This window comes from Apium graveolens, chromosome 11 (genome assembly GCF_009905375.1).
Source record: "Apium graveolens cultivar Ventura chromosome 11, ASM990537v1, whole genome shotgun sequence".
Lineage (NCBI taxonomy): Eukaryota > Viridiplantae > Streptophyta > Magnoliopsida > Apiales > Apiaceae > Apium > Apium graveolens.
Genome location: NC_133657.1, coordinates 171,496,853 through 171,568,941, shown reverse-complemented (window position 1 = coordinate 171,568,941; position 72,089 = coordinate 171,496,853). Strand labels below are relative to the sequence as shown.

The window sequence follows — 72,089 nt, the reverse complement described above, 5'->3', positions numbered from 1 at the left end:
TCAGTAATGCATTAGCAATTCGCCCAATCTGATTCTCCAAGGTCTTGATGGAAACAGCTTGGCTCTTGCACATGAGCCTCAACTCCTCCCGTTCAGATTTTTCATTAGCTTGAGGTAACTGCTGAAGTTGAATTTGTTGCCTCGGGGCATATTGCGGTTGTTGAAAACCAGGAAGGTTAGACTGCTCTGCTGTGTATGGCTTATAAGATTGTTGCACCGTATTCTGATTGTTGCTCCAGCTGAAGTTAGGATGATTGTGGTTATTTGGATGATAAGTGGTAGGAGCTTGTTGCTGTGATCTCTGAAAGTTGCTCACAAATTGAGATAATTCGCTAGAAATAGCACACTGCTCAGTTTCATGTGCCCCGCATAAAGCTCACAAACACTAGTGATTTGATTAACTACATAATTAGCCAAAGAGTCCACTTTAATCGTCAAAGCGTGAAGTTGAGCAGCTATAGCAGTAGCTGTATCCACTTCCAGAATTCCTGCTACTTTGCCTTGTAACATTCTTTGCGTAGGATTCTGGTATTCATTAGCTGCCATTAGCTCAATTAACTCATAAGCTTCATTATAGCTTTTAGCCCATAAGGCTCCACCAGATGCTACATCGAGCATAGGTCTAGATTGTGCGCCTAAACCATTGTAGAAACAGTTTATAATTATCCAATCAGGCATGCCATGGTGTGGGCACTTCCTTAACATCTCCTTGTATTGATCCCAAGCCTCACACGGAGATTCACCAGTTAGTTGTGCAAACTGAGTAAGAGCATTTCTGATTGCAGCCGTCTTCGCCATAGGAAAGAATTTAGTGAGAAACTTTTGAGCAAGATCCTCCCATCTGGTGATAGACCCTGGTGGTAGAGAATGTAACAAGCATTTCACTTTATCCCTCAAAGAGAATGCGAATAGTCGCTGCTTGATAGCATCTTCAATCACATCCTTGAACTTGAAAGTGTCACAGATCTTGATGAAATTCCTGATGTGCATATTGGGGTCTTTAGTAGGAGAACCCCCAAACTGAACTGAGTTATGTATCAACTGAATCATGCTCGACTTGATCTCAAAAGTGTTAGCCGCGAGGGCTGGTCTGATGATGCTTGACTGAATATCATTGACCTTAGGCTGAGAATAGTCCATCAAAGCCTTAGGATTATCCGCTTGATCTCCCATCTCTAATAAAGCTGGTTCTTTAATTTTCTCTTCTTCTTCTTCTTCTTCTTCTTCTTCTTCTTCTTCTTTTTCTTCTTCTTCTACTTTCTCTTCATCCTCAAAATCCTTCCTTCGCTCCACTACAACTTCTTCCTCGTCTTTATCCAAAATTCTCCTACAAGCTCGCGAACGCGTATGCATACATGATTGCTAGGGTACCTGAAACACGACAAGAAAAATAGTAGGTAAGTAACAATGTCTGAGTCAATGAACTTTAATGATCACTGATGACAAACACATAAATTAAAAGTTAACACTGCAGTCCCTGACAGCGGCGCCAAAAACTTGTTAGGGCTAAACACACGCTAATATTCACGGAAGTATAAGCGATCGCAAGTAATATAGTATTATTTCTAGTTCGTTCCCACATGGACTGATTTAAATTATATTTGTGATTTATGCACTTATGCACCAATGATATGGTTATTATTCAATGTTAAGACGATAACAATTTGAGGTTTTGATTATAACTATGATTAAACTAACAATTATAGCTAAGAGAGTAAAGAGAGTTGGATATTATATGACACAAATATGGAATTCTAACTTCATTAAATACTTCATTCAATAGCCTTATTGATCTTAACCTTAGCATACAATGGTGATGATTCTAATCAGATAACACGACACTCCTAAACGCCAACTTTTGTTACACGAATAACATACTACCAGACATCCATAAAAGAGATAGAAGCTGAATAGACACCAATTATATTGAGACCCTATATGTCTATAGAATTTGATAACATAATGGCTTAATGTACAAGTTATCTATCATGATAACATAGGGAAAGTAAGATGGTAAAATTACCTACGAATCATGCATAACAATAACACATGAACCTATTCTAGCATGGCAAGTTCTAAATCCTAAAATTTATTGTCGCTTCATTAAAGATTAACACGCTATCTTATAAGTTCGCGACGCTCATAAGACGAATAAGCACGACCAATACTAGGTTATCATACAATCACCACACAGTAAGGCATCAAAAAAATTTAACTAAAGAAATCCATAAGTAAATCCGCTAGAACCCCACGATAATGACTAGCCGATAATCAGACTCATCATCAACGTGGGTTCCGATGAAAGCATGGTATAATAAATATAGTCTTTATATTGAATAAATAATAAACCAAGTACGAAACAAGAGTATATGTTCAAGAATAAGAAAACTAGCATCCAAAGTTACAACTTAGAACAAAGAATCACGAGTAAAAACAAGATCTTCTTTGCCTTCATTGAATCGTGCTAAAACGGTCTTCTTACGCCTTCTCCTTGTGCTCTGGTACGTCTCCTCATGAAAAACATCCTTTATTTATGTTTATATAGCAGCCCACGCAAAGTAGAAGTCCTCCAATAAGAAGCCAAGTAGAATCAGGATTCAAATATCCCGACCCGACAAGGCTGCGCGCCGGATCAGCGCGGGCGCGCCGGATCAGCGCGGGCGCGCCGCGTCTCTGAAGTTTGGGCGCGGGCGCGCACTTGATCAGCGCGGGCACGCTGTGCTCTTGGAGAAAATTCTAATTTCTTTCTTTTCTTGCTGCAACGTGTTGGTTTCCCGAGCTTTATTTCTTGGACATCATTCTAACACCATATTAGCACAAAAATGATGCTAATTCACCTCAATTCGGGATTAATGCCTGAAATGCAAAAACACTAGAAAACACATTATAACACCAACAACTTGAGTACAAAAGCATCAATTTAAAGCTTAATGGAGCGTAATAAAGGGTCATAAATGCCACTCAACATACCCCCAAACTTGAATGGATGTTTGTCCTCAAGCATAAACAGACTCAAAGAACAAGAAATAAAAATGCATGAATGCAACGATCCCAATAGAATAACTAAACCAACCAACAAGCAATATCTCAACCAATGCAGTTATTCACATAAAGATCAATCAAACCATACAAATCAACTTACAAACCAGAGACGTGCATGTGTTCAAATGCTTACAAATTTACTATCGCAACTAGATCAATAATCATGACTCATTACTCAACAAAGAGATTGAGAAAAAAAGCGAATATGACGAGTACTTGTACTTATTGGAATAATAAGATTAAAGTGAGTTGCTTGAACGAATAATAAGTATCGCATATGTACAAGTAGCAAGAAATACGAACGGGATCTAACGAAATGAAATTGTTTATAATAATAGATTTTTGAGCGGACGCTAGAGTACCCTCCACTTCAAAGTACCCAGGCAAGTTTACGAACCTGACTCCATATACTGTTGTGTTGTGAAAAGTTGTTTTACTGTCTTTCGTACAAATATTTTGAGTATTTACGCATCAATAACGATTGTGTTACGATGTAAATATGGTAGAATACTTTGGCGCTACCATAAGCGGGATGTATAAATCATAAGACCGAGAGTTGGTCGGAGATATAAAACCAAAACCCGAGAAATATCTGGTGATGTTTTGGACGATCAAAATTCCGTACTTATTTTATTCCAAGGGACTCGATGTTCACTTGTGAAGTATTAAATACCTCGAATTTATTTAAAACGATTCCAAAGATCGTATTCGCTCAACTATATTTAATTAGCCGAACAATAAATATTATTTCAGTTATTCATTTAATATAGGAGAAATATTCTCCCACGATTATTTATTTCAAACTTGATTAATTATATTATTAAAGATTACTAAAATTTTTAAACATAAATTAGTTGAGGAATATTATTTCAAAAATTCTTTTAAATTATAATTATTCGAGGTTTAGTTATTTAAATTATTATTTAATTATAAAATATTTATTAAATGATTTAATATGATTTAAAATTCATAATATATATTTTAAAATATTTTCTGAAGATTCAGAAAATCATTCTAACTATTTCGGATCATCGAAAATATTATCTTGACGTATTGTTTTTATATTTTGACTATAGTTTCAAAAAGAAACTCCCCCTTAAATATTTATCAGTTGACAACAGTCAACTCACATTATCTTAGTGCTTCCTCCGAAATTTCCGGAAGTACATATATAGATAAAAACGAGATGAGTTGTGCCTATCAACAAGCAAAACGCTTAGAGGACTTTGACGTGGTTCGAGTTCTTGAAATATGATAGGATGTTTTAAAGGAAAAGGGAAGGGTAGAGATCCAGTACTTCGTATGCAGGGAAGACTGCCAGTACCATGAGAGACGGTACCATGTGTACCTAAGGACCTGCGAAGTGTGTGTATACCCAAAATGGGACAAATAGCCCGTATGTGGCCAGGGTGATAGCAAGGTGTTTGGAAGTCATCCTCCTACTTGTAGAAAAGGTTACTAATTTCTGTCTTACGACTGATCATCGTAAGCGGTGGCTCCAGTGAATGTCCTATATTCTTCCAATTGGAATTGTGATGCAATACCGTAACCCGAGCCTAGGTGTTGGGTTTATCATTAAGGTATTTGCAGGCTAATAAGTCAACTAAAGAATTATTCTGATAGAAGGTGTGTATCACCGAGAAGAACTATTTCTAAATAAACATATTTATTGTATATGGAATCAGTCATAAATTTCTCATATAGTCTTTTCATAATGTACATTATTATGCTGGGCATAATAACTCACACTTTTTTTCTTAAATTGACACAACACAATAGTGAATCGATGCCTATCATGAAACCCATGACCAGGAAATGGGTAGGAAACGTCTAGCTATTCCGTAGGATTTTTAGTGCGGTACCCCAGGTGGATTGAATAAGCTGGATTGGTTTTCAGTTGTTTTTAGTCTGGCTTATTTATAAGTATGACTTATGTAAGATAATAACTAAGAAACATATATTTGGCCATCGGTCTAACCTTACAGAAGGGTTACACCTGTGATAAGACTTAATCACTTTTGGGATTGTAATAGTTATCACTTTGTGGATTGATACACTCTAGTAACGCATTGTTCGTTTCCAAGACAATAACCTGTAAGTGTGCGTGTGTGGATAAGTGTGTGGTCATAAAGGTGTGACTATTTATATATATTGTTGTACGAGATAAGTGTTATACAAGATTCAAGATGACGTTACATCCTAGATACCTGACCCCGTATATTGGGGCGCCACAGAAATGGTATCAGAACCTTAGATTATCAAATCTTGGAAATGATAGGAAATAAAATACGTAGACATAAGAATAATAATAATCAATTATAATTCATATCGAGTTCATTGTCAGACTACATAGGTAGTTTTGACAGTTTTACCCTCAAGGAAATTATAACTCTAAGATAGTAACACCTTGGCTATTATATTAGGTACCAGTGGAGCCTATGGGGGAGGTTGAACCTGTTGAGGACGTTATGGCCCCTGAGCACGTACCTACTCTCGAGCTGGAGGACCCACCTGTTGATGACTCAGATGATGACCCTACCGAGGATCCCCTAGAGGAGGAGACTGACTTCCCTACCCCTATAGCTGATGATGTTGAGATGCCCCAGGACGGTGGCATAGACTGCATCGACATGGAGATGTACCCTCTTCCGACCATTCACCCTCCCACACCTCACCCCGGGATAATGAGCCCATTGCCCAATACTAATTAAGGACGAAGATGACGAGATGGAGGCGCAGATCTCCGAGATTCATGACATATCCTCCAGTGACCCAGACTCACCTCTACCACCCCCAGCAACCATACATGTAGCCGTGTACGACTGGATAGTGGCTCAGCTTAATACTGAGATTACTGCGGCATCTACCCGTATTGGGGAGTTACGACAGGCGCTAACCGCCGAGAGAGCCATCAGGCTAGGCTACCCAAGGGACTTCAGAGCTGCTTCCCTGGCTATAGCTCGTTGGGAGATTGATGGGATTGAGCTCCGTACTCGAGTGCAGAGGAGGATGATGACAAAGGGAGGATGCATCCCGATGGTTGATGCTGAGCTGATGCTAGCAGGTGCGATGAGGAGGGTTTGAGACTTCACGCACAATGACATTGACTAAGAGGCCAGTGACTACATATGGATCTTGTAAAGGGCTGGGTGACTTGTCACCAATTTTGTTAGGATAGATAGTAGTAGATAGAATTCCTAGCCCTTCAAGGTACCCGGTGTATGTATTTATATTTCAGTATTCAGGATGATATAGTGATGTATTGTATTCAGGACCATGTATGGATGGTTATTATTTTCCCTAAGACATAGTTTGGGTGACCCTATGATATATTATATATCAGTTATTAAGAAATTGTCTTATCAAATTATTGCACCTTGATAGAAGCATGCTAATTATTTAAATAACATGCATACCTATAAATGAATTAATCCAAATATAAAATATGCAACTGTATTAACATCATTTTCAGTAATCAGAACGATGCCACCCCGTAGAAGAGGAACCAAGGCACAACCCGTGGAATCTGTCAATCAACGACAAAATGAACCTGACCATATAGTGAATGAGGAAAGTGAAGAGGACCTAGGCTTTAATGAGATTGATGAAGAAGGATATGTAGAGGAAGAAGTTGAGGATACCCATCAGGAGGAACCCCCATAAATGAATTTATGGAACTTTTAGGATCCAATCTGAAGCAACAACCCCTTCCACCACAACCACATGTCGTCCAATTAACTGCTGCTACTGCCTTCGGGACATTCAAGTCTCTCAAAACCCCGGAGTTTTTAAGTACTGCCGACCCCGTTGAGGCACGAGCCTGGCTTAAGGAAATAGAATAGTCCTTGAAGATACTAGGTGTTGAAGAGCGACACAAGACCATCTTCGCCTCTTATATGCTGAAGTGGGAAGCTAACTTCAGGTGGGAGTCTAAACGTAACCTCGAGACTGATGTTGTGATCCCATGGGATAGATTTACACGATTGTTCTTAGACAAGTACTTCCGTAGGTTTATGGAGACTCGTATGGATATTAAGTTTCTAGAGATGAAACAAGATAGAATAACTGTGGCGGAGTACAAGGCCAAGTTTACTGAGTTGTCACGATTCGTACCAGAGTTTGTGAATGCAAACGAGAAGAAGGCACGAAGGTTTCTTGGTCTGAAACACTGGATTCGGAACCAAGGAGCAATGTTATAGCTCAAAAATTATGCCACCTTAGTGCAGAAGGTCTCGATTATTGAAGCAGGTAGTGAACATAGTTTGAAAGAAAATGAAAGTAAGAAAAGGAAGATAGGAAGCCAAGGAGGAGGAGGAACTGGAAACAAGAGCCTTCCGATCAGGTTTGTCAGGGGAATGGTGTCCCAACCTGGGAGAGGCCCTAGATTTAGAAAGTTCCCAAGTGAGAGTGTTGGCCAGGGTGGCGTACCATCTAGGACGACATTTCACAGCCAATTTCCACGCCCCTATACCAGAATGTCGAACATGCGGAAAGAGACACCATGGAGCGTGTGTCCAGGAAAGAGCCCCTTTGAAGTACTTTAGATGCAACCAACCAGGAAACCTTGCCACAAATTTTCCACGACCAGGATTGACATGTTTCCAGTGTGGAAATATAGGGCACATGAAGAAATATTTCCCCAAAGTAAGGCCTCATACTTCAGGAATGAGCAGGGCCACTTCCAACCGGCCCCCGACTGCTAGGACTTTCAAGATGACTGTTCAGGAGGCTGTCCGAAACACTATCATGATAGCAAGTACCCTTTTGTTAAATTTTGAATGTACAAATGTCTTATTTGATTCCGGAGCGACCAATTCTTTTTATATCTCGAAATTTTGCTAAGAAGTTATATCTTAATATTGTACCCTTATGTAAGGTATTACAAGTAGAAATAGAAAACCAAGAAATCATCCCTATAAATCAAGTACACCCTAGATGCAAGTTGAAACTAGAAGGGAAAGTTTTTGAGATTGACTTAATACTATTTGCGTTAGGAGAATTCGATGTGATTCTAGGAATGGACTGGTTATCCAGTAATGGAGCGTAGATAGATTGTGAGCGAAATAAGGTAAGTATAAGAGTGCAAAATGGAAAAGAGATAGTGTTTAAAGGGCAATGACAGACCCAGAAATTTCTGACCATGATTCAGGCTAAGAGATTGTTAAAGAAAGGTAACGAGGCCTACTTTGCTTATATGATGGATACTAAGAAGGAAGTTCCCAACATACAGGACATACCAGTAGTAAACAAATTTGAGGATGTATTTCCAGAGAACTTACCAGGATTGTCACCCGACAGAGAAATATAATTCGCTATAGAATTAGCACCAGGGACGACACCTATATCTAAGGCCCCTATAGACTGGCCGCAGTTGAGATGAAGGAACTAGCTTCTCAACTGCAAGAGATGTTAGACAACAGATTGATAAGACCCAGTGTGTCACTGTGGGGTGCACCAGTACTGTTTGTAAAGAAAAAGGATATTAGCATGAGACTATGCATAGACTACCAAGAGTTGAACAAGCTGACCATTAAGAATAGGTACCCTCTCCCTAGGATTGATGAACTATTCGACCAGCTCAAAGGTGCTGTGCACTTTTCCAAAATAGATTTGAGGACATGATATCACCAGTTGAAAATCAAACCTGTAGATATACCAAAGACCGCCTTTCGCACTAGGTATGGAAATTATGAGTTCTTAGTCATATCGTTCGGGTTAACCAATGCACCCGCAGCCTTTACGGATTTGATAAACAGAGTGTTCAAGAAGTACCTAGACATATGTGTGATAGTTTTCATAGATGATATTCTAATCTGCTTAAAGACAGAGCAAGAATATGTAGAATATTTGAGGATTGTTTTAGAAATCTTGAGGAATGAGAAGTTGGATACCAAGTACTCAAAATGTGAGTTTTGGATAAAGGAAGTTCAGTTATTAGGGCATGTGGTGAGTGGCAAAGGAGTTTTAGTCGACCCCGCCAAGATTGAGGTGATATCCAATTGAAAAAGACCGACTACCCCAACCGAGGTTGGGAGTTTTGTGGGTTTAGCAGGATATTACCGGAGATTCGTGCAAGACTTTGCCAAGATAGCCGGCCCATTGACTAGATTTACCCGAAAAACAAAAAGTTTGTGTGGACAGAGAAATGTGAGGAAAGCTTTGAAGAGCTGAAAATGAGACATGAGTCAGCACCGGTACTCACCCTTCTCGATGGAAAGGGAAAATTTATGATATACAGCGATGCCTCACACAAGGGGATGGGATGTGTGCTTATGCAGCATGGAAATGTTATTGCGTATGTCTCTCAACAGTTGAAAAAATATGAGATAAGATACCCTACCCACGATCTAGAATTAGTAGCCATAGTGTTTGCCCTGAAAATTTGGAGGCACTACTTGTACGGGGAAAAATGCAAGATTTACACAGACCATAAGAGCCTCAAGTATATTTTTACTCAGAAAGAATTAAACATGAGGTAAAGGTGATGGTTAGAGCTGATTAAGGACTATGATTGTGAAATCTTATATCACCCGGGTAAAGCCAATGTGGTGGCTGACTTCCTCAGTAGGAAAAAGAGACTTAAGATGATAATGACATATGAGGAGTTAGTTAAGGAGTTTGAGAAAATAGAAATCGACATGAGAATAACCTGTAAAGAATCAGAAGGACTATGCAAAATCAGGTTAGTACCAGAACTAGCTGAGAAGATACGAGTGTGTCAGGAAAAGAAGATGAGCGAAGAAAGAGAAATATTGACTAGTGAGGAGGTCAGATGCGAGAAAGATGAGAGAGGGATCATAAGGTATACATCCCGGATTTGGATTCTGAATATGCAAGAACTGAGAGATGAGCTGCTACACGAATGACACAACTCCATGTATTCAATCCACCCAGGAAGTACGAAAATGTACCATGACCTTAAGGAATATTATTGGTGGCCTAACATGAAGAGAGAAGTAGCAGAGTGGGTCAGAAAATGCTTGAGATTCCAGAGAGTGAAGGCTGAACATCAGTGACCGAGTGGACTATTACGGCCCTCGGAAATTCCAGAATAGAAATGGGAGCATATAGCCATGGATTTTGTGACAGGCCTACCAAAGACTATAACCAATCACGATGCCATATGGGTTATCATAGATAGACTGACCAAGTCCGCGCATGTCCTGCCAATTAACGAAAGGTACACCATAGACATGTTAGTGGATATTTACCTAAGAGAGATCGTAGTGAGGCACGGAGTTCCCGTTGCCATAGTATCGGATAGGGACCCAAGGTTTAACTCCTGATTTTGGAGAAGCTTTGAAGAGTGTGTAGGCACCAGACTGAATATGAGTACCGCTTAGCAACCCCAAATAGATGGGCAAAGGGAAAGGACTATCCAAACCCTAGAAGATACGTTGTGAGTATGTGCCCTTGACTTTAAAGGAAACTGGAATGACCACTTACCCCTGATCGAGTTCACCTACAATAATAGCTATCATGATAGCATAGTAATTCCCCTGTATGAAGCTCTTTAGGGAAGAAGATGCCGCTCTCCCTTATGTTGGGATGAAGTTGGAGAACATAAGATAATAGGACCTGAGTTGGTCCGGTAGAGCCGAGAAATGGTGGGACTCATCAGAAAGAGGTTGGTAGCGGCTCAAGACAGACAGAAGAAGTACACCCACCGGACCAGGAATGATAGAGAGTATGAAGTGGGAGATTCAGTGTTATTGAAAGTATCTCCATGAAAAGGAGTGATGAGGTTTGGAAATAATGGGAAACCGAGTCCCCGATTCATAGGACCCTTTGAGATCTTGAGGAGGATAGGACCTCTAGCTTATGAGCTTGCCTTGCCTCCTAACTTACAACAAGTGCACAACATGTTCCATATGTCAATCCTAAGGAAGTACCATGTCGATGCGTGACATATGATAGAGTAGGAACATGTAGATTTACAACCAGACCTGATGTATATGGAGCAACCAATAAGAGTTATGGACTAGAAAGAAAGAGTACTGAGGAACAAGACCTTAAAGCTGGTCAGAATCTTATGGAGAAACCGGAACGTCGAAGAGTCAACCTGGGAACTAAAGGACACGATGAAGGAAAGATATCCTAGGAGATATAAACAAGATTAAATAGCATTACTTTTACAAGAAGCATCCAAGCAACAAAGAAAATTTCTCTCTTCTCTCTCTCTCTTAGTTCCATTCGGCAAAATAAGAAAAAAAGGAGGAATTCAAATTCAAAAACCCAACTTCAAGCCATGGAAAAAATCTACAATTAATTCCTAAGCTTCCTACATCCTAAACTAAGGTAAGATAAAACTTTGAGAGCATTCCTAAGGTTTTATTTAGAACAAAGAAAGTTTTAGATCTTAGTTATAAACCTAGTTTTGGTAGTTGTTTTGTGACTTTCTTGATGTTTAGTTAGTTAACTATTAAGGTTGTTGTTGTTGCCTCAAGAACATGATGTTATTGAGAGGAGTTAGTGTTGAGATTATGATATGATGATTATTGATGGTTGGTTAGTGATTTAGAGCATAAACAAAACTCGGATCATAATCGTAACACCGTTAAAATAAAACGTAACTATAAGTTTTCTGCTGAGTTACAGAATGAATAAACTGTAGTTTCTTGGAGAACAAGACTTGATTATGATAGACAATGTTATGAGAATCGTTTAGGCGCTTGAATCGCTTAGGTTTGATTTACGGATCAAAAGTTATGACCGTTTTAGCAAAAACGATTTACGCGATAAAATCTGCTACGATTTATGAACTTTGAAAATAGAAATGATCGACTTAAGAATATTTAAAAATCATGAATTTTCTACAGAGAATAAAAAATATAGTTTACTAACATTCATTAAAAATTCAAGTAAAAATAAGGAATTTTTAATTCTATAAAAATGTCGGAGCCGAGACCGCGCAAGTAGAAATCCTTAAGAATCGCGAGCGGAGCCGAAGGTCGAAACGTAAAAGGGATTAAAGGACATAAGAGATTGAGAAAGTAAAGCGAATATGATGAGTCTTGTACTTATTGGAATAATAATATTAAAGTGAGTTATGTGATTGAATAATAAGTATCGCGTATGTACAAGTAGCAATAAATACGAACGGGATCTAACGAAACAAAATTGTTTATAATAATAGATTTCCGGGCGGACCCTAAAGCACCCTCCACTTCAAAGTACCCAGGAAAGTTTATGAACCTGACTCCATATACTGTTGTGTTGTGAAAAGTTATTTTACTGTCTTTCGTACAAATCTTTTGAGTTTTTACGATACGAAGTATATATCGTGGAATATTTTGACGCTACCATAAGCGTGATGTATAAATCATAAGACCGAGAGTCGGTCGGAGATATAAAACCAAACCCTGAGAACTATCCCGGTGATGTTTTGGATGATCAAAAGTCCGTATTTATTTTATTCCAAGGGACTCGATGACCACTTGTGAAGTATTAAATACCTCGAATTTATTTAAAATGATTCCAAAGATCGTATTCCGTCAACAATATTTAATTACTCGAACAATGAATATTATTTCAATTATTCATTTAATATAGAAGAAAGATTCTCCCACGATTATTTATTTCAAACTCGATTAATTGTATTATAAAAGATTACTAAAATTTTTAAACATAAATTAGTTGAGGAATATTATTTCAAAAAGTCTTTTAAAATATAATTATTCGAGGTTTAATTATTTAATAATTATTATTTAATTATGAAATATTTGTTAAATGATTTAATATGATTTAAAATTCATAAAACATATTATAAAATATTTTCTGAAGATTTAGAAAATCATTCTAACTATTTCGGATCGTCGGAAATATTATCTCGACGTATTTTTTTATATTTCGACTATAGTTTCAAAAAGAAACTCCCACTTAAATACTTATCAGTGACAACGATCAACTCACATTATCTTAGTGCTTCCTCCGAAATTTTTGGAAGTACATATATAGATAAAAAAAGAGATGAGATGTGCCTATCAACAAGCAAAATGCTTGGAGAACTTCGATATGGTTCGAGTTCTTGAGATATGATAGGATGTTTTAAAGGAAAAGAGAGGGGTAGAGATCCAGTACTTCATGTAATGGGGAGACTTCCAGTACCGTGGGAGACGGTATCATTTGTACCTAAGGACCTGCGAAGTGTGTGTATACCCAAAATGGGACACATAACACGTATGCGGCCAGGGTGATAACAAGGAGTTTGGAAGTCATCCTCCTACTAGTAGAAAAGGTTACTAATTTTCGTCTTACGAGTGATCATCGTAAGCGGTGACTCCAATGAATGTCCTATATTCTTCCAATTGGAAATGTGATGCAACGTAACCCCAGCCTAGGTGCTAGGTTTACCATTAAGGTATTTGCAGGCTAATAAGTCAACAAAAGAATTATTCTGATAGAAGGTATGTATCACCGAGAAGAACTATTTCTAAATAAACATATTTATTGTATATGGAATCAGTCATAAATTTCTCATACAGTCTTTTCATACTGTACATTATTATGTTGAGCATTATAGCTCACACTTATTTTCTTAAATTGACACAACATAACAGTGAATCAAGATACCTATCATGAAACTCACGGTCAGGAAATGGGTAGGAAACGACCATCTATTCCGTAGGATGTTTTGTGTAGTACCCCAGGTAGATCGAATAAGCTGGATTGGTTTTCAGTTCTTTTTAGTCCGACTTATTTATAAGTATGACTTATATAAAATAATAACTAAAAAACTTATATTTGGCTGCCGGTCTAACCTTACATAAAGGTTACACCTGTGGTAGGACTTAATCACTTTTGGGTTTGTAATAATTATCACTTTGTGGACTGATACATTCTAGTAATGCATTGTTCATTTCCAAGATAATAACCCTATAAATGTGTGTGTGGATAAGTGTGGGGTCATAAAGGTGTGATTCTTTATATATTGTTGTACGAGATAAGTGTTATACATGATTCAAGATGGCGTGGCCTCCTAGATCCCTGATCCCGGATTTTGGGGTGCCACAATATCATTTGTCCCCCAACTTCCGGGTAAAACTTCTTGAGTTTTCGTGGAAGTTACAATAGTTCGATCGTGACTCGTGAGTAGTTTCATCACTTATCGGGTTCAGTCATATTATAAAGTGTTGAGTGACCTACACATTCATAGTGACTTATTCATTTTTAAGTGATATTTCACTTTTTAGGCCTCTGCGCGGCTAATTGAATAGCATTTAATTCTAAACCACTCTAATCGGGGATATACGTCGGGCGTCGTCAAGGTTAATTATAAGGTGAAAGCCACTAACAGACCCTAATCGGGGTTAATCGACCTCAAACACGGCTAATCGGCCATAAATGAGGCTAACTTCAAGATAAAAGCTGCTAATTAGGATTATTGTAGCCTAACATTGAGCCAAAGTATGCTAGTTGGCCTTAAATACGGCTAATTGGATGTAATTAGACCTAATTATTGGGCATAAGTTGTTAATTAACCTAAATATAGGCTAAATATGAACTATAATGCGCTAATTGGTCCTAATCGGGGTTAATTATTGAGCGTAAGTTGTTAATTAACCTTAATATAGGCTAAATATGAACTATATTACGCTAATTGGCCTTAAACGCGGCTAATCAGCCTTAATCGGGGCTATATATTATCTAATTTTCACTGGTTAGCCCTAATTAGGGTTAATTAGTAAGTCTGGAAATTCTGATTTTTCGGAAAAAAATCATCAAGAGCGTTGAGGGTGACTTCCACGGCTGAAAAGCCTTCAAATATAATCTTACTCTTCCAAGTCCACTCTTCCAAGAGTGCTCGAGTGATTGCCACGGTTGAAAAGCCTTCAAATGTAATCTTACTCTTCTGAATCCACTCTTCCAAGAGTGTTCGAAGTAGGCATCCTAGTGAGATGAAGAGCTTTCCAATGAGCCTACACGGCCGAGTCCACTTTTCCGGGAGTAAGCGGAGTAGGCGTCCTAGTCGGCTGAAGAGCCTTCCAATGAGCCTACATAGATGAGTCCACTCTTTCAGGAGAATTTATTCATGATCCCCATTGACGCACTTTAATCATGGTGGTGTTCATGGACACTTGGTTGTGACCGTAGACATCCTAGTAGGTTGAGAACTTTTGACCGTGATTGTGGACACTTGGTCGGCTGAAGGCCTTCCCGTGAGGCTACTCGGCCTCTTCGTCAATAACCTTTGGTCGACCGAGAAGCTTTCAACGTGGCTGTGGTTGGCCAATAACTCGAGTCTTGAGTTTTTGAACTTCATCTTTTTACTAATCTTGACGATTAACACAGTTAATCTTTGATCAAGGTTAAACATTGAGTTTTTGGACAACATGTCTCGGTCATATTCGTGATGGGCCTTGATCATGAATTACCATGTTCGTGTTCGTAACAGGCCTTGAACTTCATATAGAATTCCTTTATGTCATGCTCTTTATGATTTTTCAATCTAGAAGCCATTTCCAGTTCTAGTTTGCTAAGATGTCTGAAAAAGTTAAATTACCTTTTACCTTTGTGGCTGAGATGATGGCCAAATGAGGCAAGGCTAGGTCAACTAAAGGTAGAGTTCCTATGTCGCCTTAGGTTCGTAATCCTTTCTTTGATATTCTGAAGAATTTGTTAAACGGGGGCAAATACCTTCCTGAACAACACTGATCCTGACTCCTTCTATCATTCATATAAAATGAGTGAGTCGGATGAGGGAACTTAATGAAATGTATATCTTTCGAAGTTGTATATAAAGTTTGAGAGCTGAGCTATATTGACAGAACTTGTAAATGGGATCGAGTGAAGCTATATATTTTTAAACGAGCCTTCGTGGCTAGTTTGAGGTTCCCAATCCATCCTTTATTTGTTAGCTGAGCTTAAGGTTCACCCTTGTCAACTGTATACAGATGCTTGACTTCGTGTTCGAGCTTTAAATATGTACATGATAGTTCGAACTTTATACATGTCCTACTCAAGAGTGATGGAGCGATTTCACTATCGGGTCTTTATGACTTAAAGAAATCTTGTTGAAACTGGCCTTATATGCCTTTCTTCTTTAGTTTTAGTTTGATACTTCAAATTTGTAATTCAAGAGAAGCCTAGTCATTTTAAGGACTCTCTTAGAGGTTGGTCGGCGTCCTTAGGTCAGTTGGAGTCCCTTCAGAGGGATGTCTGGTCGGCCTACGGCCTTCCTTGAAGGTCCATCAGCCTTCTTTGGTCGGTTGGAGTATATTACATAGACTTCAGCCGATCGAATGTCATCTTATGATGCTAGATATAATAAACCTTCTTCTTTGAAGTGTGCCAATTTCAAGGCACATCGTCACCGCTCAAGGTTTCTAGCTTGTAAGGTCCTTCCCAATTTGGGGCCAGCTTCCCTTTATCGCCAACTCCTGATGCTTCAATATTTCTCAAGACCAAGTCTCCTTACTGGAAGAACCTTTCTTCAACCCTCTTATTGTACTAGAGGGAGGCTCTACGCTGATGCTCTACATTACGGGCGTTGGCTTCATCTCGAACCTCATCAATGAGGTCAAGGGTGAGCATCATGCCTTCTTCATTAGTTTCAGGTTTATATGCTTCAACCCTCGGTGATCCATGGGTGATCTCAAATGGCACTATTGCCTCGCTCCGTAGGCCAGCATGATCGAGCTAGCTTCAGCTATAACTTTGCAGGTAGTACGATATGCCCAGAGTATAGGTAACAATTCGTGCACCCAAGTGAGCGTTCAACCCTCTTCTTGAGTCTATCAAGGATGATTCGATTAGCAAATTCTGCTTGCCCATTTTCTTGGGGATGAGCAACTGAGGTGAATCAGAGTTCTATGTTGTTGTCATTACAATACTACTTGAACTCTTCATTGTCAAACTGCCGCCCATTATTTGTAACAAGGATACGTGGGATTCCAAACCCGCATATCATATTCTCTCAGAAAAATTGATAAATTTGCTTGGTGGTTATCTTGGCCAATTCCTTGACCTCAATCCACTTACTCAAGTAGTCAATGCCAACCACGATGAACTTTCTTTGTCCTTATGCTACAGGAAAGGGACCTAGTATGTCCATTCCCCATATTGCAAAGGGGAGCTAATGGACGTAAGCCTCTCTAGGGGCTATCGAACTATTGGAGCGTGCTTCTGGAATCTATCACACTTCTTCATATAAGCCTTTGCATCAGCTAACATTGTTGGCAAGAGAATCCCAACCGGGTTATTTTATTACCGAAGGCCCTACCTCCCAAGTATTGTCCATAAATCCTTTCATGGGTTTCTTTCAGTTCCTCCTCTACCTCGTGAGGTCTTAAGCACTTCAAGTATGGGATCGTGATATACCTTTTTTTATAAAAGTCCTTCGATTAAAGAGTACCTCAATGCTCTCAATTATAACTTGTGTGCCTCTTGGGCATCATCCGGGAGCCAACATATCTTAAGATGGCTCTTGATGGGTTCAATCCAGCAGCTAGTTAAGCCAATTGGTGCTATAAAGTTTTATGACATGAATTGTCGGGATCCTCGGGACTTGGAAGTAGATACTTCGTGGATAGTTCTTGATTTCAGATGAGGCAAACTTGGATAGGGCATCGTCCGTAGTATTCTCCTCTCTCGGAACATGTTCTACGTACCATTCATCAAATTGAATGAGTATTCCTTTCATGAGTGAGTATTCCTTTCACGAGTGAGTATTCCTTTCACGATCCTTAGGTACTTGGCCATGGCATCATCTTTGGCCTCAAACTTCCCATTGACTTGGGCAACAACGAGACTTAAGTCTCCATAAATTTTAAGACTCATGGCTCTCACAACTCTATATAAGCCTAACCCGACTATCAAAGCCCCATACTCTGCTTCGTTGTTCGTAGTTGAGAAGTCCAACTTCAAAAAATATTTGATCACGAACCCTTCAGGGCTTTGCAAGACTAAACCTGTACCACAAGATTTTATTTTGGACGCTCCATCAAAATGGAGAACCCAATACTCCTTTAAAGTCAAATCTTCTTCTTTACCTTTCTCTCATTCTTCTGGGCTCACTATCTCTTTCCCCCCGACTTCTTGGTCGATAATGCTACATTCAACTATGAAGTCTGCTAATGTCTGAGCCTTGATGGCTGTCCGAGGCTTATACTTGATATCGAATTCTCCCAACTCAATTTCCCATTTGATTAGCCTTTCACTGGCTTTCGAGCTATGAATGATGTTCCTCAAAGGTTGGTCCGTCAGGACTTTGATTTTATGGGACTGGAAGTATGATCGCAACTTCCTTGAGGGTATTATTAGGACAAGTCCAAACTTCTCAGTAGTAGAGTAGTTCAACTACGCTCTGTAGAGCACCTTGCTCATATAGTAAATAGGTTTTTGAACCTTCTATTCTTCCTTTACCAAAATGGCACTCACGACTTGCTCAGAGACCGTTAGATATAGGTAAAGAATGTCATCTGGGCTCAGTTTGGCCAATAATGGGGCTTAAGTCATGTACTTATTCAGCTGTTCAAAGGCCTCTTGCTTTCAGATGTCCACTCAAAATTCTTCATCTTCTTCAAGGTCTAAAATAAGGGTAAGCATTTATCTCCTGACTCAGAGATGAACCTTCCTAAATCTGTAATTCTTTTAGTCAGCTTTTGAATGCCCTTTATGGAATGTGGTGGTTCTATATCTAGGATGGCTTTGATTTTGTCGGGGTTTGCCTCACTTCCTCTCTTCGAGACAATGTGACCCAAAATTTTCCAGACCCAACACCGAAGGCGCACTTAGCCGGGTTTAACATCATTTTATCGAGTCTCAACTCTTCGATGCCTCTTTGAGGTATTTAATATGGTCGGCCTTGGTTAGGCTTTTGACTAACATGTCGTCTACATAGACCTCCATGATTTTTTCGATAAGATGAGCGAATATCTTATTCACCAATCTTTAATAAGTAGCTCCTGCTTTCTTTAGTCCAAAACCCATAAGATAGCAGAAGATACCAAAATTAGTAATAAAAGATACCTTGCTGGTGTCATCCTTATGCATTTTAATCCGATCATAACCGCTGAAGCAATCTATGAAGCTTAGCATCTCATACCCAGTTGTGGCATCAATCAGGGTGTTAATACTTGGTAGAGGCTAGCAATCCTTAGGGCATGCATCGTTGAGGTTAGTGCAGTTGATGCACATCCTCCACTTCCCATTGGCTTTTTTGACCATCACAGGGTTACCCAACCATTCAGGGATTTGTACTTCCTTGATAAATCCAGCTTCAAGGAGCTTCTCAACCTCCTGCTTAATGGCTTCCAGCCTATCTGGTGCATACATTCTCTTATTCTGCTACACGTCCTTCCGAGTTGGACTGAAATTTAGCTTTTGAGTTATAAGGTTACGGTTAATCCCAAGCATGTCGACCGCTATCCAAGCAAATTGTTATGGATAAAAAAACTCGGTTATAATTATTGTTAGGGTTCGCGAGCTCAAGGTCTTTAATGGCTACACTTGTATTTCGTAGCTTAAATCTGCCTTCACAAGATGCCTACGTATCTCTGTGAATTTAGAGAATCAAGCCAAAACGTAGTTCTGAATGGAGGGGTGAGACCCTTTATATAGATATTAGATTTCCTTGAATTGGACTAGGGTTAGGATACTTGATGAATAACTCTCCGTTTTAGAGTAGAATTTAGAGTCCTAATAAGTAGGAAGCAAATTCCTTATTGGTTTGGGTGCCTTGAAGGCTACTCAATAAAGAATTCTATCCTTCATGGAATATACTTAATGAGATGTTATCTTACCTTATTTATTAATTATGATATTAATAAATAATCAATGCTTTGGGCCTCATTATCTGGGCTTCGTTACCGGACCATATCGGATTTAATTAAGTCAACATTAATTATGCTTCTAGGCTAGTTTCAGGCCCATATCATTTCCCACCCAACTTTTGCGAAACCTGGGAAATATTTTGTTGTGAATATGTTGTGTACTTGATGATCACTTAAACAAAATGTCCAAGTAGATTTTACTTAGTGAAATTATGTAGCTCTCGACGGATAAGAATTATAGTCCCGACGGATAACTCATTATAGTCCCTACGGATGATTAACTTATTATCCATCAAGTGAGTAGCTTACGTAATAATAAGTTTGTAGCACAGTGATGTATACACCTTTGTATAGAATCTATAGTAGCATATAAGTCATGTTGACTTTAACTAGATATGCAGAATAGGTTGATTAATTGTACATAAGCAATGTCTTGTAATTCTGTATAAGTGAAATGAAGTCAAGTGCCAAAATAGCTACCGAAGGATGATTAACAAAGCCTTCGACGGATGATCAAATGACTATCAACGGATGTTTAACATAGCAGTCGACGGATGATCAATCATGTCATCGACGGATGATTTGAAAGTCGACGGATGATCATATCAAGAATTCAAACATCAGTTGAACAGTGAAAGCTGACACACAGCCGTCGAGTTGGATACAAACACACTGTGGAAGCCCATTAACTAGGTAATAGAGGATGAAAAGCAGCAAATATCAAGACTGTTAGATTTTATATTTGTTCAGTCTTTTTGACTTTGTAATCTTGGTAATATATAAACCAAGAGAGTAGCAAATAGAAAAATGACTGAGATAGCTGAGAAACACACAAACAGAGAAATCTTTGTAAGCATAATCTTTAGCATTTGCTGTATTCTCAGTAGTTCCATTTTGTAAGCAGCTGTGAGCATTTTTGCACACAGAGTCCTCTCGATATTATATATATATATATATATATATATCTCTGGTAGAATTGTTTAAATCCACCAGAAAGTTTTTAAAGACTCTTGTTTTTAATTACTTATGTTTTGATTCATTCAAGTTTACATTCCGCATTGTGCAAATCAAAACAAATATATCTATAATCGAGTTGAACATTTTTATTTCAAGAAAAAGGTTCAAGAATTCCATTCAACCCCCCTTCTATAATTCTTGCTATATTGTTAAGGGACTAACAATTGGTATCAGAGCAAGCTCTTAATCTACAGAGAGTTTAAAGATCAAAACAATTCAGCAAGATGAACAAGAAAGATGTTGGAGTCAAGATTCCTTTTCTTGATAAAGATAATTACCATCATTGGAAGGTAAAGATGCATCTTCATATGCTTTCTCAAGATGAGGCCTATGTGGACTGCATAGAAAGAGGCCCTCATGTTCCAATGAGAGCTGCAACAGGAAATGAACCATCTGTTCCAAAGCCAAGGCATGAATGGTCTGATCCTGACATTGAACAAGTCAGGAAAGATAAAAAGGCCATGAACATTCTGTTCAATGGTGTGGATGCAGACATGTTTGATAACATCATCAACTGCAAGACTGCCAAGGAAGTTTGGGACACAATACAGATAATCTGTGATGGTACTGAGCAAGTAAGAGAAAATAAAATGCAGCTCCTGATTCAGCAATATGAGCATTTTCACAATGAGGAAAGTGAATCACTCACTGACATTTTTAGTAGATTCCAAAAACTACTAAATGCTCATAAGTTGCATGGAAGAGTCTATCAGACTAAAGACTCCAATTTGAAATTTCTCAGATCTCTTCCAAAGGAATGGAAACCAATGACAGTCTCATTGAGAAACTCACAAGATTATAAGGAGTTTACTTTGGAAAGACTGTATGGCATTCTGAAGACCTATGAGCTTGAGATAGAGCAGGATGAAAGAATGGAGAGAGGAAAGAAGAAAGGAGGATCCATTGCACTAGTTGCTGATCTGGAAAAGGAGAAGGAAGTGAAGATGGAAGGTGTGGAATCAACTTCAAAGGTCTGTGAAAGCAAGGGTAAGGGGCTAGCTGCAGAAAATGAAGATTCATTGAGCCAAGATGACATGGAGGACATTGATGAGCACCTAGCATTCCTTTCAAGAAGATTTGTCAAGCTCAAGTTCAAGAAGAACTTTGGAGCTGCCAAGCCAAATAGAAACATGGTGGATAAATCAAAATTCAAGTGTTTCAAATGTGGCTTGGCAGGGCATTTTGCAAATGAGTGTAGAAAGTCAGATTCCAGTAAGAAAAGATTTGAGTCTGTAGATTACAAGCAAAAATACTTTGATCTACTCAAACAAAAGGAAAGGGCTTTTATTACACAAGAGAATGACTGGGCAGCTGATGGCTTGGATGAAGATGAAGATGTCAGCTATGTCAATCTAGCCCTAATGGCCAAGTCTGATGAAACAGAGACAAGTTCCTCAAGCAATCAGGTAATCACTACAAACCTTGCACATTTATCTAAATCTGAGTGTAATGATACCATAAATGACATGTCTACAGAATTGTATCATTTGCGTGTTACACTTAAGTCCCTCACTAAAGAAAATGCTAAAATCAAAGAAAATAACTTGTTTTTGAGTGAGAGGAATAATATGCTTGAGTCTCAGTTTGTTGAGTTTGAGAAACTAAAAATTGAGTGTAGGATTGCCAAGGAGGAATTAACTGAGTCCTTGAAAAAGGAAGAAATTTTAAAGAAGCAGCTCGATCGTGAACAAGAGGTGATTAAAGCATGGAAAACATCCAGAGATGTTCATGCTCAAATCACCAAGGTTCAAGGAATTGAGTCCTTTTGTGATGAAGCCTGGAAAAAGAATAAGGAGAAACTAGAACCTATTTTGGTAGATGGGTTGCTAACAGATGTAGACTCGACGGATGATGAGGACTATCCGTCGGATAACACAAAGTGTTATCCGTCGAATGATAAAAATCCTCATCCGTCAGCTGTAAGCAAACCCATCAGCAAAGCCAAATTAACCAAGCTAAATGATAAGTATGGGTCTGTTTCCAAGAATTTTATTTCAGGAGAATCAAGTCAAGCTAAGAAAGGGAAAAAGGGTAATGTCGGTCACATGACTGTCAAACAGTTAACTGACAGACTTGAGAAAATAGAGGTAAAAACAGAGACTAAAAAGAAACACAATAGGAATGGTAAAATAGGGATTAACAAACACAATAACTACACACCTGATAAATATGCTCCTAGAAAGATCTATGTCAAGTGTGGTAGTGTAAATCATTTGTCTATTAATTGCAAATCTCCCATGTCTGTTCAACCTCAATTTCCTAACATAAATGCCATGCCTCCCATGCCTGTTAATGCTATGCCTACACAGAATATGAATGCACAGTTTGCTAATATGCCATTTGCACCTAATCCATATTATGTTGCATACAATATGCCTCAAATGCCATTTAGCATGCCTTACTGGAATAACATGTTTACACCAAGCATGCCATTTCCTGTTAGCCATAACATGCATGATAATTCTGTTGCATCTAGTGGTTTCAAAGGCCCAACCCAAATGACTAAGGAAGAATCTGAAATTCCTAAGTCAAATGAGTTAAAACCTAAGAAACAGAAGAAGAAAGCTAACAAGGCAGGACCCAAGGAAACTTGGGTACCAAAATCAACTTGATTTCATTTTGATGTGTGCAGGGAAACAGAAAGAATCTTTGGTACTTGGATAGTGGCTATTCAAGACACATAACTGGTGATTCTACCCTGCTCACAGAGTTTGAAGAGAGAGCCGGCCCAAGTATCACTTTTGGAGATGACAGCAAAGGTTACACTGTGGGATATGGCTTGATTTCAAAGGACAATGTCATCATTGAAGAGGTTGCCTTAGTGGATGGTCTCAGACACAATCTGTTGAGTATCAGCCAGCTTTGTGACAAAGGCAACTCAGTAACCTTCAACAAAGAAGCCTATGTTGTGACCAATAATCAAAACAACAAAGTGGTTCTCACTGGTGTGAGAAGAGGAAATGTGTATCTAGATGACTTCAACTCAACTAAAGCAGAATATGTAACTTGTCTTCTCAGCAAAGCAAGTCAAGATGAAAGTTGGCTATGGCACAAGAAGCTATCTCATTTAAACTTCAAGACTATGAATGAGCTGGTAAGGAAAGAGCTAGTTAGAGGCATTCCTCTAGTGGAGTTTACAAAGGATGGACTGTGTGATGCCTGCCAAAAAGGGAAGCAGATTAAAGCATCAATCAGGAAGAAACTTGATTCAGTAATTGAAGAGCCTCTGCAACTGCTTCACATGGATTTGTTTGGACCAGTCAATGTATTGTCAATTTCTAAAAAAAGATTTTGCCTAGTAATTGTAGAAGATTTCTCAAAGTTCTCTTTGACATATTTCCTAAAGTCTAAAGATGAAGCTAGTGAAATCATCATCAATCACATAAGGCAAGTTAACAATCATCCTGATTTTAAAGTTAGAAGAATCAGGAGTGACAATGGAACTGAATTCAAGAACTATGTCATGAGAGCATTTTGTGAGGAAAATGGGATCTTGCATGAGTTTTCAGCAGCAAGGACTCCACAACAGAATGGAGTAGTGGAAAGAAAGAATAGATCTCTTATTGAAGCTGCAAGGACAATGCTTGAAGAATCAAAATTACCAACATATTTATGGGCTGGAGCTGTAAACACTGCATGCTACACTCAGAACATCTCTCTGATTAATCAAGCAAGATGCATGACACCTTAATAATTGTTCAAGAACAAGAAGCCAACTCTAAACTTTCTTCATGTCTTTGGCTATAAATGCTATATTCTGAGAAATCAAACTGATCAAAATGGGAAGTTTGATGCTAAAGCAGATGAAGGAATTTTTGTTGGATATGCTGTTGGTAAAGCATATAGAGTCTACAATCTAAGAACCAACATTGTTGTTGAATCTATACATGTTGTGTTTGATGATAAAAAGATTGAAGGCCTTAAAGATGGAGATTACCATGAGAACCTCAAATTCGACAATGTTGAGATGGTCAGTGATGAAAGTGATGATGAGAGTGATCAAGAAACAGTGTCTAAGGATAATACAGACAAATCTACCACAAATGAAGCACAAAACTCAACATCCGTCGAGTTACATAATGCTTCATCCGTCAGAAGCCAATCTGTATTATCCGTCGGAAGACAACCTGCCTCATCCGTCGGTACTCAAAATTCTCCATCCGTCGGGTTATCAAAAGGAGCAGGAAGTCAAGGCAGATCACCCATAGAAAGTACCCCTATCTCAAATCGAAGATCCACAAACTCAGGGGGAGTTTCTAGCAATCAAAACTCAATCACACATCAAGACAACATTGAGGTCTCTTCATCTAGGGCTAATCTACCTCAACCAAGGAAATGGACAAAAGATCACCCCTTTGAACTGATTATTGGTGATGTTTCTTCCAGAGTTCAAACCAGGAGAGCAACTCAAGAAGAATGTCTATACAGCAGCTTTCTGTCAATGGAAGAACCAAAGAAGGTAGAAGAAGCCTTGTTAGATCCTGATTGGATTTTAGCTATACAGGAGGAGCTAAACCAATTTGAAAGGAATAAAGTATGGAAGCTGGTACCCAAGCCTAAAGGAAAGAATCCATAGACACCAAATGGGTATTCAGAAACAAGATGGATGAAAATGGCATAGTAGTAAGGAACAAAACAAGATTGGTTGCTAAAGGCTATTGCCAGCAAGAAGGAATAGATTTTGATGAAACATTTGCTCCTGTTGCAAGACTTGAAGCCATCAGAATCTTCTTAGCCTATGCAGCCCATGCCAATTTCAAGGTCTATCAAATGGATGTCAAAAGTGCCTTTCTGAATGGAGATTTGGAGGAAGAAGTGTATGTTAGTCAACCTCTTGGCTTTGAAGATCCAAATTTTCCAGAGTATGTCTATTATATACTGAAAGCACTTTATGGACTAAAGCAAGCACCTAGAGCCTGGTATGACACTTTATCAAAGTTCCTTTTGGAAAATCACTTCACAAGAGGTACTGTAGATAAAACTTTATTTTTCAGAAATGTTAATGGCTCTAGCATACTTGTTCAAATTTATGTAGATGATATTATTTTTGGATCTACAGATGAGAAACTTTGTAAAAAGTTTGCCAAACTGATGCAAAGTAAGTATGAAATGAGTATGATGGGAGAACTAACTTACTTTCTTGGTTTACAAGTTAAGCAAGTCAGTGATGGAATATTCATTAGTCAAACTAAATATATTTTTGACCTTTTAAAGAAGTTTGATCTAATGGATTGCACATCTGCAAAAACTCCCATGGTTACTGCAACTAAGCTTGAACTAAACACTACTGAAAAGTCTGTGGATATTTTAAGCTATAGAGGCATGGTTGGCTCACTTCTATACTTAACAGCTAGTAGGCCAGACATAATGTTTGCTACATGTTTGTGTGCTAGATTTCAGGCTGATCCAAGAGAGTCTCACTTGATAGCTATTAAGAGAATTTTCAGATATCTCAAAGGAACACCAAAACTTGGCATTTGGTATCCTAGAGATTCTGGTTTTGATCTAACTGGATATTCAGATGCAGATTATGCAGGTTGCAGAATTGATAGAAAAAGCACAATAAGAACCTGTCAATTTTTAGGAGACAAGCTTGTGTCCTGGTTCAGTAAAAAGCAAAATTCAGTTTCTACCTCTACAGCTGAAGCTAAATATATTGCTGCTGGCAGTTGCTGTGCACATATTTTATGGATGAAAAATCAATTGCTAGACTATGGTTTGCAAGTTGAAAGGATTCCTATTTTCTGTGACAACACTAGTGCAATTGCCATCACTGAAAATCCAGTGCAACATTCAAGGACAAAGCACATAGACATCAAGTACCATTTCATAAGGGAACATGTAATGAATGGTAGTGTAGAGTTACATTTTGTTCCAAGTGAGAAGCAACTTGCAGATATTTTTACCAAGCCACTGGATGAATCCACCTTTTCTAGGTTGGTAAGTGAGTTAGGTATGCTTAATTAGTCTTGAATTTATTTGAATTATTTTGCAAGTTGAAAAGTAGCTAGAAATTTAGCTGATTTTTAGTCTTGAATGAAATTTTGGCTAAGTCAAAATTTGCATTTCGACGGATGACCATTATCCATCGGGTTGAGTCATCCGTCGATATACAAATTGTAAATAATAAAATCAATTATTTTTCTGGAATCTTTTAAAACTCGACGGATAACAGTTTATCCTCATCCGTCGAAGTGTCTAAATCTTAACCGTTAATTCCCTGAACATTATCCATCGAGTATACTTACAGTTTGTAAGCATTACACGACAGATAATGGGTGGAATTTTTACAATTTATTTTAAAACGGCTAATTTAGGCAATTTCTATTGGATAATTTACTTCTCTTTATTATTTTTATCCGTTGTTTTTGTGCAAAGTATAAAAGCTTATTTCATTCTAATTATTTTCTTTTATCATTCTCAAATTCAACTGTGTTTATTTCATTCTCTCTCAAGCAAAAATCCTCTTTCTCTTCAAGATTTTCTTCTCTAACAATGGCACCCGTAGTAAAGATCATGTCACAGACTGGGTTCATCTATGAGAAGAACAACTTCACTGCTTTGGTCAATAAGGGTATTCAACAATTAGAGGACTATCACAAGATCATGGACTTCGTGAAGAACTGCAAGTTAAGTTTTGCCATGCTGGAATCACCCACAATTTATTGTGAAGTTGTTGAGGAGATGTGGACAACAGCAATCTACAACTCTACTGACAAAACCATCACTCTGACCATCAAAGGTAATGAATTCTGTATCAATAGTGATGTGATAAAAGCATGTTTCAAGATTCCTGATGATAATGTAACTTCACCACATACTGACACTGATTTGATCAATATGCTTAATTCCATGCATTATGCACTTCCTACTAATAAGCTAAGTGAGATTAGAAGACTAGGTCTTAGGAAGGAATGGAGTTATTTGTGTGATGTTGTAACTAAAGTCTTTTCTGGAAAAATCAGTAATTTTGATTCTGTGAACATTTCCATGCTATACATGCTAGTTACAGACAAATTTTACAATTTCAGTGACCTTGTGGTGTATGATTAGGTTTTAAACTAGGTGACTTTGCCAAAAGAGGAAAGAATATTTATTATGCTAGATTTTTTATGCTTTTGGCTAACCATCTTTGTCAAGAGATTGTACTTGAGAACCCAGACAAAAAATTGGCTTGTTGGGTTCAAGAGAGAAGAATCATTGCAGACTTGAACAGAGCCAACCATCACAGGGATGTGCCAATGTTCTATTTCCCTGTAATGCTGACACCTCAGGTAAGTGAGGTAAGTTCATCCATACCCTCAACTATTCCAATCTCCTCTATTTCTTTGACTTCAGGCATAGCTATGGCAACTGTGACAATGACCAAACAGTTGCCTACCAAAGCTGCCAAAACAACTGCAATTTCCAAATCCAAATCAAAGAAAACCCCCTCTGGTATCTCTCAAAAGGTACCAGTTGAAAAATCTACCAAAGCCAAAGAGGGGAGTGTGAAGGAGGGTAAGATAGGTGAGGGAAGGGGTGAACATCAAAGAAACCCCAAGGATAAGGTTGGAGAGTTGAGTGAATCCCAGCCTAGCCACACTGCAGTTTCCCAACAAACTGCAGTGCTTAAAAAGGACAAAAGCTCTCTTCTAGCTGCATCCTCCCAAAAGGATGTAGCTATTGAACAAAGCTCTCATCCAAGAGCACAGGCCAAGAGGGTTAGGGACACAAGCTCACCCCAAACTTACACTAGAAAGAAGAAATCCAAAACAACTGGGGATGCACAGGGCATACACTTAGTGCAAACTGGTGCTAAAGACACAGTCCCTGCACCTTCTCAAATTCAGTTTGATGTGGCTCCAATAAATGTGGAGTCACAGCCAAAATCTCTCATTATAGAAGCCACTGAAACACTATACTCACCAACTAACTCACGGGAAGTGGACATGATAAACACTTCAATTCCTGATTCCCCTTCTTTAACTCTGTTGGGGAAGCCAAAATCTAGTGCAAGTGAGCATCATCTTTTAGATGATTTGTTGGCTCAGTTGCCAATTCTTTCAGATTCTATTGTGACATCTGTGCCTCAAATAACTTCAATCAACACAGAGTCTACAATAGTTTCTCTTCCCACCTCATTCACTTCTACTCTCTCGATGGATATTGCTCATCCATCGAGTAGTGATTGTATCCCGACGGATAAGCTTAACAGCAGTTATCCGTCGGATAGCTTTACCACTCACCCGGTGGATATCACTTATCCGTCGAGTGTCTCTGCACAACTTCAAACTTCAATAATTTCAAGTACAAAAGACTTAGTGGTAATACAATCACTCTTAGGAATGAGAGAGGAGAGTGCATTGAGTGAGAGGCTGGGTTGCTCCCAGGCAAAATGAGAGGAAAAGAGTGAATCTCAGCAATCCATTCATTCAGGATTGGCAAAAGTGAGTGAGAGGAGTCCCACCTTAGTAGGTGAAGGTGAGTGTGTGAGGGTGGAGCCAGGGTGAGACCCTGATGCAACAAAAGAGAGAATATGAGAGAAAGGTAGGTACAGGAGAAATAAGGATGGAACCAGCCATTGCTAGTGGGTCAATGATTGTGGATGATGCTGAAAAGGAAAGACAATTTCAGCAACATTACAAAGCTGTAATTGATAACATTTTCTTGGATGCTGACACTTTTACTTACCCTATTTCAGCCTATCAATTGTTGGCTGCTCAGGGCAATGTGGAGGCAGAGCAGACTTTGAATTTAGTGCACACCACAGAATCTCTTCAAAGAGATAAAGCTACTGTTAACATGATGCCTTCTCAAGCTGGAGAGCCATCTGAAGAATTTGGAGTAAATTCTGATGATAATGACTCTGGTTCCTTGGATGGAAGCATGAACTTAGGGGGAGCTGAAGGCCCAAGTTCTGCTTTAAGTTTACCTGAATGGGCATGGGCAAAGGAATCTATACCAGGACAATTTGAGGTGTCCTTGGTCAAGCAAGTAATGCTATTCAACAAGCTCTTCAGGAAACTTCAGATGCTGGTACCAAGGCTGTTTTTCAAGCTCACCTGGACTCTCTACATCTAATGAAGATCCAGCACTTATGACAGAATCTCGGTGTGGATGAATTGAAAAGGGATATAGCTGACTTGAAGACCTATAACTTTGAGAAGCTGGATTCAGTAATGCCATATGGTACCATGCAAGATCTATTACTGAGATTAAGGAGAGAATCAGATTCTGACAAGAAGATAGCCAAGCTGGAGAACAGAGTTCAAGTTATTGAGAATTCAGTGGCTCTACTTCTTCAAAATCAACAGACTCAGACAAATCTTCTTATGCAACTGGCTAAAGCACAAGGCCTAACTCCTCCACTTGATGATAACAAAAAGGGGGAGAGAGAATCAAGTAAGGGGGAGAAAGGACCAACTGAGGGGGAGACACTTCTAGTTCAAATCAGCAAAGTAATTGTACCTTCAATTACTATCTCCAAGCCACCAGTTGCAGATGGTATAGATCTTATCAATGCAGCAACAGAAAATATGAAAGATGCTGATAAAGGAAAGTTGACTCTGATCAATTGGAAAAAGATTGATGAGGGAATACAGAAAAAGTTTAAATTAGTCAAGGAACCAGTTCAGTCAGCCATCCATCACTCTCATGTCAAGCCAATCAGTGTAAATGAGATGAGCATGAACTATCTGGAGAAAGGACAATCTTCCTGCATCAAGACTACAAAGGCTGAGATAATTCTTAAACCAAGGGCAAACTATCCAAAGTTATCTTTGAAGAACCCTATGGATACCGTGTATGAGACACCCAAGCCTGATGAAAAGAAGCTTCTGTCAAGATCTATTATCTTCTACAAAGATCCAGCTGATTCAGCCTCAAGAAAGAGAATTGCAAAGATATTCAGAAATGGAAACGAAATTTGTGTGGTAGCTGGACATCCACAATTTTCTCATGCAAAGAAAGAAGAAAAAAGCCAGATTGAAGCAGGAAAAGAGGCAAGCTACTCTAGCTATAAAAAAGTCTAAAGAAAAGAAAGAATAGTTTGTTATCTTGGCCAAGCTACAGGCTGTGAATTCTTCTCAACAAATTCCCTCTCAACCATCTCAAGCTGCTGAATCAAAGAAGAAGATTGAAGAACAGAAGAAATCCCCAAGAAAGAAAGAACTGGCTAGAAGAACAAAAAGGAAACTGGATGTTGTTGACAAGGAATTGGAAGATCAATTTCCTAAGGAATCCACTCAAGCTAAAACTCAAGCATCAAAGCCCTCTGTGGTATTTGAAGACATAAGGGTGGTGGACCCCTACAGGAACATACATGGAGAGCCTATTATGCCAAAGGATGAGCCAATAGAGTGGGATAAATTACCAATTCCTGATTTCAACTTGCCAATCCTTACTAAGCCAAAAAGGACAAAATCAAGGGCAGTCAAGAAAGTGAAGCTGTCACCTCTCAAATCCAAGTTAGTAGTCAAAGCTCAACCCAAGGTCAACAGGGGAGACTACTTGTACTTGTGTGACATCAAAGAATTCTGAGATCTAAACCTTTATCTGGAGGAGCTGGATGAAGTAAAGGCAATTGATGCATACAGAAACCTACCTGAAAGGTTGGTGTTCAAGTACAAAGGAGGAAGGGAGATTCAGGGGCCTCTTCACAGGATACTTCAAGAAAGCCAAGCTATGTTGATCAAAGTCTATTCATCCTTCAAGGAAAACTTTGGGTTCAATGTAACTGCAAGAAGATTAGCATTGAAGAAGATTGAAGAGCTAAGGAGTGTTAGAGCCAAAAATGCACTTCCCAAGACTCTTATCATCCCATACACGGGGAGAAGAGTGCATCTAAGGCCCTACTGGCTGATGGAATTCATGGATGACAAGGGTGTGAGAAGATTCTTCAGACTAGAAGACCAATTGAGTATCTCTAGCAATGAGACTCTCTTGAAGATGCAAGAAATGCTAGATCTCTCAGAATCTGATGAATTAGAATTCCACAGACAGCTCCAGAATCAAATTGAAGAAAACAACAGAAAGCTTGGAAGAAGATCCACACCTTTAAGAAACTAGAAAAAAATCTGCTCAGGCTAGAGGAGCATCTTGAACTGACTGTGAGCCAAACCATGTACATTTTGTTTAAATTGAAGCACTTTCAGTTTTATCTACTTATCTTTAAAGATATATGTTTAGGATGTTTTGTAATCATCAAGTCTCTCTTAATTTATGGCTACAATTCCAGTAGACATAAATTGGGGGAGATTGTTGTGAATATGTTGTGTACTTGATGATCACTTAAACAAAATGTCTAAGTAGATTTTACTTAGTGAAATTATGTAGCTCTCGACGGATAAGAATTATAGTCCCGACGGATAACTCATTATAGTCCCGACGGATGATTAACTTATTATCCATCGAGTGAGTAGCTTATGTAATAATAAGTTTATAGCACAGTGATGTATGCACCTTTGTATAGAATCTATAGTAGCATATAAGTCATGTTGACTTTAACTAGATATGCAGAATAGGTTGATTAATTGTACATAAGCAATGCTTGTAATTCTGTATAAGTGAAATGAAGTCAAGTGCCAAAATAGCTACCGACGGATGATTAACAAAGCCTTCGACGGATGATCAAATGACTATCAATGGATGTTTAACATAGCAGTCGACAAATGATCAATCATGTCATCGATGGATGATCTGAAAGTCGACGGATGATCATATCAAGAATTCAAACATCAGTTGAACAGTGAAAGCTGACACACAGCCGTCGAGTTGGATACAAACACACTGTGGAAGCCCATTAACTGGGTAATAGAGGACGAAAAGCAGCAAAGATCAAGACTGTTAGATTTTATATTTGTTCAGTCTTTTTGACTTTGTAATCTTGGTTATATATAAACAAACAGAGTAGCAAATAGAAAAATGACTGAGATAGCTGAGAAACACACAAACAGAGAAATCTTTGTAAGCATAATCTTTAGCATTTCCTGTATTCTCAGTAGTTCCATTTTATAAGTAGCTATGAGCATTTCTGCACACAGAGTCCTCTCGATATTATATATATATATATATATATATATCTCTGGTGGAATTGTTTAAATCCACCAGAAAGTTTTTAAAGACTCTTGTTTTTAATTACTTATGTTTTGATTCATTCAAGTTTACATTCCGCATTGTGCTAATCAAAACAAATATATCTATAATCGAGTTGAACATTTTATTTCAAGAAAAAGGTTCAAGAATTCCATTCAACCCCCCTTCTGTAATTCTTGCTATATTGTTAAGGGACTAACAGATTTCGCAGAAGTTAAAGTTTATACCTTTTATGGCTATCGTATTTATCGTAAAGTGTGGAGCGACCTACACATTTACAATGATGCTCCCTCTAGAATTCATCACTATGGGCTTCCCTAATTTTTCAGGAATTTTTTGGTACCTTATAGTATTTTTCATGATTTTTCCTTAATTTTTTAGTAATATTCCAATACCCACAGGTATTTTCCTCAATGTTTCGGGAATATTTTGCTCAAAAATATTTTTTAGAAATTATTTTTTAATTTTCCTGAATTTTTGGGATCTTTCCCCTATTTTTCCCTATTTTATTGGGATTTTTTTAGCCATTTTTCTCATTTTTGTCCTTTTTCTGATTAATAAAATAATCAGAAAATGGGCTGTAGGGTGTCATACATCCTAGGTATGGGTCACCCCTCTTAAGAGACACTTTGTGAACAACGCCTAGGATTTATGTCTCCTGAGCATTGTTGGCTCTTTTGCTAGCATTCATCCTAGGCGTGGGTCACCCCACCTAGGAGACAGTTTGTGAACCACGCCTAGGAATCATGCTTTCTAAGCGTGGTTGATCTTCATCCTCCCATATTTCCTAGGCATGGGTAATCCCTGCCTAGGAGACATCTTGTGATCCACGCCTAGGAATTATGCTTCCTAAGCGTGTTTGGGTTTCATCCTCCCATAATTCCTAAGCGTGGGTCACCCCCGTCTAGGAGATATCGTGTGAACCACACCTAGAAATCATGCTTCCTAGGAATGGTTAAGTTTCCATAGCTCAAATACTTCCTAAATGTGGGTTTTTCCTGCCAAGAAGACGTGGTATGAACCACGCCTAGGAATTATGTCTCCTAGACGTGGTTCAACACCTTTAAGTTTCAATTGATCCTAGGCGTGGGTCACCCCCGCCTAGGAGACATGGCTTGAACCACGCCTAGGAACTGTGTCTCCTAGACGTGGTTAGAAACCTTTATTTTCCCTTGTGATTTTTCACAAATTCTGGGTAAATAATTTTATGTCCTTACTTTTTGGTAAGGAACATTCTAGAATATTCTCGAATTTGGTAGTGCATTCCAAATTTTTGAATTTTATGGGCTTCCCGCCCTTGGTGATTGACAAGCCCAATTTCTTTTGGCCCAAAGACGGTTGAGTTACCGTATATAGAGGGCTATATTAGGAGTGCGGTGTGAGCTCATTTCTCACACTTCACTTCCACAAAAAAATTCACTCTATACTTTCTATTTCTCTATAACTTTTTCTCTCATTCTTTTCCACCACAAGGCGATTTCCGGCATCCTATACCGCCGTAGTCCTCCATCTCTTTCTGGGTTTTCTTGAAGATCCCATTTGAATCTTCATCTTCTTCCCCACCTTCAAGGATTTTCTGGGTTTTCAAGCATCTTTCACAAGAATTTCCATGGCGGATTCTGACTCCTCCCTTTCTTAGCCTCCTCAGGTCGCTCCTCACCCGTCTAGAGCTAATCGAGGTAAAAAATCCATCGTCCATGCTTCTGTAATTTCTCCTAGGAATCTTTTAACAGAGTTTGTTCAAGCCTTCCCTAACGTGCTCTATTTAGATGTATATAATTACCCCTCAAGATATGATTCTGAACAAGTAGGTACTATAGCCCGCTTAATTAGGATTTCTGCTCCGTACAGGGCTGATTCCAGGCCCAAATGATAGGGCTTGTTACCCAAAACCTAGGGCCAATCGTATATATAAAGAAACCTTTTATGATGAATTTCATCTTCCCCCACATCCTTTTGTTTTTCGTATTTTAGCTGAAGCCCGTGTCTCAACCTAACTTACGCCTAATTCTTGGTTTTTTAGTCATTATTATATGGACCAATCTCTTAAACATGGTTTTGAGCTCAATGTATGCGTCTTTCGCTATTTGGTTAAATTTGTAAATGCTCCTGACGACCAAGGATGGGTCAAAATAGTTCATAGGTCCCTTGCTCGTTCTTGCTTTGTTTCTGGTACCAACCCTGACTCGTATCCTACTTGGAAGGGCAAGTGGTTTTATGTATATTTGGACAGGAGGAGGGTTGAGACCATTTTTTCAGGTCCAATTTCTCGAAAAATGTAGACGGTTCTTTAAGGGATTTAAAATTGGGGATAGACGAAGATGCTGCCATCAAAGCCGTAACAGCTGATAACTTACACCACTGTGCTCTCATCCTTTCAGAGAGCAATTTACAAAATTTAGGTCTAAGCGACCTGGGTCCCGAGGTATCTCTTTCCCCTTTTTAACTTCGTTGTTTATTTCCGCGCATTATCGTTTTTCTAATGTTTTTACATTTTTGCAGCTAAGGCATATTTGGACTCTATTTTCAAGAAAAGGAAGACCCGCGCCTCTCGGGGCTCCGCAGTTAAAACTCACCATAAGAAATGGGTGAGGATTGGTGACAGCCCTTCAGTCATCATTACATAGGTTGTTCCCACTTTTATATCTAAGAGGCCTCTCATCCTTAATGAGGATACTTCCCCATTTACTGTGACCTGGGGCCTAGAGAGAAGGGAGAAAGTTGTGGGGAGTTCTGAAGCATATGTTGTGTGGTCCGAGAGTATGGTTACACCTCGTGACCGGGATGAGATCGTGGAGTCCTCTGATGATCTTCAGATTGAGCGCTTGGTTCCCAGACAGTGGTTTCAGTAAGCTTATACTTCCCTCTTTTAGCATTTTTTTTGTTTTTCCTTTATACATATAGCTTCTTGTGCTAAAACATAACACCTACATCCAGGTTGTCCTTCATAACCTGAGGGAGGTGAGAGCTAGCCTTACTATCACTAAGAGGGATATGGATAGGTACCTCAAGGCTTCAGAGGCCAATTTCACGCGCTTTCAGGAGGTGGAGAGAGTTAGCCGAGGAGAAGGAGAAAGTTCGCAGGTTGGATTTGGATGTTTAGAGTGGCCAAGCTAACGTGATAGTAGACTATAAGGCATCAGAGGACTTTTAGGAGGTCCTGAATGCTGAGTACGATGTTAACTTCCCTGTTACTTTTGCCACCTGCTAGGAGCAGATTGTGGGAGAGATTGGGAAGAAGGTTCTAGAGGTGACTCCTGCGGCGTACCCAGTGCCTCCTATTCCTGGGCAATGGTCTCCTTTCGAGGATCTTCCTCCTCCCATTCCTACTAATTCTGCCGAGGCCACAACTTCTCCTTCCCGAGACGTTACTCCTATTGATTTGGATTCCGAATTCGAAAAATTTATCTCCCTCCTCCTACTACTACTGATGGGGGGAACGATGATGATTTGTTTAAGGATTTAGATTAGTTTCCTGTACTTGTTGGCCCATCGTGGCTTATTATATTAACTTATGGTACTTTGACCTTGTTACCCTTCGGGGTTTTATTTATGTTATTTTCTTTGCTTCATTTGCTTGCTTTTCATAGCCTTACCTTTAAGTTTTCAAATACTTTTGTATTACTTCTGAATTTCTCTTTTGTTTGCTATTTATTACGTTGTCCATCAAAGCAAAAATTTTGCTAAGTAAACAAAGCATAACTTGGTTCTTCAAAGGTTGAAATAACTTTAACTCAAGAATATAACTTGGTTTTTCAAAATCTTATATAAGATGGGTTTGACCCTGATAATCACAAGCTAGAATGCAAATCCTACTAAAATGAGTTATGAAACCCTAAGCAAGCAAAGCTTCATGGTGCGTTTGAACCTTGTTACTATTTTAATAAGTAAGTACGAACCATATGTAATAAATCTTCAAGTTTTGAGCATGCCAAGTCCGAGGTACTTCTTCTCCTTCCATGATCTCCAATTTGTAAGACCCTCTTCCTTGAACGCTCTTAACTTTGTATGGCCCTTCCCAATTTGGGGCGAGCTTTCCTTTCGACCCTACTCTAGAAGCTTCCACCTTCCTTAGGACCAAATCTCCTTTCTTGAAGAATCTCTCTTTCACCCACGGGTTGTAGTAAGAAGATGATTTTTATGATATTCCACAATCTGCGTGCACTACATCTCGTACTTTATCTATTAAATCTAGGGCTAGTCTTTGACCCTCCTCATTTTCCTCAGCGTTGAATGCTTGGATCCTGGGGGAAGAATGTGATATTTCTAATGGTAAAACTGCTTCTTCCCCCGTATGCTAACATAAATGGTGTTGCTCCTGTAGTGACTCTACATGTGATCCTGTAAGCCCAAAGTATTTGAAGTATTTTATCCACCCGCTACTCCTGGACTTCTCAATCCTCTTCTTCAGTCCATCTAAACTAACATGATTCACAACCTCTGCCTGTCCGTTGGTTTGAGGGTGTCCAACAGAAGTGAACCGCAGCTCGATTTCATTCTCTTCACAATAAATTTTGAACTCCTCATTATTGAACCGTGTTCCATTATCGATCACCAAGTTTCGGGGAATCCCATATCTGCACATGACATTTTCCACAGGAATTGGGCAACTTGTTTAGTTGTAATCTTGGTCAAAGGCTTGGCTTCGATCCATTTAGTAAAGTAATCAATTGCTATGATGAAGAACTTCCTTTGAGCAGTAGCCATAGGGAAAGGCCCAAGGAAATCAATTCCCCACATAGCAAACATGATTGGGGAGTTTATGGAAGTAAGCATTTCGGGAGGTTGCCTACTACATGGGCATGCTTCTGACAATGATCGCATCTCTTTACATATTCTTTGGCGTTAGCCATCAATTCTGGCCAATAGAAGCCTAAGCATGTAATTTTGTCGGCTAAGGCCCTGCCCCCCAAGTAATGTCCACATATACCCTCATGTACTTCCTCCAAAGCAAGTCGAGCCTCATTCAGCCTGAGACACCTTAGCTAAGGAACTACAAAAGACATTTTATAAAGAATCCCATCAATTAAAGAATATCTTAGAGCTCGTACAGATAACTTTCTTACTTCCACAACATCACTAGGCAGCCATCTGGTTTATAGATGAGCCTTAATAGGATCTATCCATGACCCTTCTAGCTCTATGGGGGCAACTAGCTTGACGTCTTTGCTGCGTGTTTTCAAAACACGAAAGTACACACTTCCAGAGCTTTCTTCTATTTATGATGAGGCAAATTTGGATAATACATCGGCCTTAGAATTTTCTTCTCTTGGAATGTGCTCAATATGACATTCATCATACTGAGTCATCACGACTCTCACTAGGCGTACATACTTCATCATGGTTTCATTCCTTGCTTTAAACTCTCCCTTGACCTTGGATACCACAAGTTTTGAGTCCCCATAAAATTTCAAATTCTTGACTCTCAACATCCTTGCTAGGCCAAAGTCGGCTATCAGAGCTTCATACTTGGCTTCATTATTTGTAGTTGGAAATCTAACTTCATACCATATTTAATCAAGAATCCATCGGGGCTTTGTAAAAGTAGCCCTGCTCTACTCGAATTTATTTTTGATGCTCCATCAAAATAGAGAACCCAGAATTCCTTGTCATTGTTATGTCTTCCTTCATTATCCTCCATACCCTGATGTTTAGTATCTTCCTACCCCCCGACTTCTTGGTTGGGGATGGTACATTCAACCACGAAGTCAGCCAAGACCTGGGCTTTTATTGCCGTTCATGGCTTATACTTTATGTCAAATTCTCCCAGCTAAATGGCCCATTTAATCAACCTTCCACTGACTTTAGGACTGTGAATGATGTTTCTCAAAGGCTGATTCGTTAGTACCTCAATCTTATGAGCTTGGAAGTAAGGATGCAACTTCCATGAGGCCATCACCCGGGCAAAATCAATTTTTTCTATAGTCGAATAATTCAACTCAGCTCCGTGCAGAATCTTACTGACATAATATAAAGCAGGGGAGTATGTCAGTAGCAGATTATGAAAGTAAGTTTGAAGAATTTTCTAGGTTCGTACCATCATATGTAGACACAGGCAGGAAGAAAGCCAAGATATTTCAGCAAGGTCTTAAGCCATGGATCAGAGGGATAGTAGCTATATTTGAATTGGACTTGTATGCAGCAATAGTACAGAAAGCTATGATTGCAGAGACATAGAGTGAAATGTCACAGAAGGAGAAGAAGAGTAAGAAAAGGAAGTTTGAGGGAAATAAAGGACATTCACAAGCAGGGAAGTTTTCAAAGTTTGGTAACCAAAAGAAATGGAAGTTTCATACAATAAGGAATTTTAATTTTAAGAAGCCGAACGTAGGAAACGGAGGATAAGACAATCGTTCAGCCATTGGAAACTGGCCGAATCAGCAAAGGCTAGCTTTACCAGAGTGCCAAGTATGTAGAAAGAAGCACATGTGATTTTGTAATAAATTGAATGTGGTATGTTACAGATACAACCAGAAGGGGCACTATTCAAGGTAGTGCCAGAATCAACCATCCAGAGAGCCAGTAAATAAAGATCAACCTATCAGGAATCAAACAGGTAAAGTTACAATAATTGGGTTTACATGTTTCAAGTATGGAAAACCAGGACATATAGCGAAAGATTGTAAAACACCAGCCCCAATCAATAATACACTGAGAATCATGGGTTCTACTTCAGTAGTAAATGAGCCTCCCAGAGCTAGAGTTTATGATATGTTTGTGAAGGATGCTATTCAGGATACTGATGTTGTGGCATGTACGCTTACTGTGAATTTTAATATGCTAAAGTGTTAGTAGATTGCAGAGCAACTCGATCATTTATCTCTCAAGATTTTGGTGATAAGTTGAACTGCCCGGTTGAATTGTTATATGAGACTATGACTGTAGAATTAGCAAATCAAGAGTGTGTATCTGTTAACCAAGTGTGTACGGACTATGAGATTGAGATTTCTGACAATAATTTTTATGCGGATTTGATACCATTTAAGTTATGAGAATTTGATGTTATTCTAGGAATGGAATGGCTATCTAAGTATGATGCTCCGGTTGACTATCATAACAAGAAGGTAATTCTGAAGACACCAAATGAGAATGTGGTGATGTTTAGAGGTCAAAGGCAAGTAAAGAAGTTCTTAACGATGATTCAAGCTCAAAAGTTATTGCGACAAGAATGAGAGCATTTTATCGCTTATGTAATAGATAGAGGTCAGGAGCCAGCAAAACTTGAAGATATTCCAGTGGTCAATGAGTTTCTAGATATGTTTCCAGATGATTTACCAGTACTACCTCCAGATATAGAAATTGAGTTTGCGATTGACCTTGCACCTAGAACAAAACCTGTATCTAAGGCCCCGTACAGAATGGTTGTAACGCCCCCAAATCCGGGGTCATGAACCTGGGTCGTCACGCAATCCTTCAATCATGTGTAACCTGTATTAACTCAATAATCCAATAACTCTATATCACAGACCCCCAATCTCACATATACACACATATAAGTTATAGCCTTAGAAATGATGTACACAATGTAATCTTCTTTATTACAACTCAAATGTACTTTATAGGATCTTAAACAATTATTCGTAACCTCTACATGAAGTTACAATAATTACTACTAACATTTTCTACCTCTCTGAATACTCTGGTCCACTTGAGACAAAGTTGTAAGGGATTTTCCCCATGATTTCAAGTGACTAAGTCCCACATCGGCATACTAGTAATCTGTTGTGTTGTGACATTTAAAAGAAAGCAAGAGTGAACAATAATGCTCAGGCATAGTAATCAACAGTATGAAAACACTATTAAAGAAATTATATTAATCTGTATAAGGATATGTTTTATTCAAAGTATTTTTTCTTGGTGATACACACCTCTTTTCAAAAGAATTCTTTGTTTAACTTATTAGTTTGTAAATACCTTAATGGTAAACCCAACACATAGGCTTGGGTTACGGTATTGTATCACAATTCCAATTGGAAGAATATGACATTTACCGGAGCCATCTCATACGATGATCAATCGTAATACAGAAATCTGTAACCTTCTCTACTAGTAGAAGGGCGACACCTTCGTAACCCGGTTATCACCCTGGCCTCATTTGGGCTATGTGTCCCAATTCGGGTATGCACACATTTCACAAGTTCCTGAGTACATAGAGTACCTTCGCCTACGGTACATTTGGTAGTCTCCTTAGTACTCATAGTAATAGAGTCTACCTCTCCTAGTCCTTGGAAGAATCCCATCATATCCCGAGAAATCGAACCACATCGAAGTTCCCCACATTTTGCTTGTTGATAGGCACAACTCATCTCGTTTATATATATATATATATATGTACTTCCGAGAATTTTTGGAGGAAGCACTAAGATAGTGTGAGTTGACCGTTGTCAACAGATAAGTATTAAAGGGGGAGTTTCTTTTGACACTATAGTCAAAATATTTAAAATACGTCGAGATAATATTTTTCGACGATCCAAAAGTATTAGTGATTTTCTGGAATTCAAAAAATATTTTTAAAATAGGTTTTATGATTTTCAAATCATATTAAACCATTTAGTAAATATTAGTAATTAAATAACAATTATTAAATAATTAAACCTCGAATTATTCTAGTTTTAAATAATATTTGGAATAATATTCCTCAACTAATTTATGTTTAAGAAATTAAAATAATCTTTAATAAATATTAAATAACTGAATTTGAAATTAAATAATCATCGGAGAATACTTCTCCTTTTTAAATGGATATCTGAAATTATATTCATTGTTCGAGTAATTACATATAGTTGAGGTAATACGATATTTGGAAATTGTTTTAAATAAATTTTCGAGGTATTTAATTCTTCGCAAGGGGACATCGAGTCCCTTGGAATAAAACGGTTACGGACTTTAATTTTCCAAAACATCTCTGAGATGATTCCCGAGTTTTTAATTTATACAAGTTGACCGACTCTCGGTCTATAATATATACATCGTGCTACTCGCTAGCGTTAACATTTCTAAAATATAAACACCTCCGAAATATTTCTGGATTCTTACAAATTTACACCGACCAACTCGCACTCTAACATTTTTAATAAATCGAAACATTACTATTTTAATATAAAACCACCTCAAGGAGCATCTTGAGTGTTTGTAGTATTTGTCCTAAAAGTTTCATTTTTAAATTATGAATTTAAATAGGTGGAAAACATTTTAAAAGTTCGGTCAGCTACAGAGTTTTACTATTCATATCGCTTTCACTAAAACGTTGATTTCTCTCAAACTGTTAACACAATTGATGCACTACTCTTTCCATAGTGTACAAGAGCTAGCGCAGATGAGTTTGGACTGATCGACCAGGCACCACAAAGCAAGCATGAGGGAGTTTACTTGCTCGACTAAGGAGAGGGAGGAATGAAACAGCCCGACTGGATAATGAAAATATATAGCCCGGAAATGGCCAACTCAACCGATAGCGGTAGGGCCGAAGGTAGGCTATCTCTCCTCATTAATAGTACCTATGGTGGCATTCTACTCACTTGCATACTCTTCATCAACATATCTTTCTTTGGGATCAGAGCCGTGCATGGATGATGCATGCATGAGCATATGATACGTTGATCATCACCTCAATCAGGTGTCATCACGTACTATATTATATCTTTAATGATGTACTTAATTTCATCCATGATCAGGGCGCATATTAACACCGGCTATGCAATCACATGCTAACAGCTCTTTCTATAAGACCGTAGGCAACTAGAATTGCTTATACAAGACGATTGCATAATAGCATAAATAATAGCTTAATTGCTCGGCTCACCAAAAAATAGGTTGATGTCGAGCCTATCCCCTCAGCGGGAAAAAGTCGCAAAAAAAAAATCTAAAATGAGAATGTTTCCACGCGGGTGTCTGGGTCTGTGTCTTATTGGAATTTTAGTCAAGGGACTCTTTATTTTGGATCTCGGGATTATTGTTGAAATGGTTCAATCGCGCCTTGTTGCAAAAGGTATATTTTTTTCTTTTAGGCCAGATGGTTGGGCGGAAGGGTTTAATCATTTTTGCTTTGGCAGGAGCTGTCCTAAACCCCCCCTTTATCCTCAAGATGGATTAGGGTGATGTGAGTTGGAGCCCAAAGTTGTCTCTTCCTTCGTCATTATCCCCCGTGCCTTCGCTATCTAGCGTGAAAACAACAGACTTTGATGTCTTTGCTGATCAGCAGGGGACACCTGCTTCGGCACCCGCCCAAGAGGCGGAAGTGCTGGAAATTCCTTCCCCCGAAATAAGTCAGGGGGAATTGCTTGGGGAAGATCCCGATGCCCAGGTCGGACCTATCAACGCCCCCTCTCCCCAAGAAGTGTTTGGGCAGCTGGGATATTTTTTATCACGCTTCAGTAAAATCCGAGCTCGGGGGGATTTTATCATTGCTACAAAGGATAAGCTAGACCTGAAGCATGCTTCACCCGAGAAGCTGTACAGGATCCATGCTATCATGGAATCCATCACGGACCAACACGACTGTCCCACTTCTGGGAGAAAGGCAGCGGATCTCTTGATCAAAGCGGTTCATGAGTGGGAAGAAAACCAAAACAACAAATGATGTCTACTGGTTGGTAGTGAGAGGACGATACAATAGAGTAAATGATTGCATTTCCATACTATTCAATTTTACATAAGTGAACTGAGAAACCATAATTATGGTTTCTCTAGTTCACTTATTCTACTGGATCTTACGGAGAAAGTTCATGTACGACATGATTCAGATTTGATCATAGAAATGATTTTCTTTAAGCGAACCAGCCTATCCTCTGTATGGAACTTATGTGGTGGTTGGAGCAAAGACACACTTGATTGCGAATTCCAATGTAATGCGGCAGATGGATAAAGGCATATATCTGCACAGACTAATCAATAGTTCAAGTCACACACTCCCATAATCCATTTTCTCTTCGGAAAATTCCCTTCAACTATATTAATAATATAATATTGCAGTGTTCAAGAGAAATATCCAAATACATGTCTTACTTTTTTTAATAATCCATACTTGTAGCAATGAAATATTATTTTTATTTTACCCAGTGATAAAGGATGGATTACAAATATCGATGATATATCTTCTCTATAAAGGACCAGAAATGCCTTGTTTACGTATCATTGGAAAGTGCATTAACATAAAAATGGCTGTAAGAAGCGGCAATAGAAAAGTGTGTAAACTACAAAAATGAGTCAAAGTGGATTGTCCCACACTAGCACTTCCACGCAATAATTCTACCAAAGGCGACCCTATTACAGGAATAGCTTCGGGTACACCCATTACAATTTTCACTGCCCAATAACCAATTTGGTCCCGAGGTAAGGAATAACCAGTTACACCAAAAGATGCAGTCAATACAGCTAGAACCACACCTGTAACCCAAGTTAATTTGCGAGGTTTTTTAAATCCACCAGCAAAATACACCCAAAATAGATACAAGATCATCATTAGAACCATCATACTTGCCGACCATCGATGAACTAATCGGATTAACCAACCAAAATTAGCTTCAGTCATTATGTATTGAACCGAAGCAAAAGCGTCCGTAACGGTCGGACGATAGTAAAAAGACATAGAAAATCCCATAGCCACTTGTACTAAAAAACAAGTAAGCGTAATACCTCCCAGACAATAAAATATTTTGACATGAGGATGAACGTATTTACTAGTTAAATCATCTGTAATCGCCTGAATCTCGAGATGTTCTTCAAACCAATCATATACTTTATTGAGATAGGTGGGACTCCCCCTCCGAGAACCATATATGAGACTTTCATCTCGTACAGCTCAAGAAAAACACCCAAATACTAGTTGGAACGGATATGTAATAGAAAACTCGAAACTTCTTTTCTTAATCTCTGATTCAATCTTCTCTGAAGATACAAGGGAAGATAATAAAAATCCGAAAACTTTTCTTTATGGAGATAATACCAAAATATCAAGTTGGCTCAGTCGTCTTTATCTCGATTCTTACAGGCCTCCTGAATCCTCTTTTTCCCTATTTTTTTCTTTACTTTTTTGTATAAAAGTAACTTTTATTTGTTGTGTTCTTTATTATTGATAGGAATTCTCTTGTTAAGACCCTATGAATCAATGAAAACATTAGATTCATACTAGAACTACGATTATTCAACAAAAATTATAACCTAAGCCCAAGGATTCTCTGAGTAAGAACCTTTGGATCATCACTTATTCCACGAATATATATAATGACTATAAATCTAATGAAAGGTTTGACGACAAGACAAACCTTTCATTAGATTTACAAATTCCAATTCTTTTAAATTTTGATTCCGGCCGCGAGGTCTAAATATTAAGTATGAATCATAGTTCAAAAATTTCTTAATCTATTTCATATATTCCGTGTTCCGGATACTAGACTAAATATCCGACGAAGTAGAACCACCTCAATCAAATTAAAAGATGACGGACCCGTTCTCTGTACTATCAATAGGATCAATTATAACAAGTCACACACTCATATTCCAGAAATACAGAAAAGAATAAATTTCGCGGTCGAACTACCAAAATAGAATGGGCTAAAAATAAAAATATTGAAAAAATAGGACTTTGAGGTTCTTAGAGATCTAATTCATTGAAATTCCATCCAATAAAACAGAAGAATTATAAATCTCCAAAATGATAGATAGAAATATTGAAAATAGGGCCATTACGACACCTATCAAAGGAGCTGTTCCCCATCCAGGGGCTACTTTACCATATTCTGAATTAAGTGGTTTCAATAAATTCCCTACAGTAGTTGGTTTTGGACGAGATCTAGAACCGTTCTCAACAGTTTGTGTAGCCATAAATCCTATTGTATTCATTGAGAGCTGTTGACTTTGTATACCATTCCGTTGTAAATAAACGATCTTATCATAGATCCGTTGTAGTCTTGAAATTGTATAATAATGGAAACAACAACCCCAGTCGCCATCTTTATATCTGGTTTACTTATAAGTTTTACCGGGTACGCCTTATATACCGCTTTTGGGAAACCTTCTCAACAACTAAGAGATCCCTTCGACGAACATGGGGACTAGTTGAAGTAATGAGTCCCCCAATATTTGGGGGAACTCATTACTTCAATTGAGATAATGAAAAATCATTTCATATTTTTAGTTGGAAATTTACTTTTTAGTTGGAACTTTAGGCGGTTCTCTAAAAAAGATAGCGAAAAAAATTATACCTAGAGTCGAGACTAAGAGGAATGTATAAACTAATGCTTCCATAGATTTTTGCTTTTAAATAAACAAATTACTTAGGCCAAATTATTGGATAGAAATATCATTATTTGATTGATCTAAGTTCACGCAATTTATTATTTATGAAAATTTGATTTTGGTCAATCGCTGAAGAAAATCAACTGAAAGGGGAATCCCTCTATAGAGCACCCCTCTTTTTTTTACTCACACGCCGTAAACCACAAAAATTCTTATTCAAATTCTGATTCCGAATAGGAAATATTAGGATTGGCCGACCAACAATATACAATGAATATCTATTCAGGAGAGAATGATATAATATAAGTGGATCAACCAATAATTTTAGGAAAAAGGATCTTTAGGTCTCTTTCCCTTTTTTGTTTTACAACTATCTACTCTAATATCTTTAGCTATTACTCTAGATTGTATATAGTGAGTTGTATATTTAGGTTTCCTAATTAGAATTAGATTCTATTTTTTTTGAGCCGCGCATACATTGGTTGGGGATAAGCTAAAAAAGAATCTTTCAAAAACTATTCAATGATGGCCCTCCATGGATTCCCCTATATAAGCCGCGGCTAAAATTGCAAAAATCAGAGCTTGAATACCACTTGTAAATAATCCAAGGAACATAAAGTCTTCGTAGTCGCGATCTAGAATAAATTTAGAATAGATTAATTGAAAATGGTTTTCTGGGAACAGGGGTGAAAATCCCGAAGCAGCAGTTGGATGCATTGGCTATTTTGCGGTTGTTTTGGGCTTCTCTCCTTGTGCGACCTTCACTCCGATATTTTTATAAAATCGAAAAATTTAAATTTTAACCCGATTCTTTTTAGGAAGTTTTCCTTACTTTCTGATCTAGTTTGTCCAATGTTTTCAAAGTCTGGAATGCTTTTTTTGCCAGAAGTCTGGAATGCTTTTAAGGGTTCCAAAAACGTCCAATGCTTAGACAAATTTTCTGTAGTTCGCGTAAGTATTTTACTAAAACGGTCATATCTCCTAAACCGTAAATCTCCTTAACGCGTTCTTTATATGTACGTAAACTATAAATCAAGGTATAGCTTGACATGTTCAGTGGGGTTTAATTTACATAAATTATATGGCATACGCCTTCTGTCTAACCAGTTTATGTGCAATCAAAGTCTCAAATCCACAACAACATCAAATTCTTGAGGTTTTCATTCCTCAAATCTCATACCAACACTCAAACTCACAAATATTCAACTATTAACATGTATTTAAGTTTATATTAATCAACATACAAAATCCACATCTTTAAAATAAGCATTACTCATCAAGATTTCATCTTAAGTGTATTAAACTTTCAAGAACTCAACATACTAAAGCTTATCTCAACATCAATCACAAAACTCATCTAAGAAATCTTTTGTTGCCCAATGATGATACAATTGTTTAAGGGGGGTTGGATCAAATTAAATAAATGTTTCGAACAAGTAATAAAAATATAACAGTTCTTTATATTTCTGATAAAAACTGTTACAAACTCTCTCAAGAAATACTGATATTCTTGAGAGCTGCTAGGTCGTACAATGCTCAAGTTAATTCACTATGTGATGACCTAAACTGTGTTTATATAATACATAGTTGCTGTTAATCAATCTAAGTTATGCATTATCAAAAACTAACTGAAACTAATATATTTCTTCAACTGAATAGATAAAGCCCTATAACTCAGACGTAAGAGATATCTATTCCATAAACCAAGGAATAGAACAAATCTTCTAAGCTGACTGCCTTCAGATACTGATGACATACAAATGCTGATGATGTGTCAAATCCTGATGACACATCAAATATTGATGACACCCGAACACAGCCAGATCCCGAGCTTCTTCTGATCATTGGGAATCAGTACGTAACAATCTCCCCCAATTTATGCCTAATGTAATGAAGCACAAATTCCATTCTCAATTATGCCAAAAGCAATTACAAAATGTTGAAGGAGTAAATATTACTTCAGTATCCTCAGATAACTGAAAGTTATTTCCATAAAGTTTTTAAACCTTTCTTCCTCCTTGTCTTGAAGGACTTTAATAAGCTTTTTCTTCAACTATCTCTTCTCTTTAGTGTCTTCTCCAAGCTGATAGATGGCTGATCTTAGTTTAAAAATTGAGATTTTGTTAATCTCAAGATCACCAATCTACATAAAGCTTAAACTGACATCTTCATGATCAGGACTGAAGAACAACTGAGGATTGTTAAGAAAAACTTTTGGAACTACAGCTCCCTTTTCCATCTTCATTTCTTGACCAGTATAAGTTCTGTACATAGGAACATAATCACCATTACATTTATCATCCTCTGTCATGACTCTTCTTCTGATGACTTCAAGTATCATAGAAGACCAATTTCTGGTGACACTGTTCTCAACTCTAAGAAGATAGTGAATGTATTTCAATTCTGTCACAGTCTTCATCAAGAGTTGCTGCAAGGTAAAACTCTTTACTTTACCATCTCTCAAAAAGTACAGAATCTCTTCTCTGACATCATTATCATTTATCTTTCTATAAACAATCTTCAAAGCTTCAACTTTCTCAAGGTATGAAGGAAAAATTCTTTCACCAAGATTGTCAGTAAGAGTATTTGTATCCAACAAATCAGACCGTAGAACCTCCATTTCAGAATGACCAATACCTCCTCTGGTTCGAGTTTTGATAAGCTTCAGCTTTTCATTATATTCCACCCAAGAGGGTTTCTTGACGGACTTATTAATATCTTCCTGCTCTAAAATAGAATCCCTTAGCCCTGCTGACACAAATTCAACATGCTTGAACCCTTTAGGATAATCGAATGTATAAATATCTTTCCATCTTTTATCCTTCTTGCTGAGAGGAGCATAACTTGTAGACAAATCATGAATCTTTCCTTTTGTTTTATGCCTAGCTCTCTATTTGATTTTATAACTCTCTGCACATAATCTTTGCATGCTTGATCAACTTTCCTTCTGTCAACTCTTTCTTTTTCATCAACCTCTGAATTATGAGGAGTAACTACTGTAGTAAGAGCTGAGGCATTTAATGCTTTGATCACCTTTTTATCAGAGTCAAAATCAGCTATCAAGTTCATAGCATTAGGAGCTGCTTTTGCTTCAGGATTTGAGTCTGCTTCAAGAGTTGCATTCTGATTTGTTGTATCAGTTTGATCAATGTTAATGGCTAATCTTTTCTTCCTTTAAACAATCAACTCTTCTAGCTTCTGAACTTCTTCTGCTCCTTCATGTCCTTGTACAGGAACATACCTTCTCTGGATAGGACATTCAGAAATGCACAATTAAATGCAGTCACTTGACTTGGTTTAGAAGTCCTTCCTCTTCCTCCTCTTCCTCTAGCTCTTGTAGATCTTCCACCTCTTTTTCCTCTTCCTTTAGAAGTGTTGGCTTCAGCTTCAATTTGAGCCATTAACTCATTCTATTGCATAACTGCTTCTTCAGCTGTTAGATCAAGAAATTCTTCAGTTATTGATCCAAGAGCACTCCTAGCATTCTTTTGCTTAAACCTCTTATCTTTTTAGTACAAGATAATCTCTTCACCTGTTTCCTTGTGTCTGTAAGGAAAGAATAACCCTTTAGCATCTACTAAATTAGAGATTGTAACATCATCAGTCTCAGGAGCATCAGTAGTAGTCTTGTGCTTAGCTTTATAAGCACCAGTAGACTTCTCTTGTCCTGAAGAACCAGTCTTCTTGGAATGTTGAGGTTGTTAAGCAGTAGAAGCAATTTGAATATTTGTAACTGGATTTTTATCACCACCATCATCAATATCTTTATCCTTTATCTGAATAGAATCTGGTGTACATTTTGTAGCAACTATCTTCTCCCCCGTTTTGGCATCAGTATTTGAAAGAAGAGAAAATAGAGCATCCAGTTTATCAGCTATAGAAGATACCTTATCTTCGAAAGAGGAAAGTCTAGAGTCCATGTTGTGTTGAGATTGAACAACACCTTTAATGACAGTTTTCACACTTGTGATTTCAGCCGAAGTAGGTGTGTTGAGCATGAATGCATCAATTTTATTCTTGACAACAGCATGAGACTTCTTCATATCATCAAGGTCAGAGTGAATTCGTATGACAGAAATAGTGGAGGTCTTAAGATGCAATTTCAGATCAGGAATTTGAATTTCATCATAGGCCCTATGAAAATGTTGCAAGCTAGCAACAAATGAGATAGAACTATTTGCATATCTCCACTTAAAATCCTATTCAGTCTATCGAAAATGCTCAGCATCAGCATTGTAATAAGAAGGATTTTCATTGAAATGTGAAGAAGAACCAATATTGGACTTCTTAGATGCATCAATTACAGTCTTAAGCTGAGCTGTGTCAGAATTATCATTATCACTGTCATCATCAGAATCAGACAGACCCTCAGAAGAATTTGCAAAACTAGGCAGAATTGTTTTGCCTTTAGAAGAATCCTTTGCAATAGGTGCATGTGGCTGATGAGATCCTGAAATATAAACAAGGTAACACCTAAATCTCTCTTTTCTTTTCAAGTGATCTCATCACTTCTCACATAATATATTACTTTTAAGAGTAATATGGTTCTCATAGAAGAAACTTTATAAGAGATAAAAAACTTATAAAATTCTTGTCTCAAAGCTACCTCTCCTTTATCCAGTACAGGAGACTGCCACTCAAAAATTTAATTTTCTCACATGGTATTTTCACACAGTCTCACCGAAAGGCTCAGTCACACACTTAGCAAATAAATAAGAGATGGATGAGAAGAGTAGTATGCTTGTCAGATAAATAGAGGTAACCTCAAAGAAGATACTATTTATAATCATACAAACATGAGAACTATATAAGAGAATTAGCAATACCTGAAGGTGAGTCCTCAAGTGGAAGTGATGATAGTGGAGGAACAAACAGCACATTAGGATGCATTTGCAAACTCACAATCAGTAAAGGATCATCAATGGTAGTTATTACAGTTGAAGGATGAAGCTCAGTAGGATCTGATGTAACATCAGGATTTGACTTGTCAAGATTAAGTGAGGGATCAATATCAGTACTTTGAACTGATGGTTCTTGTGGGTTCTGAGAAATGTGAGCTGCTTTAGCAAGTGTTTGTGAAGGTTCTTGTGTGCTCTTCTAAAAAATAGGATCATTGATAATTTCATCCACCTTTGACAATACCTCCTGATGAGCCTTATTTTCCTTTAGTAGTTGGTCAGAGTTGACAAGAAGATCACTCTGAGAAATATCAACAATGATTTGTGCACCCTCTTTGTCTGCATCATCCCTTTGAGAAGATGGTTCTTGTGTGACTGGATGTGGTGCCGTTGCTAAATCCCTTTGAGACTAAGGTTCTTATGGACTGACATCGATAGCAAGGGGCTGAGTCTTTTTCTTCTTTCTGATGTACCCAACCACTTCTTTATTTTTTCTTTTCAACCTTCTCTTTTCAGCTATCTTGAGCACAACAGTTGCTTTGATCATTGGAAGCTTGTTGAGCATATCACTAGCATTAGTAGTTGGCTCCTTGGTTCCAGTAGTGTCAATAGAGTCATCAGGATTTTCAATAGTTGATTTCTTGATTTTCAACATAGACCCAATGGGCATCTAATCATTAGAGTTAGAATTATCTTGCATGATCAGTCTTCTTTTCCTGACTGGAAAATATTCTTCTTTCTTCCTACTCTCACTCAGTGAGGCTTGTATAGCTTTCTGTCCAGATTTGACAGATTTCTTAACTAGCCTTTTCTTTGTTATAACTGATGCCTTTTGGGAGACATCAGAGGAGGCTAATTTAGAAGCTGGATATGATTGCTGTTTGGAAGAAGAAATGTTTGGGTTAGAAACAAAATGGGTAGTTTCTTGTCTCACAGCATCAGGAACTGTGACAGAGGTGCCAGCATCAGGATTTGTAGGCACTTGTGTAGGAGTAGGTCTATTTCTCAACATAAATTGTCTAACCTCTCTAGGCAGGAAAGGAGGTCCTGAAAATTCATTATTTTCATCCCTTTTAATGTGATCAGTGATAGCTTTTTCAGAAATTTGAAAAATAGGAAGTAATTCATCATCATCAAAAGTAGCATTAGGCATAGAAAATTGAAAATCAGTTGAAGGAATCTAGTATAACCTATAACTCCTGATGCATCTGCTCTCTTAGAAATTATGAATTGTAGTATAGTATTACCATAATCAAAATTACCAGAGTAAAGAAGAGAGTACCCAATTTTCATAGAAGTGGATGGAAGAGCATCAAAATTTGTTGTTTTGTTCAAGAAACACCTGCTGATGCAATCAAAGAAGAAATTCCATTCTCTCTTCAGGTTTTTCCTTTCCAGTTTACCAATGGTTGTTATTTCACCTTTATACCTAGGGTCCTTAGCATATCAAACAGCTGCTCAGTTGCATAGGTATTAGGAGCACCATCACAAGCAGGAAATCTCAGAGCTTGAATCAGAACATCAACATCAACCTCATACACGTGGCCCTTATATTCAAAAGAAAAGCTAGTGTTTGTTGCATTACCAAAATTGTGTTTCATACTTGCATTACATCCCTGTATGACACCTTGGTAGGATTCGTAAGAGCATACCCAATTGGACATTGGAGTAAGTGATAAGTGGCATTTTATACCACTTAGAACGTCTTAAAATGGCTTAAATTGGTGTCTTGAAATCAAGTATTTTGTGTATTTGATGCGTTTTTCTAGTGTTTATGCATTTCAGGGTATTAGTTGCATTTCGGGGGAGGAATCATCAAGAATAAGCCTTGGCATGTGTTCACCATTGCGAGAGGAAAGGAATGGGCAGATTACGGCGAAGAAACGGAGCAAGCTTGGAATTTTTCCAGTAGGGTCCTCCGCGCCCGCGCAGCAATGCTGAGCGGCCGCGCAACAGCCTGCGCGCCCGCGCAAATATGCTGAGCGGCCGCGCAAGGTCGGGGAAAAAGCTGAATTATTTTAGACTTCTACTTCTGTGTGGCTTCCAACTTCTATGTAATCTGAGTTTTATGGGACTATTATATAGGTAGATTTGAGACGTTTTCACAGAGAGTATTAAGGGGATTATGTTTTAGATTGTGTTTTACGCAAGAAGCGAAGGAGATAAGGAAGAAGACCGATTTAGCACACCGCAACGAAGGGGAAGCATATATTCTTGTGATTCTTGTTTTGTTGTAACGTTGGATGCTAGTTTTCTTGCTTTGACTTATTTACTCTTGTGACGTACTCTGTTTTAATTTAATTAGTGTAGTTATTATTTTCTTGTGTTGTTTGTCATGATTTCATATGAACCCATGATGGCGATAAGTTCTATTATGGGCTAATCGTGATCATGGGGTTACAACGGATTTATTATGGAATTCTTTAGTTAATTGTTTAATACTTTAGTGTGTGATGATTGCATGATATCTAGTATTGGTTGTGCGTATTCGTCTTATGTGCGTCGCGAACATATAAGAGTGGGTGTTAATCTCTTGTGAAGCGACGGTGGATCTTGAGATTTAGAACTTGCCATGCTAGCATAGGTTCATGTACGTTGTGCATGATTAGTGAGTAACTCTAACAGTTTTATTTGCCCTATGTAATCAAAAGGGATAACTTGTGCTTAAATCGTTGTGTTGTCAATTTCTGTAGACATATAGGAACTCAACATAATTGATGACTATTCAACTTCTATCTTAATTGTGGATGCTTGGTAGAATGGTATTAGTACAATGAAAGTTGGCTTTTATCAGTTTCGTGTTATTCGATTAATGTCATCACTGTCACATGCTAAAGGTAATAACAATGGCTATAGAAGGAAGTAATAATGAAGTTGTGATCTCATGAGTGTTTTATTATTGATAAATTGAAGTGTTAGTTAAGTGGTTAATTGAATAGTTAATTATAGTTAATATTTAATCAACAATTTTAAGTGTTATTATCTTAACATTGAGAAGTAATCATACATTGGTGAGTGAGTTTAATTAGACAATAATTTAGTCTGAGTCTCTGAGGGAACGAACTAGAAAGTATTCTATATTACTTGCGAACGCGTATACTTGCGTGAATATTAGTGCGTGTTTTCGCCCTAACAAGTTTTTGGCGCCGCTGCCGGGGACTCGGCGTATTTGTTTAGTTTATGTACTTACCATCATTGGTCATTAGGACTCAGTGATTAGGACGTAGTAGTTACTTACTCTTTTCGGTTGTGTTTCAGGTACTTTAGCAAGCGTTTATGCAAACTCGTTCTCGTGCTCGCAAGAGGACTTTAGATACAGCTGAGGAGACAGACGAAGTTCTTGATATTCCGGAGAAGTTAGATTTTGAGGATTCGGATTCAGGAACTGAGCAGAAAGAACCAGTAAACATGGGAGATCGTATTGTTCAAGCTGATCTAGCTCTTATGGATTTTTCTCGGCCTAAAATCGATGACATTCAGTCAAGCATCCTTCATCCGGCTATTCAAGCTAATACCTTTGAAATCAAGCCGGGCACTATTCAGATGGTGCAGAATTCTGTTTCTTTTGGAGGAGCGGCAACGGAAGACCCCAACATGCACATAAGGAATTTTGTCGAGATCTGCAGCACTTTTAAGTATAATGGCGTGACTGATGAGGCTATCAAGTTGAGGCTTTTCCCATTCTCACTGAGGGATAAGGCTAAAGACTGGTTACATTCTGAACCAGCTGGGTCCATCACTACGTGGCAAGATCTTGCAGCAAAAGTTTCTGGTGAAGTTTTATCCAATGGCAAAGACTGCTGCTATGAGGAGTGCTCTTACTCAGTTTGCGCAGCAACCTACAGAATCTATGTGCGAGGCTTGGGAACGCTACAAGGAAATGTTGAGAAAATGTCCACATCATGGAATGCCGGATTGGATGGTGATCACTGGTTTTATAATGGTTTGGGGGCCCAATCTCGGCCCATGCTCGATGCAGCAGCTGGAGGAGCCTTATGGGCTAAAAGCTATACTGAGGCGTATAATCTTATAGAGACGATGGATGCAAATGAGCATCAAAACCCAACTCAGAGGATGACGTCAGGCAAGGTAGCAGGTATTCTGGAAGTTGATGCAGCCACCGCTATTGCAGCCCAGCTCCAAGCGCTATCAATGAAGGTTGATTCTCTGGCTACGTATGGAGTTAATCAAATAGCTATGGTTTGTGAGCTTTGTGCAGGTTCTCATGCTACGGATCAGTGTTCTCTTGTCAACGAATCTGTTCAGTATGTGAATAATTATCAGTGACAACAGCAGCCTGTGCCAGCGACCTATCATCCTAATAACATAAATCATCCAAATTTCAGCTGGGGGAATAATCAGAATGCTATTCAGCCACCATATCAGCAAGGAGTGAGTAAACAGTTTAACCCACCTGGATTCCAGCAACCACAGCAGTATGCTACAAGGCAATCATATCCTCAACAGGGAAGTACAGCTGCACCTACTAAGTGCTGATTTTGAGGAACTTAAGCTGTTGTGCAAGAGTCAGGCGGTTTCTATCAAGACCTTGGAAAATCAAATCGGTCAATTAGCCAATGCAGTGCTCAATCGTCAACCTGGACACTCTTCCCAGTGACACGGAAGTACCAGGCAGGAAGGAAGCTAAAGAGCAAGTCAAGGCTATTACCTTAAGGTCTGGAAAAGTAGGCTGATGCTGAAAAGGCAAAGGAAGTCGAAGCTGAAGTTAGAGATGAAGAATCTAAGCAAAAGGAGAAAGCGGCGGAACCAAGGAAGACTACTGTTGAACACACTCTGCCTGAGGCTAATACAGGGGAGAAACAGCTCTATCCTCCACCACCTTTTCCTAAGAGATTGCAGCAACAAAAGCTGGATAGACAGTTCGGGAAGTTTCTGGAGGTGTTCAAGAAACTTCACATCAATATACCTTTCGCTGAGGCTCTGGAACAAATGCCTAGTTATGCGAAGTTTATGAAGACTATTCTTTCAAGGAAGGTGAAACTGGATGACCTTGAAACCGTTGCTCTCACGGAAAGAATGCAGCGCTGTTCTGCAGCAAAAGTTACCACCAAAACTGAAAGATCCAGGAAGCTTCACCATTCCTTGCACCATTGGCAATCTAACTTTTGACAAGTGCCTTTGTGATTTGGGAGCAAGCATTAATCTGATGCCGTTGTCGATCTTTAAAAAGCTGGATCTGCCTGATCCAAAACCCACATACATGTCGCTACAATTGGCTGACCGTTCCATTACTTACCCAAGGGGCATAGTTGAGGATGTGCTCGTCAAGGTGGATAAGCTCTTCTTTCCAGCAGATTTTGTTATTCTGGATTTTGAGGAAGATAAGAAGATTCCCATAATCTTGGGAAGGCCTTTCTTGGCTACTGGCCGTACCTTGATAGATGTGCAAAAAGGTGAACTTACTATGCGGGTCCAAGATCAGGATGTGACCTTCAATGTATTCAAGGCAATGAAATACCCTACAGAAGATGAGGAGTGCTTAAAAGTGGATGTGATTGATACTGCGGTTACTTCGGAACTCGATCATATGCTAATGTCTGATGCATTGGAAAAGGCCTTAGTGGGGGATTTTGACAGCGATGATGAAGATAACAACGAGCAATTACAATATCTGAACGCTTCTCCATGGAAGCGAAAGCTGGACATACCATTTGAATCTCTTGGTACTTCTGACCTTAAGAATGCTGAAGGGAAGCTCAAACCATCAATAGAGGAAGCACCTACCTTGGAGCTCAAACCATTACCTGAACACTTGAGGTATGCTTTTTTAGGTGATTCATCTACGTTACCTGTTATTATTTCATCTGACCTTTCAGGTAGTGAGGAAGACAAGCTCTTAAGGATTTTGAGAGAATTCAAATCGGCTAATGGATGGACCATAGCAGACATCAAGGGGATAACTCCTTCATATTGTATGCATAAAATTCTGCTAGAGGAAGGTAGTAAGCCAACTGTGGAACAGCAGCGAAGACTGAATCCCATCATGAAGGAGGTGGTGAAGAAAGAAATTCTGAAATGGCTAGATGCAGGCATCATTTATCCTATTTCTGACAGCTCGTGGGTGAGCCCCGTACAATATGTACCTAAGAAGGGAGGTATCACTGTGGTCGCAAATGAAAAGAATGAGCTCATCCCTACTCGAACAGTTACAGGATGGAGAGTATGCATGGATTATAGAAAATTGAACAAAGCCACAAGGAAGGATCACTTCCCTCTTCCATTTATTGATCAGATGCTTGACAGATTGGCGGGACATGAGTATTTTTGTCTTCTGGATGGTTATTCCGGGTATAATCAGATTTGTATTGCACCAGAGGATCAGGAAAAGACTACCTTCACTTGTCCATTTGGCACATTTGCTTTTCGCAGAGTTTCGTTTGGGTTATGTGGCGCCCCGGCCACCTTTCAGAGATGTATGATGGCTATATTCTCTGACATGATTGGAAATAACGTCGAAGTGTTCATGGATGACTTCTCCGTCTTTGGACACTCATATGATGAATGTTTGAATAATCTGCGCGCCGTACTCAAAAGATGCGTGGAAACTAATTTGGTGCTTAATTGGGAGAAATGTCATTTTATGGTGCGTGAAGGCATTATCCTTGGGCATAAGGTCTCTAGCAAGGGTCTGGAGGTGGACAAGGCCAAGGTGGGAGTCATTGAAAATCTTCCCCCACCTAATTCTGTGAAAGGAATCCGTAGTTTTCTTGGTCATGCGGGTTTTTATCGGCGATTTATCAAGGACTTTTCAAAGATATCTAAGCCGTTGTGCAATTTGCTTGAGAAAGATGTGCCATTCAAATTTGATGATGAATGTTTGGCAGCATTCGAGAATCTCAAGAAGAGTTTGATCACTGCACCAGTTATTACAGCACCAGATTGGATAGAACCGTTTGAGATGATGTGTGATGCAAGTGATTATGCGGTAGGTGCAGTTCTGGGACAGCGCAAGAAAAATCTCTTCCATGTGGTCTACTATGCGAGTAAGACTTTAAATGGTGCCCAATTGAACTACACCACTACTGAGAAGGAGCTTTTGGCTATAGTCTTTGGCTTTGAGAAATTTCGATCTTATCTGCTTGGTACGAAAGTAACAGTATTCACTGATCATGCAGCTATTCGCTATCTGGTTTCTAAGAAGGATTCGAAGCCGAGACTCATTCGTTGGGTGCTTTTACTTCAGGAATTTGAGTTAGAGATCAAAGATAGAAAAGGTACTGAGAATCAAGTAGCTGACCATCTCTCTAGGTTCGAGAATCCCGATTCTACTTCACAAGATAGGACGTTAATCAATGAATCTTTTCCGGATGAGCAGTTGTTTGCAATTCAGGAGGAAGAACCATGGTTTGCAGATATTGTAAACTATCTCGTCAGCAATATAATGCCTCCTAATTTGACATCCGCTCAAAAGAAGAAGTTTCTGCATGAGGTGAAGTGGTATATGTGGGATGAACCATATTTGTTTAGACAGGGAGCTGACCAGATCATCAGGAGATGTATCCCGTTCTGTGAGACGGAGGGGATATTACGAGACTGCCATTCCACGGTTTATGGTGGACACTATGGAGGTGAGAAGACGGCAGCTTGTATTCTGCAAGCAGGTTTTTTCTGGCCTACTTTGTTCAAGGATGCTCATCAGTTTATTTTAAGGTGTGATCGTTGCCAAAGAGTGGGAAATTTGTCAAGGAAGGATGAGATGCCATTAAATGTGATGCTTGAAGTCGAGGTCTTTGATGTATGGGGAATCGATTTCATGGGGCCTTTTATCTCGTCTTGCAATAATCAGTACATCTTGCTGGCAGTCGATTATGTCTCAAAATGGGTCGAAGTTAAAGCTTTACCGACAAATGATGCAAAGGCAGTGCTAAATTTTCTTCATAAGCAAATTTTCACAAGGTTTGGAACACCTCGGGTAATCATAAGTGATGAAGGATCGCATTTTTGCAACCGTAAGTTCACTTCTATGATGCAGCGTTATAATGTGAATCATCGAGTAGCTACTGCCTATCATCCGCAAACAAATGGTCAAGCGGAAGTGTCTAACAGAGAGATAAAGCGTATTCTAGAGAAGGTTGTTTGTCCGTCAAGGAAGGATTGGTCTTTAAAGCTCGATGAAGCTGTTTGGGCTTACAGAACAGCATACAAAACTCCACTTGGGATGTCACCGTTTCAGTTGGTGTACGGTAAGGGATGTCATCTACCGGCGGAGCTTGAGCATAAGGCCTACTGGGCATTGAAGAAGTTGAACCTGGATTTAGATGCAGCTGGTAAGAAAAGAATGCTTCAGCTTAATGAACTTGATGAATTTCGACTTCAAGCGTACGAGAATAACAAAATGTATAAGGAAAAGGTGAAGAGGTGGCACGATAGGAAGCTACATTCTAAGTTATTTATGCCAGGGCAACAAGTTCTTTTATTCAACTCTCGGCTCCGACTTTTTCCTGGGAAGTTGAAATCAAGGTGGTCTGGACCTTTTATTGTCAAAACTGTGTTTCCACATGGAGCGGTGGAAATTTTTGAGAATGATTCGGACCAAGCATTCAAGGTTAACGGTCAGCGGTTGAAGCACTACTATAGGGACATGGCAAACCGAGAGGTGGTTAGTGCCATTTTGTTGACTACTTGAGAAAGGTACGGAACGTCAAGCTAATGACGAAAAAGAAGCGCTGCGTGGGAGGCAACCCATGAATTGTTGTTACAGGAACCCTTAGAAGTTAATAACCTATCCAAAAACACAAAAAAATCTAGAAAACAGGGGCTGAAATTTTTTTTTTCCAGAGACCCTCTACGCGCCCGCGCAGCTATGCTGAGCGGCCGCGAAGGGGTCGAGTTCCAGAAATTTTTTACAGTTCAGAAAAAAAAAACAAATAAAAACACAAAAACAGTTTTAGCCCATAAACCCATGAATTGTTCCCACTACCCCATCATTTTATCCCTTAATTCCCAAACCCTAATCTAATCCACACCCTATATATACATACACCTATCCTACATATCTCCCACAAAACTCCCTACACTTAAACCCTCTCACAAACATCAAAAATCAGTTCTTACACACTTTTATTCACGAATCAATGGCACCCAAGAGAGCACGCACTATTGACAGCAGCAGCACAGTTCCTACTGCTGATTCATCGAGGGGTACTGCTGCAAGGCCTCGGTTAACTGACAGAGCTGCGGAGGAGGAGTACACTAGGCTGTTGGGGAAGCCGATTCTGAAGGAGAGGGGGTTTTTACCATCAGGGAGGGATGGTGAGTTGTTGCCCATGATTGCAGAGAAGGGGTGGATAGCTTTTTATGAGTCACCCGAAGCAGTACCGATGAGCGTTGTTCGCGAGTTCTATGCGAACGCGAAGGCTGAAAAGAATGGGTTTTCTGTAGTCCGTGGGCTGACGGTTGATTATCATCCTGCGGCGATTCGCCGTGTGATTGGACAGCGAGAGAGGAAGCCCGAGGAGGAGAACTGGAATGAAAAGACTGCTGAGGATTTTGACTTGGATTTGATTTATGCGACTCTCTGTCGACCGGGCACAGTTTGGACCCGCAGTCCAGGCAATAATGAGTATCGTCACTTTCCAGCGATCGCCATGAACAGGTATGCCCGTGCATGGAATGCATTTATATGTGCTAATATTTTGCCTTCTTCACATGCACACGAGGTCACAGTTGAGAGAGCACAGTTGTTGTGGGGAATTCTGCATGATGAGTACTATGTGGACCTTGGTGAGTTTATCTACCAAGGAATTCTGAAGTTTTTGAGGGGAGCAAAGCATATGAACATCCCTTATGCATCCACGGTTACGAAGCTATGCCGAGCAGTGGGAGTGAACTGGCCGGCTCATGAGCAGTTGCAGTTGCCAGCAGCTCCGATTGATTCTGGCACTCTGAATGGGATGCAGGAGTGGACCGGTGGTGAGCCTGAGGAGCATGGGCTGGGTTATCATCTTCCAGGAGGGCGTCCAGCACGAGGTGCTACTATGGCTAGGCCAGGGCGTGGTAAGGCTGGTTCTTCGAGAGCTCAGGAGGGTGCTGGGATGGGTGATGCCCAGTATAGGAGGCTTTCACGGCGGATGGATGCCATGTATGAGACGCAGAGCAGGTTTGCTCAGGAGCTCACCCTTGCGTTAGGGACTGCTTTTCGAGGCCTTGGAGCTGATATCCAGTGGCCATTTTTTGGTGAGGACTCTGCATACCCACCGCCTGATACTCCACCCACTGAGGGTGATGATGATGATGACTCCGAGTAGGTATACCCTGTGTTCCTTTCTACTACTTTCACTGAGGACAGTGAAGATTTTTAGTTTGGGGGTGGTAGTTAAGGAATATTGTGTGTGTGTCATTTAGTTGCATATTCATGATAGTTTAGTTCATATAGTTGCATAATTTATGCCATTTAGTTTAGTTCATATAGTTGCATAATTTATGCCATTTAGTTTTTTCTGTATGAATGTCATGTAGCTCATGCATTTACCATGATCCCTTTTGCAATGATTTGTCGACTGAATTGTGATATTGATGCGAGTGTAGTGATAGCATTAAAGTGATATTAAGTTGTGTAGGTTGATATGCATGCTAGAAACAATTGTAAGTCCACTAAGTCTTAAAGAATGCGTAAGGGCTAGATTGTTGTTATGATTTGGTTGTTTTCAAGGTCAATCTACTTATTATGCTTAGAATTCGATTATAGGTTCTTAGTGATAAAGACATGAAAAAAGAAAAAAATTTGGAGAAAAAAATATGGAAGTTGTTGCTAGTTGTGGCTAGGCGTCAAATGGCTAGTAGCCGGCTCGCATATGTTGTGAGTAGTCTAGGGTTGAGCAAGATGGAGCGAAACGCACTTGCTCAGAAGTTATTAAAAAAAAAAAAATTTGCATAATTGATCAAGAGTGGGCTCTTTGGTATTCGAGTTATTAAGTTCTTAGGGGACTTTGTGCCTAGTGACCTAAGGCTTTTAGAGTCTGGGATCCGCTAACCTAACGCTCGTTACATGGATACCATTGTATAAGTCTTTTGTGGACCTCACTCATTGCACGGTCAAATAAGCATTTGAGTTGTAAATAAAAAGCACGATTCCGTAGTAAGCTCCAGAGTTCTTGTAGTGTTGTATATCACTTTGTGCCTAGAATTTTTATTCTTTGTATAATCGTAGGATTGCCTTGAGGATAGTCTAGTCATAATAATTGGTCTAGTTCCGAAGCATATATGTTAAGCATTTGCACACACCACGTTTCTGGCTGTATGTCCATTTGCATGAGTTTATTGATCTTTAGTTGTCTAACTGCATTCGTTGAGATGTGACAATTTGGTTGGTTAATTGTAGTAAGGGGGATCGTTGCATTTTTATATAGATTGCATTCATGCATATTTTTATTTGTTTTTGAGTCTGTGACGCTTGAGGACAAGCATCGATTTAAGTTTGGGGGTGTGATAAGTGGCATTTTATACCACTTAGAACGTCTTAAAATGGCTTAAATTGGTGTCTTGAAATCAAGTATTTTGTGTATTTGATGCGTTTTTCTAGTGTTTATGCATTTCAGGGTATTAGTTGCATTTCGGGGGAGGAATCATCAAGAATAAGCCTTGGCATGTGTTCGCCATTGCGAGAGGAAAGGAATGGGCAGATTACGGCGAAGAAACGGAGCAAACCTGGATTTTTTCCAGTAGAGGCCTGCGCGCCCGCGCAGCAATGCTGAGTGGCCGCGCAGCAACCTGCGCGCCCGCGCAGCTATGCTGAGCGGCCGCGCAGGGTCGGGGGAAAAGATAAATTATTTTAGACTTCTACTTCTGTTTGGCTTCCAACTTCTATGTAATCTGAGTTTTATGGGACTATTATATAGGTAGATTTGAGACGTTTTCACAGAGAGTATTAAGGGGATTATGTTTTAGATTGTGTTTTACGCAAGAAGCGAATGAGATAAGGAAGAAGACCGATTTAGCACACCGCAACGAAGAGGAAGCATATATTCTTGTGATTCTTGTTTCGTTGTAATGTTGGATGCTAGTTTTCTTGCTTTGACTTATTTACTCTTGTGACGTACTCTGTTTTAATATAATTAGTTTAGTTATTATTTTCTTGTGTTTGTTTGTCATGATTTCATATGAACCCATGATGGCGATAAGTTCTATTATGGGCTAATCGTGATCATGGGGTTGCAACGGATTTATTATGGAATTCTTTAGTTAATTGTTTAATACTTTAGTGTGTGATGATTGCATGATATCTAGTATTGGTTGTGCGTATTCGTCTTATGTGCGTCGCGAACATATAAGATAGGGTGTTAATCTCTTGTGAAGCGACGGTGGATCTTGAGATTTAGAACTTGCCATGCTAGCATAGGTTCATGTACGTGTGCATGATTAGTGGGTAACTCTAACAGTTTTATTTGCCCTATGTAATCAAAAGGAATAACTTGAGCTTAAATCGTTGTGTTATCAATTTCTGTAGACATATAGGAACTCAACATAATTGATGACTATTCAACTTCTATCTTAATTGTGGATGCTTGGTAGAATGGTATTAGTACAATGAAAGTTGGCTTTTATCAGTTTCGTGTTATTCGATTAATATCATCACTGTCACATGCTAAAGGTAATAACAATGGCTATAGAAGGAAGTAATAATGAAGTTGTGATCTCATGAATGTTTTATTATTGATAAATTGAAGTGTTAGTTAAGTGGTTAATTAAGTAGTTAATTATAGTTAATATTTAATCAACAATTTTAAGTGTTATTATCTTAACATTGAGAAGTAATCATACATTGGTGAGTGAGTTTAATTAGACAATAATTTAGTCTGAGTCTCTGAGGGAACGAACTAGAAAGTATTCTATATTACTTGCGAACGCGTATACTTGCGTGAATATTAGCGCGTATTTTCGCCCTAACAAGAACGCAAAATACTCGGACCTGAATTGGTGCAACAGACAAAGGAAGTTGTTGAAATTATCCAGAAAAGATTAATAGCTGCACAAGATCGTCAAAGGAAATATGCGGACCAGTCAAGAAAAGACATGGAATTTGAAGAAGGAAGCTTGGTATTATTGAAAGTATCACCGTGGAAAGGACTAACGAGGTTTGGGAAGAAAGGGAAGCTAAACCCAAGATATGTAGGACCTTTTGAAATCCTAAAGCGTATTGGCAAAGTAGCTTACGAGTTGGCGTTACCTCCGCATATGGAGCACATTCACAATGTTTTTCACATATCAATGCTTAAGAAATATAATCCAGACTCCAGGCATATAATAGAATATGAGCCAATAGAACTTCAAACAGATTTATCATATGTAGAGAGTCCAATAGAGATTCTAGAGGAAAGGGAGAAAGTATTAAGAAATAAAGTGATAAAGTTAGTAAGAGTATTGTGGAGAAACCCAAAGGTTGAAGAGTCAACCTGGGAGTTAGAAAGTGATATGAGAGAAAAATACCCTCATTTGTTTTCTTAGAGATTCTGAGGACAGAATCCTTTTAAGGGGGGAAGGATGCAATATCCGGGATATATCGTGTAATTATTTTTGCTATTATATAATTATTATGTGTGTTCAGTATCTATTCTGCGAGCTAATTGTTAAGTGTTATCTGTACTTGAATATTCAAAAATAATATTAATTGAGTATTTTAATTTTTATATGTCCAAAATAAAATATAGATAATTGTCATATCTTCCTAATTATTTTTATGTTGGTTTATGGATTTATAAGAATCATATGAAATTTCTAAAATCTTTTTCCGGGTAATTAAAATCTATATTATAAAAACGGGAACCAACCGACGTTAACCGTTGTTACGTTTTTGGAACCCGAAACTCTTTCGAGTACTCCTTCCTAACCTAATTGTAATATTCCGAGCATATTCCATGTTTCGACTTTTTCGATCCGGCGTACGGTTTGTCCTGCGCGGGTCCCGGCGCAACATTTTCGATACAATATTCGTTTCGATAAATCAATAAAACCCGTATTTTCGATAAACGGGAGCTTTTTATTAAACTATCCCAATTATCACTTCGTAATACGTGTAACCAGGCGCTGAGACCAAGACCGCAGTACAAATTGTACTGATTTGGATAATTATCCCGAAAACCGATACCGTTTGGATCAGTTTTTACAAATAAACGTACCGTTTTATATCGGGAATGATCCAACGGGATACTAATTTTCCGTAATTATAAATAGCCTTTTACCGTATTTTATTTCGTATCAAAATCATTTGCAGACAGATAATTATATAATTTTCAGAGAAAAGCCCTAATTACATAAACTGTTCTAAGAATCAAATAGCAAAACGAAGGCGTTACCGATCTCTGTTTTCAAAGCTTGAGTAACCAAAACGAAGGATTTGAGGTGTTCTATCAGATTCTGAGCTTTGTTTCACTGCAGAAATCAAGGTTATTTTTCTAAAAATTTATTTATTTTCGAATTTATTTTATTAAAAATATGAATTTTTGTTCGGATGATTGTTTGTATGATTTGATGATTGCATGTTGTAGAGCTTGTTTTCCTGATGATTTTCATATGTCATACGTCTGATTTGGAGTTCAATAACATGCTCAAAAGTGGGTTTAATTTTCGAATTTCAAAATTAGGGTTTATAACCCGTATGAATGTTCTTAATTGAAATTTGGGGGTTTCTTATTCTGTGATAGATTGATGTTGTGTTATAGTGGGTTGTGTTCTCTGTGAAATTTACAATCTAGTCGTATAAGTTTCATGAACCAACGAGGTCTGTAGAGAAGGGAGTTGTGTTTTGAAGTTTTCCGATGTTCGCCGGAAACTGGAAAACTTCACGGCCAAATTCCGGCCAACTCAGGGATTGTTAAGTTGTTTTGATTGCATGATTGTATTCCTGGTAATTTGTAGATGTGATCTGGAGCTTGTGGTAAGGTGAGGAGGTCAGAATCGTGTTCTCCGGCGAACCCGACTGTTTTCCGGCGACGGGGTGTAAAATTGCAGTTTGGTCCCTGGACTTTTGGGGACGATACAGTTAGGTCCCTGAAGTTTCCAGACTTTGCAAATTTAGGATTCCTATTTATAAAATGTTTAAAAATCATATTTCCAATTTATTTTTATTATAAAAATTCATTTTTAATTTTTGAAAATTTTAAAAATTATTATTTTAATTCTGAAAATTATTTTTAATTCATAAATAAATCTAAATTAATTAGTTAATTAATTTCAGTTAATTTATAATTGATTAATTGGTCAATTAATTCGAAAATTAATTGATTAATTGATTTAATTAATTATTAATTGATTTTAATTAGTTATTTAATTAGATTTAATTATTTAAAAATGATTTAAAAATTCTGAAAAATAGTTTCGAGCTTTAAAATATTATTCTAAATTATTTCATTGGCTCGATAATTATTCTAAAATTATTTCGAAGCCAGAATGGGCCAACCGAACCCTGTTTATTAACCCGAAATTGATCCAACGACCCGTTTTAATTCCGAAAAAATGTTTTAAAAATCATTTTAAATACCAGAAAGCCTATTTATGACCCGAGACTTCTCTATAAATAATATATCATTGATTACGTCATGTATTATGTGCTACATGTGATTTGTTAATTGACTATCGGTCTATATATTCGGTGTTTACTTGATTATTGCATAACTTTCAATCCGTTAATCGGATTTGGGTAAAACGAAGGGTAGATAGAAGTATGTGTTGAATAGAATTCCATGAATAAATTATTGATAGATGCTTATGATATGTGAGCAGAAGAGGCAAGACGTAGGAAAGGGAAACAGGTAGTTGAGGAGTAAAACGGTTGTGATTGGAAGCGAGTGCAGTATAGTAAGCTAATACCAGGCAAGTGTTCTGAACTTTCTCGAGATATTATAGTACTTGATAATCTTGTGATATTGCAAGTGCTTTGAAGCACAGAAACCTAAATCCTGATTTCAGTTATTGTCCTTGAGCCATGAATCATATTCTTTCTAATCCATTGATTATTGTATACCCAAACAAGAACCAGAAATCTACGATACTACTCTACAAATACATACAAACTAAATACCAAACACTGAAATGAACTATTATATACTCAACCCATGGTATCTTATACTTTGAAAGATCGAATCCTTGAAACCTTGAAACGTTGATTCCTTTGTTATCCAATTCTTTCATTACCCAGCATCCAAGCTTTTAAATTGCCTTATTGATCCTTACAAGGATTGAAACCCTTTCATTGTTAAACATTTATTGTTGTTAATGATTTCGGTTATTGTTTACTATTGCATATTCTGTTATTATGTTAGAATTGGATTGTTTTTATAAAATTGTGGACCAGATTCGTGGTCAGACCATATAATGGTCAAGTTAGGCCAATGTGTGCCTTGGATCCAGTAGTTAGAGCAATGCTGTGTGCCTTGCTCGGGGTTAGTGCGTGACTGATCAGCAGCCTAACCTTGGTTTTTAAATTAAAAGTATAATATCCAATTCTAAATCATAATCCATTGTTCACTTGATATCATAAACATATTCACTTGATGATCATTATTCTCAGTTTTGTCATTGTGACTTGCTGAGCTAGTTAGCTCATTCGTGCGATGTTGTTTATATTCTTTCCAGTTAAAAAGGAACCAGTTGGTAAAGAGGATCCCCAGTCCAATACGAGAGCTAGGGGTTCAGGTTGAGAAAGCTGAGCTAGTAGGCTTCTTTTGGAATAATTTAAGTTTGTAAAAGTTTGTAATAATGTTTAATACTCAGTTTGAATTTGAAATAGTTGGGATTTGAACGGTTTGTAATATATTAGTGTGTTTGGCTTGTGTGCATACTTTAACCTATTGCGGTCCGTGGTGATTGGTAAGTAGGGTCATTGCATATATTATTATTATCTTTATTATTGCTATAAGCAGGTTATAATTAAGATGTGTGTGTGGACCCCAAACTTCTGACCCGGGTTTGGAGGGCGCCACAATAATTACAAGGAATAAATCAAGAGTGGCTATAAAGGGATACTCTCAGCAAGAAGGTATTGACTATGATAAGAATTTTTCTCATGTTGCAAGACTTGAGGCCATCAGAATTTTTCTGGCCTATGATGCTCACGTGAAGTTCAAGGAGTTCCATATGGATGTACAGAGTGCATTTCTTAATGGTGAACTTGATGAGGAAGTTTATGTTGAACAACCTGCAGCATTCATTGATCCAAATTTTCCAAAAATGTCTCCAAGTTGGATAAAGCACTCTATGGACTAAAGCAAGCTCCAAGAGCCTGGTACGAAATACTTGCATAGTTTTTACTAGAGAGTGGTTAAGGATTTGTTGTTAGTTCATATTTATGTTGATGATATCATTTTTGGCTCTACTAATGATAAACCCTGTGAGAGGTTTGCTAAGATAATGCAGTCTAGATATAAGATGAGTATGATGGGAAAACTAAGTTATTTTCTGGGTTTTCAAGTCAAGCAGACTGAAGAAGGGATCTTTATTAATCAAGCTAAATATACCAAGAATTTGCTGAAAGATTTGAAATGCAAGATTGATCAACTAATACAACTCTCTTGGCCACTACAACCAACTTAGATTTAAATACTGGTTCATCAGTATATATAACTAACTATAGAGGTATGATTGGCTCACTCCTATATTTGTCCGCTAGTAGGCCTGATATCATGTATGCTACATGTCTGTGTGCAAGGTTCCAAGATGATCCAACAGAACCACATCTTAAAGATATGAAAAGAAGTTTTTAATAACTTAAGGGTACCATGAATCTTGGATTATGGTACCCTAGAGATTCATATTTCAAGCTAAATGGATATCCAGATGCTGATTTTGCAGAATGCAATATAGACCGGAAAAGCACTTCAGGAAGCTGCCAATTTCTTGGTGGTAGATTAGTTTCTTGGTTTAGCAAGAAACAAAAGTCAATTTCCACTTCAACTGCAGAAGCTGGGTACATGGCTGTAGGAAGCTGTAGTGCACAGATTCTTTGGATGAAAAATCAGTTACTGGATTATGGGTTAGAATATTATAAGATTCCTATATATTGTGATAATCAAAGTGTTGTTTCAATGACTAGAAATCCAGTACAATACTCAATGACTAAGCACATCAGTATAAGGTATCACTTCATAAGAGAACATGTTATGGAATATACAGTAGAATTGCACTTTGTGCCTACAGATCAGCAATTAGCAGATATATTCACTAAACCACTTTGTGAAGCTACTTTTACAAGACTGGTTAATGATTTAGGAATGATCTCGGGATATTTCTCAAATATTGATGAATCAATTATTTTCTATAACAAGCATAAGTGATCAGAATTTGGTATCTATTTATTAGAATCAGTATTTCTTAAATTCTGATGATTATCTTAAACACTGGTATCATGTATTCATGCTATTTGATTTATGAAAATTGATTAGAGTGTTAAATTCTGATATTTTCTATGTACAATATTTGCATGAATAAACTCTGATGATAGAAATAAATACTAATATGAGTCAAACATGTGGGTTGACTGTTAAACTCTGATGATTTTTTAAAGTATTCAGGAATTGTTAAGTCAGTAGTTGTGTTTGAATTAGTGGCTATGATTTAGCTGATGATTTTATGTAATGATTATAATTGTGTGGTTAGTGACGTGTAAAAAGGAAAATATTTCAATAATTATAGAAAATTATCTTGTGTAACTGTGCATGTCTTTAATGATTCCTTTTTATCTGTCCCATGATTATTAGATACAATACATGTTCATGCCACACGTCCCACTAATTTGAACCGTTTATTAGTAAAAGAGTGTAGAGATACACAAAATCAATTTTTGTTTTTATTTTTTTACTTTATCTCTTATTCAACTCTATCTCTTCTCTTTTACTCTCTCTATTCTCTGTGATTAAAATCAGAAACCTAAATCAACGTTTAAGCTTTCTTTGAAAAACAGTAAAAATGACTTCACCTGTTGCAACAAAGCCTTTCTTCTATGATAATGCAAAGTTTGTGCCCAACAACTATGCATATATTCTTGATCAAAATGGCGTAAATCCTGATTATCACATCTTCCATAATTTATTGGCTGTTAGTGAAGTGGGGTATGCTCTTACCAATCCCACTGTGATTTTTGGGGCTAATGTTCTTGTTGTATAGATAACATGTAACTATGATGATGGTGGTCCTAATGGAGGTGCTCCAAGTATTGTGTTTGAATATAATGGTGAGGCTAAGATAGTCATTTCACAGAATGTCAGGGAAGCTCTTCATATTTCATCTCACAACAATTATGGAAACCCATTGCTGATGGTGAGATGAGACGTTTCCCTACCCGGATTAGGTATGATAAGAAGATGAAGAATTTGGGACAGCTGAAAATGCCTGAACTCTGAAAGGAGTGGAACTTTTTCTTTGATTGCATTACCATGGCATTCAATATCAAAAGCAGCAACTTTGATGCTTTGCCCATGATGTCTCAACAAATTGGGTATTCTCTGATTCACTCTCAAAATTTTGATTTTGGTAGAGTTATTTTGTGCAAAACAGGGGAAAGATTAAGAGCTGATCCTAATATATATTATACTAGATTTTGTCAGCTTATATATAACGTCCGGGAATTTCGTGTACTATATAATCAGTATTTCTGTGAATAAATGTGAAGTTATGTGGCTTATATAAAAATTTATGTAAAACAATAATATTCCAGTTGACGAGTCATTAGTGGCACATATGATATTAATTGATAAATGAATTAAAATTTTTTGATATGTATTTTGAGACCATATCTGTTGGAAACGTGAATGGGCTCGATCAAATAATTTTGATAATATTAAGACACAAACACGATATTTTATAGCTGGATAACATACACCAATATTAATACCAGAAACGAGAGTTACAACTCTCATAACTTTTTACAACTTCAAGCTACTGCTTGATTTTCTTTGATACAAAGACTGCAGCCTCTGTTATTTCTCTCTGTGAGATTCTGCTCTGGATCACTTCAATGTGATCTTCTATTCTTTTTCACTTATTTATGTTATACTGTGTTACAACAACCAAATGCTATATATATAGGCCAACAACTATACATGAGGTCATTGCTTACCATGTGATATGTTTATTACAACCTAATCTGACCATCCTTGGAACCATGCTTATTTCCATGGAGTTAATGTCATAGATATCCTCGGTTAACATGTTTCATCACCTTTTCATTCATATTTTTCTAATACTAGAAGCTTCTTATTTTAACCCCAATAGTATGCTATATTAATAGCCTACCTTATTTATGGATATACTTCAACGTGGCAATTTTATAGCACTGCTGCTATTTAAACCCTCTCTTTTTCATGTATGCATCTGCTCCTTCTATGTGTTTAATGTGAACTTTACTTGCATGTTTGCATTTCCCATGCACAGCCGTAGTTGTCCTTTTTCCACAGCTGTAGTTTTCTTTTATTTTCAAACTCCTGGAAATCCTTTGCTGACTAAGTTTACCACTTAATATTTAATTATGTATATCATAATTGAACTACCTAGCTGCCAACTTTATTCAAATGAGGGTTCAAATTCTAACAGTATCGTATTATTTGGAAATGGTCACTACGCCATAAGTGCACATAGACAACCCCCACTATGCAGTTGCGTATGACCTAAATGGTGTTGCATAAGGTAATAGGCAACACCAGGCAGGGGTTTCCAATGTGGGCGTGGCCGTAGAGCTCTAAGGCAACGTATTATGCAACACCAGAAAGTGTTGAATTATGCTTCTTTTGCAACAGTAAATGCATGCGGTGGCAACAACACTCAGTTTTGCATAAAAATGAAGCCACATCACCATAGTGTCCTACGTGGCAAGTGACACATCATTTTGCCATGTCAGTAGTGGTCCCTACTTTGGCACGTCAGCAGGGGGCCCCACATTTGCCACATCAGCAGTGGGCGCCACTTTTTCCATGTCAGAAGTGGGTCCCATAATATGTAATGCAACACTGATTTTAGTCCTTTGGAACACCATTTTCAAATAAATTGTAGCACTTACTAGTTTTATCTACTACAATTCAATCTGTACATTTAGGGTGTTTTG

General features: G+C 38.2%; 2 non-coding genes across 2 annotated transcripts; one reads left to right on the top strand and one right to left on the bottom strand.

Moving 5' to 3' along the window:
- The first annotated feature begins 676 nt into the window (after positions 1-676).
- LOC141699252 (small nucleolar RNA R71) lies at positions 677-783 on the top strand. Its single transcript, XR_012565727.1, has one exon. It is a non-coding gene; the product is annotated as a small nucleolar RNA R71 (small nucleolar RNA).
- Positions 784-54,842: 54,059 nt separating this feature from the next.
- Positions 54,843-54,949, bottom strand: LOC141698895 (small nucleolar RNA R71). The gene has a single exon (XR_012565392.1). It is a non-coding gene; the product is annotated as a small nucleolar RNA R71 (small nucleolar RNA).
- Between the last annotated feature and the right edge of the window lie 17,140 nt (positions 54,950-72,089).